This window comes from Schistocerca gregaria, chromosome 5, assembly GCF_023897955.1.
Source record: "Schistocerca gregaria isolate iqSchGreg1 chromosome 5, iqSchGreg1.2, whole genome shotgun sequence".
NCBI classification, from domain to species: domain Eukaryota; kingdom Metazoa; phylum Arthropoda; class Insecta; order Orthoptera; family Acrididae; genus Schistocerca; species Schistocerca gregaria.
This window is the reverse complement of record NC_064924.1, coordinates 160,169,843-160,241,931: the sequence shown is the minus strand read 5'-3', so window position 1 is coordinate 160,241,931 and position 72,089 is coordinate 160,169,843.

Genomic DNA, 72,089 nt, shown 5'->3' with positions numbered 1-72,089 from the left:
CCCGCACTATATTCATAGTTCCCCTGTCCATTATATTCATTACTCGCAACTTTTTGCCTATTCCCGTAAGAGTTCGGGCACTGTTTGTGCATCCGCACAGAAGAAGATGGTCAAATGGCCGAATATATATATATATATATATATATATAAAGATGGTATCTGTTCTTTCGGGCATGACGATGACTTACACACTTTTTGGGAAGGATAAAATTTCTCTAATTCTGTCTGGTAGTTGTTTGTTTTTAGCACTAAATTCGGGGAAAGTAAGGTAGAGTCACTTGGTAAAGAATTTATGATATCCTGAACGACATGAACATACTTATTCCTTTCAGTCCGCTTTCGATGACAGTATAGTCTGCATAAGTTGCCTATTTCTTTCATAATTCCTTCAGCTGGATTAGAAGACGCATGGTACCGACTTATAAAGATGGGTTTAGTCTTTCTATTTTTCATAGTACGAATGCCGAGAGTAGATCGAAATCGTCGTCCATTAACAGGGATTACATTTTCATCACGTCCCCCTTCTCTTACGAAATTCTTTATAAAAACTGCTGAAGCAATTCTGGCAGTCACTTTACGTAATGGTCCAAATCAAACAAATTTTGGTGTAAGCTGTACAGTATCAAAGGCGTTCGAAAATCCTCGCTTACTAGTTGGAACCAGTCCGTATAGATTCACAGTTGCTCAGTGACGTAATTTTACAAGAATGATTGGAAACAGTCGAGCAAAATTTTAAGTAGTTGTTGTTTTAGCCTTTTGACGAAGTTTATCTTTAGCCAGAAAAGACAAAATCTTTTTTTCCATACTGAAGAAATAAGAACTCTGTTGAAGTATGTGAAAACGTTTTCTTGGTCAATAGTGTCCACAACTTGGATGCATGTACCACATTAGTTTACTGTTATATTCTCAGGAACGCAAACAAATTACGTAGTGCAAATAGAATATTGTTCTTTACTAAATAAAAGTATCTAACTGTAGAGTTGTTCTTAATATGCCACTACTGCCTGATGTTTTCCCATATCGGATCTCCGTCTTGTTCTTTGGCAAATGTAATGTAAGGCTGAAGAAATGTAATTTTCAAATGCTTCTTGAATAAACAGTAAACTAAAGCAATTGACTAAAATCTACAGATGATCCAGTTTGTGTTCCTTCAAGAGATCGTGAGAAACCGTCTGCTACAATGTTCTCTGTTCCAGGAATGTGTACTATAGTGTCACTAAATTCTTGGGTATAAAGTGGCCATCTTGCCAAGTGATCCTGGAAAAGATTGGGAGTCATCAGAAATCGTAAAGCTGAGTGGCGTGTGTAAACTTCAGTGTGTTTTCCAAATAAAAAGTATCGAATCCTGCTGAATGCTCAAACCACCGCTAATGCCTCTAGTTCTGAAGGGGATAGAACACGACTAGCGAATGCAGTATATTTTTTGAACTATTAGACTACTTTCTTCATTTTCATGAAATGTGTGCACACCGAGAGCTGTCTTATAACTGTTAGTAGCTATACAGACGTTACGAAAATAGTCAGATCGGGAAACTAGAGATGCATCCAGTAAAGCTTGTTTCAGTGTTTTATCTGTTGGTTGTCTCTTTTTCAATGTATTTTCTTTATAAACGTAAGACAAAGTAATTAAGTGCATACGCCTAGCCGCATATAGTCTCTCTGTGTCTGTTCGTCCCAACAACAGTTTGTTTGTGTTTTTGGTACTTAACTGGCATAATGGCGTAGTGTCAAGAGCATTGTAATGAATGAAGTGACGAAAGAAATTTATGAGACCCAAGAAATTTACGATTTGGTGCTTTTTTCATTGTTGAAAATGCAATATCACAAATGCTCAGAAGTTGGTGTGGATGGGGATGGATCCTAGAATCTGAAATAACATGCGCTAAAAATTTAATATAAGATTTACCAAATTCGAATTTGTAAGCTGACAGTGATTCCAGGATTCGAAAAGGTTTCTAACAAAGAGTTCAGAGTGCTGTAGTGCTGATACAAAGTTTTCTCTGCAATACGTATGTCGTCGACATAGGTTATAATTCTATTCTTTATGTCTTTCAGGAATGTAGGCTGTTCCATATCAAAAATTTCCATTCGGAGAAGACAAATATGCGCATAAACTTATCTCACGTTTACAGTTAAGACGTAAATCTGACTTTGAGAGCGAGAAGCAAATGTAACTGTGAGAATGTAAATTAAATATACCCTCTCTGAATCAATACTGTTTGGAAAAAAATGCTCTGAAATTAAATGAGAATAATTAAACTCAGCAACCTGTGAAACTGAAAACTCGTATTTCCAGTACTTAGCTTACTTGTGTTGCAATGGCAAATTCAGTGCAACTGCTCTCACACCAAAAGGAGGAAAAGGCGCGCCTCTGAGTCTGAGTTACTGGTAACTGCAGAGAGTTGCGGTTATGCAAGGTGATCTCTTAAATATGTTCTATGCTAACTTGGTTCTCATAAAATTTATGTCTCACAAAAAAGAATATTCGTCAGGTATTGGGAGCTGGATAATACTGTGGGATAATCTGAGTTACTCTCTAGACAAGAAGGAATCTGTATTAAAATACATTCATCCCAAAAAAATTCTAGATTCTATTCCATTTACAAAATTTCACCATTGAACTCTTAGCAAGCAATAATAAAGTATTTAATTACATATTTTAATTACATAAGCCTGACACTAGAGAAACACAAAAATGTAACTCCACGTGAAGATTTACTCTAACAAAAAAGACCTCGTATTAGTGATTAAATTGTTTTCCTCTTTACAACTCCATTACCGCTGTGAGAAAAGCTTCATGAAAATAGCAAGAAGTTCCTGATTTGGATGTATGTGTAGAACCACGAATGCTTAACTACATGCTGCCACTGTAAAGTAAAATACGTTCAATCGTTACCATAAATCGCAATCTTCTCAAAATGGTAACTATCTTAATAAACCCATCTCGTTTACTACCTAATGATACCATTGCTTTTGTCGTAATAATATCTTCCATCTGATCAATAAAATAATGCTCAAGAGCAGCATGTTCTGCGTTCTTGCTGAAAAAACTCACTGCCACGACACCCCACAACAACTCCCTGCCCTCTCCTCGCGATCAATTCTTAACACCCGCGCGTCTTCACTGATCAAATACCACATAAGTAACCTATGGGCAGCGCAGTGTCTCTCACGAAGTTGCACATGCATATCTAAATGATATAAATATTGCATGCTCGTCCTACGACATCCAAAAAACAATGAAATTACCTGTAAAATTATAGTCAAACAACTTTCCATGTTCGAACAGCCGACGTTACTCAATCACTAGAAGTATCGCCAGCCAAGAAGCGTAAACATTTCAACACCGTGATTGCATCAGGAAAACAGCCACCTCGACATTCTTAGGAGAGACTGTGAGTAACTCAACAAAAAATAATTAGAACATTGCAGACCGAACCACCTCCATTACTTCCGTAAAATTATGTAAGATAACCCTAAGCAGGATGGTGCAAGCTAGCAGGAGTTCAGCTAAGCACCAGAGACCCTGTAAAGAATTCATTAAGCAAATGTAGTGGAACTAAAACTGCTGTCACTTGGGAAGCACAGAATCAATTTGTTCATTACAAATGACGTCAGAGAGCGGGGCAACATCTTTGGTGGCTTACATACTCAATCGCCACTAGCTTCTGGCACTCGATTAGTAGAATCGATGGCGTTCATGTCGTTTGGACCAGATTCTGTGGCTGTGGTATGGTAATATCTTGTGTGTAAGATTGTTCTGGTGTTGGCATTGCACTTGCTGGTGAGCGAACCGATTAGCGACACGAAGCAACAGCAGTCAGCGGTAATGGGTCGCGGTCCACTTGAGGGGTCAATGTGTAAGGTGACAGAATAAATGAGGGTCAGTTTCACACCTTACATAAGAAATTTGTACTAACACACCGATCCTACATAATGAATGTCTATAAGCAGAGGGTCTATCAACATGACTCCAGGCCAGGCCAGAAGCTGTCATAAACTTCAGCGTCGCACGGGTTTGAAGGCCTATAGTATCGGCAGACCAGGTTCAGCATTTAGCACTAATACCCGGTAACTGAGGTCGCGGTCCACTTGAGGGGTCAATGTGTAAGGTGACAGAATAAATGAGGGTCAGTTTCACACCTTACATAAGAAATTTGTACTAACACACCGATCCTATATAATGCATGTCTATAAGCAGAAGGTGGAACAAGCAGTGAGAGGAAACATTTTGGTTTGGAAGCAAGTGCGAGCAGAGGCGAATGCCGCGCCACACCGGGTGCCACGGAAACCGCTTAAGTTGTATCTCAGGTGAAAGTCCACGACCGACCGACAGATGACTCAGACAAGAGAGAGACTAACGGTCTTGTTCTTGTGAGAACTGAGAGGGCATTATAATATGCATACTGCTCCAGCTATACGCGTGTATAACGCCATAGACTGAGACTAGGGATGAGTTCAAGTTTTCTCGCATATCAAGAAACATACGGAGAGTTTCTGCTGTAAAATTCAGCAAAGGTTTAATTAGCTTTATGGGAATTTCAGAGGGCGAGAGCAGCCAGGCAGGAGATAGCTCATCACAGCTAAGGTGATTACCATGTGCAGAGGCGTAAACTTGTTGGTTCACCACCTTGCATCCACTGTAAACTCAAGCGACCTTGGGTAATCTTTTGCTCATCTTGTCACAAAACTAACCATCCTCTGTAGACTTGACTGTCATCCTAAAAATAGTACCGAACTTTGAACCAGACTCGTATGATTTATCGTAACACTGGCCAACTTCATAATGTAATTGAAAGAATAATTTTGTAAAGAAACTTCCAATTAAAATTTAATATTTTTGTGTTTAGTACTATTTAACTTTCTGAGAGTTAAAATTTAATACAGTTGGTGTTGAGAATTAGTTTACTTTCAGAGGACAAAATGCGTCATTTGGACAACTGTCTTAACAATGTCACATTGTCACATTGCGCCACGCTTGATGTATGGAGCGTAAACATTGGACGATTGAACAGTGGAAGGAAGTTGTGAGGAGCGACGAATCACGGTACGCAATGTGGCGATCCGATGGCAGGATATGGGTATGGCGAATGGGCAGTGAACGTCATCTGCCAGTGTGTGTAGTGCCAACAGTAAAATTCGAAGGCGGTGATGTTGTGGTGTGGTCGTGTTTTTCATGGAGGAGACTTTCACTCGTTGTTTTGCTTGACACTATAACGACACAGGCCTACGTTGATGTTTTAAGCACCTTCTAACTTCCCACTGTCGAAGAGCAATTCGGGGACAGTGATTGCATATTTCAACACGATCGAACACCTGTTCATAATGCACGGCCAATGACGGAGTGGTTACATGACAATAACATCCTTGTAATGAACTGGCCTGCATAGAATCCTAACCTGAATCCTATAGAACACCTTTGGAATGTTTTGGAACGCCATCTGAGTGCCAGGCCTCACCAACCGACATCGATACGTCTCCTCAGTGCAGCACTCCGTGAAGAATGGGCTGCCAATTCGCAAGAAACCTTCCAGCACCTGATTGAACGAATGCCTGAGAGAGTAAAATCCGTCATTAAGGCTAGGGATGGGCCAACACCATATTGAATTCAAGCATTACCGATGGAGAGCGGCACGAACTTTTAAGTCATGTTCAGCCAGGTGTCCGGTACTTTTGATCACATAGTGTATTCAAGACATCAGGGAGTAACTTCCACATACTAGTGCGAGCTGTAGAAGGTGTGGGGAGATTGGCACTCAACTAATAACTATGGACGTGGAGTGAAAGTGCTACTCTGAGATTGGAGATGTTGTCACGGGAGAGATTCAGGTGGGCTGCATCAGACCCAGTCAGAAGTCTGAAGACTCCGAAAAAATCATGTTTGGTCTTCCGCAGAACATGTAAAAAGCATTATTCTCCGGTACTTTAAATTATGTCTACATGTGCAAGTTTTAATGAAGATATTAATACATAGCAATGAACTTTCCTAGTTATTTTGTAATTGGTCTATGAATTGTGGGTGTTCACATGCCGACAGTAACGAATAAAAGTTCACGACTATTTCTAACGTGTGGCCGAACGGTGTCTATGTCGAAAAGTGTTATTAAGTACCCTAAAGAAGCTGAAAACTGTAGAGTGAAAATAAATGAAGTGAAAAATAAACGTAAGAGCTCACGTCGTTACCTTTCACGATAAACTAATGCGATGTTCTTTAGTTTCAAGATGGGTGAGTTAGTTTAAATTATGCGACTTTTCGACTTCGCCAAAAAGAATTTGAGAGTAATCGAATTCACTTACAGTTATCTTTACCTCTTGTTATTGTCAGATATACGAACATGTGAGATATTCGTTGTATTCATAATGAGAAAATTTAGTAAGCACATAAATACAATCTTCATTCTTTTAAAACGTCTGTTTTTTTCGTAACAAACTGTACCAGAGCTTCTTTTCTGTGTGTGTATTTACATCTTTACCTCAATACACATAGGGTTAATTTAGCTGCAATTAAAGGTGAGCAATATTTAATTAATGGTTTGCTTGACAAAGTAGGTGCTGTATTTTGTTGAAGCGCTTTTGGAAAACTGCGGACGATGTCCGTAAGGATTATCACATTGGTGTCAGGATTCATAAATGAGAGGTAAGGAAAAACGTCAGCAATTCACAGAGAATGAACTTCTTAACTTTTTGCTACGAACAAACACAATCTGAATCTGCTGATGGATAAGGAAATACGTCAGCAGGCGTCTGGGCAGTTAGTTGATTTCTCGTTTATTACAACGAGTAGTGACAAGTCCATGGTTGAGTATGTTTACATATGAGGGGCTGATTCCTTGAACAAATGTTCTACTCTGCGTGAAGTCATTTATTTCAGACGCCATCTACCTGTTTACTAACCTGTGTGAATGTCATGATTTAATTTTTCAGCGATATGTCAATTAATTATCGGCGCAGTCGGGTTAAATTAGAACCACATTTTGAGCGAGCATGGAGGTCTTCTTCTTCCGCCGACGTGTTGTGCCACAAGATAATTCTGACGTCAGTGCATTAATCCTCTTAAGACAGGCTATATCAGCCCGTCCCTTGGACGTGTCCAGTAGCAGGGAGTGACTGCTGGAAGATCTGCGACCTCACACCTCGCTGAAGCGTCAGCGAGAGCCGGCTGTAGAGAACTAACAAGTCTGCGGGGAAAACCGACCGACTTGTCATTGTTCCAACATTCAAAGCAGCGAAATATTATGTAGTATTTGTCAGTTCTTGTTTTTCACGGAACTTCGTGTAATAACTATTGTAGCTGTCGGTCTTATCTGACTACCCATATTATTTCTTTTGCTTTTAGCGTAGGAATTCCTTCTCACTCTTCAGCTACAGTTGCAGTTACATTTATAAGCTCTTTTCTTATCCAGCCATTTTCATTTTCCTCTTCGACAGTTTTCGTTTTCAATCTGATTTCTGCTAGTCTGTTACTGAATCAATATGCAAATGAACCAACTTTTACGCTGTCACTAATTCTATCCCTAATCATCGTTATTTTTATTCTTTTTTTATAATTTTAATCAGAATTTTATACAACAGCTAGGTTTCACCAGTCAGAAGAATCGGTAGCATAATTTTGAGAAAAATGAAATTCTTCTGTTCCTATATCCGGCGACAACGCGTCTAGTTCAACAGTACGATGCAGATATGAACTGAAAGTATCAGGCAAGCAGCTGAAATGGTTTGAAAGCGTTACCACGGGTCTTCGAGTTATTAATTACTCGCCATTGCCTTTGATTTATGCATTAGGGATAGTTCAGTAAAACCCGTCATAAAATTTTTAACAGTTTTTGTCGGGGTCTCTTGATACTTACACAAGTGTAGACATGTGCTGTGATCTGGCACGAGTTCATCCCCAGTTCCGATTGTTAGTCTACAGTTTGGAGTTAGTACCTTGCTGTTAATCGTATGGATAAAATCCTTTCAAAGTTGTTACAAAATCAGTATTATAGCCAAGAAAAATCACACGTAAGGCGAGGAGCTTTCATCTTCGAGATAAATCTTCTCTGTATATTCACCGCTCAAACTGATACATTTTGAAAGTCGTCTGTTGGAAAATGTCTTTCACATCATTTATCTTTACGGGAGTTTTAAATATCTGGCGCGTTACTAAGACCCTCAAAGCACTGTTTTCGTCTGCTACAAGTCCCAGCCTTTGGCTGCAAAGCGAAAGCATATGTGTAAGCAGTACTTTATAGAGGTACCTTACTGACAAATTCGAGGACAGAGCGGTTGACGTTTGAGGTTGCGTACCCAACCGCTTGCGTTTTCGCCGGTCACTGGGGTACTCACATCACGTGGACGCTGCCTGCAGTTTCATGGTTCCGCTGGTTCAAATTCGACGACTCTGCCTAATGCTTAGTTTCGATTAACATTTATATACTGCAACATACAGGACTTTATGCTGATAAAGTTGTTTGCTAGTGTGCTTTGTCGTACTTTTACATTGTAAATGATTTTTAGCTTTAAATATATGTTTTCTTTATGGCCAAAGTTAAGTCTGTTGTTCCGAGCGAGAATATATGTTCCATGTGCAAGGAGCAACATCGGTCTTTTATTAACTTATCCGTGAATACAGATCGTAGTTCGTATTACCATCCAACTCACGATTTTATGGTCTTATTTTTTCCGTTTTTGATTGTTTGTGGTCTTGTATTCCACATGGTCTCATGGAATAAGTGGTGATGAAAGTGGTATCACGGTCCTCTGCAAGTAATTTAGGCCCCCTAAATATCTAATAAACAAAGCCGCCTTTTCTGGTGGTGAATGTATCAATTACACCTGTAGAGCCCTCTGACGCAGTAGCTACTTTTAGCAAATGAGTTGTGAGGTTATCTCCTGTTTACTGCCGACAAAATCTTTCAGGATATGGGTTTGTACTAGTATTACTACAGCTGTAGCTATGTAGATAGTCATTACGATATTTTCCTTGTATTGCACAGGTATCAAGAGTTATGTTCAAGTATTAATATTGTACTCTATACTTCACGTTAGACGACGGTATATGGTTTGTTTACAAAGGTGTCAGTGTTGGTTTTATGGTCCCGTTCCGTGCTGGCAGCATCAGCTCCGAATATGAAAGTGCCCAAATCATAATGACGACAGAATTCCTGTGCAGAATTTAAGTTGGAGGTTCCCCATAACTAATTAGAGCGTAGAAAAAAAATCGTTTTTCGTGCCTAGAACACTACTACAAAGGTTATTCCGTCTTGACTTGAAATAGTCAGTAGAAACATCTACAGGAAGTAGAATTTTTCCGTTGATATGAAAGAGGAACTTGTTAAATATTTAATAACAGAATGAAAACTGCTCCTGCTGCAGCAGAAGAAAAAGGCGAATATGTCCTGGACGGAGTTAGGGACACAAGAGAAGGAAACTAGCTTGTTGACTTCTTCAGCAGCTTCAAAGACATTTACATCAAAGCATCTTGACATATGCGCTCTTTGTTACTTGATAGTGTTAGCATCCTTCACATGTAACGTCATGAATCATATCAAGTAAAGTTACATGATATATGATGTCACGTCGTATAACATGACAAGTCCTTTTTCATCCAGCACAGTGTTTGTTATCGTACAATACGTCACAATGTGTCATTACGGTTAACGATGTATGGATACCCACTTTGTGATATTTCTTATTATAGATGCAGCCTCACTCTCACATTTCCTTCAGTAGATGCTTCGCACTCTTAAGAAGCACATAAATTTGTGTCTATTTCTTTTTACACCTTTGACCAAAAATGTTATAAGGGTGGGTCTAAGAAATCTCACTGCACTGGGGAGTAGAGTTAACTCGTAAAAAAGTGCGAATATGTCAAGAAGTTTTGATTCAAAAGTCGATAAGGTGATTTCCTTCCTTTGCAACCCCTACTCTGCCGAGGACATAATCACCTGTTTTTGTGCTACGATAGGAGCATTTTTCATTGTGTTTCCCAGCTTTCATTTTACCATAATTCTGGCGTAGGGGAACCATAGTTTGGCAACCGATGTAAATGTTTGTCGATTCGGGTGACAAGTGATCCGGTATAAGTTTTTTTAATTGTCTTTCGAACCATGTTAGTTAAATCGTGGTAAAGGATCAAGCTTTCACAAAACAACAAGACGACATAATCACTTGTATTTGTCTATCTTCTTACAAAATTTGAACCGATATATACAAGTTTGAAACACAGAAGTGGTATGCGTAAAACAAGACTCACAATAACGTGTTTCTGCGCGTAAAATCCGAATGAAGCTTGATTTTTTGATGCGCATTGCAGTTTTATCGTAAGAACTCTTTCTTTATTAATATGATTCACTTTAAAGCGTCTCCGAGCATTCAATCGACGTAAGAACGAATTTTACGTGCTACATTTAGCATGACTCTAAACAATCGTATTTCGAGGACGGATGAACTTTACTGGACAAAAAATTTCGTTTTGATTTTATCCATTTATCTGCCTTCGTGCAAAGATTCTACCGATCCGTACAAGTTTTTAAGAATAGAAGTGGCGTTCTTCAAAAACCTCCCAGAAAAAGTGCTTTCTGCTCGTAAATTCCACAAGATGCAATATTTTTTTCAAACGGTTAGAACTTTTCTTAGACCAACGTTCCGTACACAGTGGACCAAATATGAATCATCAGTGTCGCACCAGTCCGGAGCTATCTAAGGGGACCGTTTTGGCACGTAAAATCTGATCGAAGGCGACCCTCTTTACATAAATCCGAAGGATGCACATGCAAATTATGCCATTTGCTGAGAATTAATTTCATCCCAATTAAAATCGTTTGTAAAAGGAACAACTGATTCGCACAACTTGCTCCGGTTCATTGTTCAGGCCTCGCTTAATACACTGTAACACAGCCACAGTAGGACAGATATTAGTATGGCTGTACAAATGGCAGCTGGTCCTGTCAAGACAAAAAACTTTTCACTGCACTTTCCTATTTTACGAGTTTGCGAGCAAGCTTTTCACACATATTTGTTACAGTGCTTCCGCTTTGTACAGAAAACGGAATCTAAATTCTGTGGCCTCACAAGTGACGATGTTTGGCGATTTCCTCCCACTTACGTGAGATAAATGGAATCCTGCATCCATTCACTGTTTGGTTTTCATTCAGTTGTCTTTTAACTGTTGACGTCTACGAAGTAATAATTACGTCAGCTACTCGTCCGTTATTGTTGTCTTCAGTCCTGAGACTCTTTTGTTGCAGGTTTCCATGCTACTCTATACTGTGCATAGCTTCATCATCACCCAGTACGTACTACAGCCTACAACCTTCTGAATCAGCTTAATTGCATAATGGTTATTGACCACTTCCTGCGTGTTCAATAAACCACTGTCAGAATGGTTTTTTGTGATATGTTACAATACAGCATCATCGGTCTATTGCGGTCTAACTGTGTTGGTGATGCAGTAAATTTAACCACAGGGCAGTGACTGCGTCTCTGCAATTCACTTTGGCGGTGTGGCGGTGGGACTTCTAGTCCCGTACCACCCTCTGACGGTGACGGTACTACATGAGTCAGGCAGAAAAATTTAGCCTAACATGGGCAGGTATGATTGAAAAGGATTGGACGTAGAATGGGGGCTAGTCCTGCCAAACGATGCGTCCGTGGTGGGCGTGCCGGACCTATCGTTAGCCATGGTCGAAATCCGATTCCTGTAGGATGGTTAGGGGAACCGGATGTCGATGCCAGAGGCGTGGAAGTGTGGTCCCAACGTGGCGTAACCCATGGGCAGTGTCCTGCAAGGCATCCACTTTCTCATAGAGCCGCCGCGCGTTGATGCGTATGGTCGTCTTTAAGGGGACGATATCCGCTTCCTCGTGGAGAGTGACAGTTCTCGTGAGTGGCGGGGCGTGCAGGCTCCACCTGACCACCGTGTGCAGCAAGCGCTGCAATGTCCGCATCCTGGAGACACTAATCGTGGCCCATGCAGCAGATCCATACGTGAGGGCAGGCAGGATAACTGTTCGGTAAATGGGGAGCTCGGTATGCAGGTTAAGTTCCCTACTGCGAAAGAGCGGGTACAAAGCCATGGTTAGCATTGGCCCCTTGTTGGTGACACACTCCGCATGACAGTGGAAGAGCGACTTGTGGTCCATCTGGACCCCGAGATAGGTGGTTGTCGGGGACCAGGGCACCTGCACACCTGCAATCGAGATATTGCGGCGGAAGACTGGGCGCCGTTTCGTGAAGTAAACTGCCGTAGTTTTGGCGGCATTGAGAGCTACTTTGTTTGTCCGGCACCAGGTGATGGTGGCGTCCACCTGTCGCTGGAGGCGGGCGACGACGGCCTCAGTAATGCGGCCGGTGGTGTATAGTGCTGTGTCGTCAGCGTATTGTGCAAGGTGGCACTCGGGGATGACCGGCATATCATTGACATAGATATTAAAAAGGATGGGAGATAGCACTGATCCTTGCGGAGTGCCTGCCGACAATTGGCGAATGCCAGAACGCATTCCCCGTTGAGCCACTAGGAAAGTCCTACCACGAAGGAAGTCATCCACGATCTTGACATAAATATATGGTATATGGGTCTGTGTAAGCATCTTGTGTACGAGGTTGTCTTGCCAGATCTTGTCATAGGCCAGAAAAACGGCAGCTGTCGACTTGGCAGTGTTGAGGCCTTTGCTGATGTGTTCAGTGATCCGTAGGACCTGAAGTTCAGCAGAGAGGTGCGAAGTGAATCCAAACTGTTCAGGACGGATCGTCCCAGCTGCTGCTAGAGGTTGGGAAAGTCGGTGAAGGATCACAGATTCAAGGACCTTCGCCATAGTGTCTAGGAGGCTGATGGGCCTGTTGTTGGTGGGGACTGTAGGGTCCTTGAACCTTTTGGGGATCGCAATCAGCTTGGCTTGTTTCCACTGAGGGGGGAAAAGGCCAGATGTGAGACAAAGTTTAAAATCTTGGTGAACAAGATGAGTGGTGTGCGGGGAAGGTGGCAAAGATGTTCATTTAAAATTCCGTCCAATCCAGGGGCCGATCGTCCACGTTTCCGTCGAAGGATGCGCTGAATTTCTGCCATGGACCTAAGAAGGGGAGCAGCCTGGGGTGGGCGGTTGCGGAAAGCAGCAACAGCTGTCAGGACTTCATGTTCTTCCTGTAGTTCGTTCGGAGAAAGGTCCTGGACCAGAGGGCGGTTTTGGGCCTCGAACGCATCTGCCAGCGTTTCCACAATTTGCAGGGTATCATATGACAAGCCAATAGGATGGGCAGTCGTTGGCTTAGAACGCCGCAAGGTGCGAATGACAGCCCAGTCAGATTTTTGGTGGAGTAGGAAAGTGGACATCCTGTCCTCCCACTGTTCAGACCTCCATTCGGCGAGCTAGTGGCTGAATTCGCGTTGGAGGCGTCTCATTTGGCGTTTGTCCTGAGGGTCACGCAACTGCTTCCACCTCCGGCAGTAGCGCTTCTTTTGCACCTATCTTGCGCTTCTTTTGCAGCTATCGTAACAGAGGGGGCAAGTCGTCCAGGGGTGTTAAATATCGAGGTGCAGTGTAGGTGGAGAGTTTCACTGCTTTCTGTATTTTGGCGGTAAGGTAATCCACAGCACGGGACTATATTGGCCCGTGTTGTCAAATCGAGGTCGTGTCGAGTGGTGTTATTAAGTACCCTGGCAAACTTGTCCCAATTGGTGAGGGTCGCAGTGGAACGAACATCAAATGAAAGGGCAGCATTGGTGAGGTGCAAGAGTACTGGCTCATGGTCAGAGGCCAGTTCGTGGAGAACTTCCAGTGAAAACTGAGCGGTGATGTTTTTGAAGATGCCCACATCCAGAAGGTCTGGCTGGCAGTTAGTACGGACTGGGATATGGGTAGGTTCGTGGGGGCCATAGACTGATAGTGCTAAAGTATCCTCCAGGAGCCGGCCTTTGGGGTTAGACACGCGAGAATGCCAAGCTGGGTGATTGGCATTGAGATCTGCCCCAATGATGAGCCTGTCGAAGTATGACAATGTGCGGAGGTCTGCTTCCAGCAGTGGCTTGTTTGGGCTCAAATACGCTGCTGCAAAGGTAATGGCACCAAGGCGTGTGGAGATGGTAACCGCTGTGGTCTGTATGTGTTCCATTGGTTGGAGAGTCTCTTGCGTATGGACAAGAGCTTTGTTGAGGAATACAGCTGTGCCTCCACCATGGTGGTCGAGGCGGTCAGAGCGGTAACACACCATGTTGCGATGGCGCAAATCGTCTGCCGGTTTGAGGTGTGTTTCTGTGACCAGTAAAACATCTACGCGATAGTCATGGAGGAAGTGTTCAATTCCATCTTCATGCATCCTTCGACAGGCTCATCATTGGGGCAGATCTCAATGCCAATCACCCAACTTCATACGTTTTATGCCATTGGCATTAAAAATGCAAGTGACAAGATCCCGAGGGGGCTGGTGGTGGTTTGGAGGTCCATTCGCCATTACAACAATATTTGACTAAGCCCTTCCACTAGGGCGATGACCTTGTAGAGCTCGTCCTCCGACTGACGGATTTTTTGTGCAGTGTCACGAATAACAGCCCGGAAGTGGGGTACAATGAATAGTGCACGGTACATCCAAACCGTCATCGAACCCATCGTTCTACCATTCCTAGACCGGCAAGGGAACTTGCTGTTCCAACAGGACAATGCACGTCCGCAGGTATCCCGTGCCACCCAACGTGCTCTAGAAGGTGTAAGTCAACTACCCTGGCCAGCAAGATCTCCGGATCTGTCCCCCATTGAGCATGTTTGGGACTGGATGAAGCGTCGTCTCACGCGGTCTGCACGTCCAGCACGAACGCTGGTCCAACTGAGGCGCCAGGTGGAAATGGCATGGCAAGGCGTTCCACAGAACTACATCCAGCATCTCTACGATCGTCTCCATGGGAGAATAGCAGCCTGCATTGCTGCGAAAGGTGGATATACACTGTACTAGTGCCGACATTGTGCATGCTCTGTTGCCTGTGTCTATGTGCCTGTGGTTCTGTCAGTGTGATCATGTGATGTATCTGACCCCATGAATGTGTCAATAAAGTTTCCCCTTCCTGGGATAATGAATTCACGGTGTTCTTATTTCAATTTCCAGGAGTGTATATATAGAGAATGTACAGCGGTCCTATCACACTTCCCTGTGGAATTTTTTATGCTAGGTACCCTTGTGTCTGAACACTCACCGCTGAGGACGACATACTGGGTTCTGCAACTTCGAGCCACTCATGTATCTGTGAATCTATTCCACATGCTCGTACCTTCTTTAACAGCCAGCAATGGGCCACAGTGTCAAACAATCCGGAAATCTAGAAATAAAATCTGCCAGTTGCCCTTCATGCATAGTTCGCAGTATATCATGTGAGAAAAGGACGAGCTGAGTTTCGCACTAGCGATGCTTTATAAACCACACTGATTCGTGGAGATAAGCTTCTCGGTCTCAAGATATTTGTTATATTTATTCTGAGAATACGTTCAAAGATTCTGCAGCAAACCAAAGTTAGGGATACTGGTCCATAATTTTGCGTGTATGTACTTCTGTCTTCTTAAACACTGGAGTCACTTGCACTTTTTTCCAGGCGCTTGGGACTTTGTGCTGGGCGAGAGATTCACGATAAATGCAAGCAAGGTAAGGGGACAATACCGTAGAGGACTCTTGAAAAATCGGTTTCCATCTGGTTCTGGTGACACTTGTTTTCACCTCCTCCAGTTCTTTCTCTATGCCAGGGATGCTTATTACTATGTCGTCAATACGGGAATTTGTTCAGTGGTCAAACGGCGGTATTTTCGTACGATTGTTCTGTGTGAACGACTTTTGGAAATGAAATTTAAAATTTTGGCTTTCGTTTTGCCTTATACCCACATAGGACCAGAATTTTCTTGGGTTCTCTGACAGATCTTTTGCTAAGGTGTGGCGGTGGTAGTGGTTGTTTGCATAGAGTACAGATCTTTTCTTCTAACCTTAGCTCGTTGTCACTTGTGCGTTGGCTTTTGAACCGAGAGTGCAACAGCCTCTGCTTCCTCAGCATTTTCCAAATCTCGTTATTAAACAATGTGGGTCCTTTCTGTCCTTAATGCACTTACTAGGCACATAGTTCTCCAAACCCAAGATTTACAGTCTGCTTAAACTTTGACCATAGTTCCTCTACGTCCATCTGGCTGGAATAGAACTACATGAGTTCACTGTCTACGTGAGATCCTAATAACTGCTTATCTGCTCTTTCTAGCAGAAACGCTCTCTCCTAGCCTTCTTAACATTCATAACCATAGCTGCTACAATGACATCATGGTTGCTAATCGCCTTTTTTATACCGACATTGTCGAGATACTCGGTCTATTTCTAGCTACAAGGTCTCAGATATTCCCACTGCACAGTTTTCAGAAAACTTGTTGAAAAGTACTTCGCATGACTGACTGCGTTAACACCGTGCTATGAATCCATAGACATCCCAATCTCCAGAGACAATGCATGATATGGGTGTTTACGCGCTACTGACCATAGACATTCCTTGAATGATTCTAGAACTGGCGCAGCAGAATCAGGTGGCCGGTAAAAATCCAACAACTAACTTGGTTTCACCAAGCCGCTGAAGTGTCGTCCTGTCGAAAGACTTGCATCAGGCCATTGAGCCACATTCAATAATAATTACTGATATCGAACAAACATGTGAATTTAAATACATGGGGCATGATGGTAGCTATACAAAATTTTGGAATTTCCGTGGCACAATGCGCTTAACATTAAAACATAACGTTCAAAGGGCCACCCTACTCAAACTATACAAAGCTATAAGTCTTCCATTATTGTTACACGGACGTGAAAGATGGACTCTTAATTAATGACCAGATACGAAAAAGTTTTATCGTCTAAAATGAATTTTCTCAGCTAGTTGTCTCGATACTCACTCCTAATCAAAAGACGAATATTGACATTAGAAGGGAAAAAACATCAGAGATATTATAAAAAAATTTTCAGTCACTAACTTTGTCCCCCGAATGCTAAAATATTTTGATGACACCGACCTACATATGGAGAAACGATCACCATGATAAAATAAGGGATATCAGAGCTCGTACGGAATAATATAGATGTTAGTTCTATCCGCGCGGTATACGAGATTGGAATAATAGAGAACTGTGAAGGTGGTTCAATGAACCCTCTACCAGGCACTTAAATGTGATTTGTAGAGTATCTATGCAGATGTAGATGCAGATGACAGAAGACCGCAAGTAACCGTCTTCGATTCAGATATTGTATCAGCGAACCACGTTTGCTTTTCGTGGTTTAGCAGTGTCTTGGCTTATACTGATGGTGTCTGTTTCTTGTGAAATTCTGTGTTTTGGTAATCACTGAAGGGCCAACTGTACACAAAGGCATATTTATTATAAGGTTTAGATACTGCAATTATGGTGCACACAGTTCACAGAAGCTGCCATTAGATACACATTGTACAACCTTCCTGTAACGAACAAATTTTAATATAATTTTATATGTATGGCACACTACTGAAAGTTTTGATAAATTGTTGTTGTTTTACATCATTGTGAAACTTTGACAGAGATGTATATGTTGCTAGTGATGAGCAGGTCAGATTGATTCTGACTACGGGACTGTTTACTCAAGCAAGGCGAACTTGGATGAGCATCGATATCAGCAGTCGAAATTACTGTAATCATCTGAGAAAATTTAATTTTAATTGCACTTAAACTCTCTTATCGAGCTACGGAAGTCGGCTGTGATATTAATCTACTGGCGGCTACGCGGGGAAAATTACGCATTCGCGATCGTCGGTAGTGATAAAAAGGTCCTTTACAAAATGGTTGTTATAGCGTTGTGCACGGACTGCCCAGACAAACCTGGCGATTATACAGGACCACACGAAGTCTCCATCTGATGATGACAGACAAGGATACCGCCTCCAGGCACGACGAATTCCGTGATACTACTGCCTCTGAAAGCAACGAAACCTGTGTATATTCATAAACTCAAGAGGAACATCAAGAATCTATACTCAGTTTATAGGAAGTGCTGACTATCAAACGCGATTTCTGTTGATAATATTTATGGCTATCTAGTTATTTAGCTATGTGAACGTTGTTTGTGGCTACTCCCTGTGATATGCAACATGTTGGTAGTCACTCAAAATATTATACATATTCTCAGTCAATGATGACTGAAACTCAGCCACGCACAGATGTTTCCTTTCAGAAATTCGTGTATGGGGTGGAAGAGCTTGTCAAGGGAAAATGATTACATTTTGTATTTGAAATTGTTTATATTGACCACCAGAACTTTTCATTCACAAGATAGGCGATCAAAGAGTCTTACGGTTTTCTGGGGAAGAATTACGATAAGGTGTGGGTAATAGAGGCCATTTTTATTCCTAGTGATGCTGGAGTGTTCTTGACGACAATCTTTAGAAGAGTTTAAATATGTTCCGAGGCTGTTTCTGCTATGATTAATTTTTAACTGGTGGTCTGTTTGGGATTCACCAGATCCTTTCAGCATTTTTGTGTGTAACTAATACGTTGCGTCTAAGTGTGTAATTACTCGTAAAGTATGCCTTTGTGACTTAAATCAGAAATTACACATAGAGGAATGAAAAATGATCATTACTTATTAATTTAGAAGTTAAAAAAGTATAAGTTGATAGAAAACTAGAAAGTGCATACATACTGAATTGACAGTTTGTCTAATGAACAAGCCTAACATAAAAAATAAATCGTACCTTTCGTATACACGCCACTACCTCTTGCACCAAGTAAGATTAAAATCAAGAATACTGAAAACTAATCATCAGTTCGTATGTGTAAGGATATCGAAACAAATTAGTCATCCTTTGTTGCCATAACTACCATTGCATCCTTAACCGTCTGCATTGCAATTTAACCTGTTAGTCTCTCGTATTGTATGCCGTGCGCCACATCGCTTGGTCTGCATGTCAACCTTTAAAGCTGTTTATTAGGAAACATGTTCAATGTAATTTATTTTCGTGCGAGTTATTAGTCTCTGGCGACGTGCGAAGACACTCTATGCCGCTTGCGGGGGGGGGGGGGGGGGGGGGAGTGAAACTTATATAGAGATTTTCGGCAGGACAACCATCATTCAGTGCCACGCCACTTGGAGCGCTGAAAACTTCAGTCATCACGTTTTTTATTGGGTGATCTACAGTCTTCCATTTTTTCATTTTTTTTTCGTTTAGTGCAAAGCAAATGCTGGCTTCGTATCACTGTGCTACTGATTACGACTTGTTGAGTATATTGTACTGTTTGAAATGCATGTTGAATATGTTGCTTCTATTCAGCCTGATGTTTGCTCGTATCCGTGATACAGGGCGGAGTAAATGACTCCGAATTTGGTTTTGTTTCGAATAAAACAGAAGCTGATTTCATCGCACGTTGTTTTGTGAACTTCTATGTATCTGTTACTGCTTCCGAATCTGTGTGTGACCAGCTCATTGTAAGTAAATTTCTTCTATTCTACTTTATTTTTGTTTACATGTGTTTTCCGTACTTTCTCTCATTTAATGGTGAACTCCATGTTAGCAGCTTCTGGCAGAACTGGTATTTATTCAACTTCATTACGTCCTTGTCACGGAATGAGTATGTAATTCTGCTTTGAACGGTGTTGCTCACTGTAACTGAATGCCATGCATTTCACAGTGGTTCGTAGAGTATGGTGAATATGCTTCTTAATCTCAACGACTAGAGCATTTTTTCTTGCAGATGCTAAATATGCTACAGTAGTTATGCAAATAACTTCATACGCTATTAACAGGTAGGACAAACAATACGTTCTAACGGAAATCAATGTTTTAGAATAATTTTCTAGAATGAAAATTTCGTACACCTGCATGATTCGTAAGCAGTAACAAATAGGTATGAGACCCTAGAATATCATGCGGCGGTACCAGCTTCTGTTTTATATTAAATAAAAACAAATACAGACTTTTGTACCCCATCTAATATTACAGATGAGAGCAAATATTAAGCAGAATATAAGAAACATATTTACATCGGAATTAGGATAATACAATCCACACAGGTAGTTCGTGATCAGGAACGCAAAGCTTTTGCGACATGTCACGTCATACAATTTTTGTTTTCTTACATGTGCTAAAGCGCAATTATTTCCACTTCATAATGAACACATGGCCGAAACTGCAACACTGGGATTTGCAAATAAATAATTTCGCTGTCGAAATACGACTGCGATTTCATTAAAAAAAATTCTACATAACGTCGACGCCTAGCTACGAGAAGTTAATCTTAGTTTTTGATTGAGATTTCTCGAATATATTATTTTGCAAGCGAACAAGAAGGTTTCCAGGTACACACTTCATCCACTTTACTAGACTATCAGGCCCTCCCAAAAAGTATAAATGAAAAATATTGCCATCTAATACTCGAATTTCGTACCATAATTTCTCGTATTTGAAGTTCGCTGCCACGCTGCTAGGAGCGCTGTAGTCTTCCTCCTTTTCCGTATTTTAACGTGGGTCTTGCAGTTCTTTTTCTTTGGCGTTCAGTGCTCCACACACTTGTTTCGTCGTCTCACAGTCGCCTCAAAGTAAAAGTACGTCGATGCGCTGCACTTTTCGAGGCGGTAGTTGACTGACCAAAATATAGTCAGTGTGGATGAGATTTCAGCTAGCGTGCCTATGTGGGCACTAAAACAAAGCACATTTGTTTCTCCGGGGCAACTGATGCTGGACACATCGCGTGCACAGTGCCTGCACTTTCCATGGCTCTGAATTTGACGTCTTGACTAATGTTTCATTTCTGCGCTGCCGCATTCAGTAATTTATCACCGAAAACGTTGTTTGCAAGTGCGCTTTGGCGTAATACCTCGTTCACAGATTTTTCAACATTACAGATATACTTTTCTTGTGACAAAGGTTGAAATCAATGTTCAAAGCATGAACTTTTTATCCATGTTCATCAAACATGGCGGCCTTCATTTATTCATCCGTGAATTTAGGTGATGGCGTATTTTAGAGTCCCTTTTATTTAGTATTATTACTGGGATGGTAAATTACATGGAGTTCCTTTTTGTTTTTAATTTATTTATGCTTTGAGGTGCTGTACATCACATGGTTTGCTGGAGGACATACATAGCCTTGTTAGAAAATTCTGCTATCTATTTGATAAATAATGACTGTAAGTTACGTTAAATTATCGTAACTCATTTTTCACCCAGAACGAATTTATCAGGCTTTCCTTGGGTTGATTCCATGTGTTTACTTCTTCTCATTTACGTCGATAGCTGATGTGAGTACGATGTACTAAATACGTTCTGCCTTCAGGTGAATCATTATTCACACAAGCTGCCATTGGGAGGAATAGTGTTGATTCCTCCGGAGGCATTTTACAGTAAGTTTAAGGTAAGTTTGTGCTGAGAACTCTGATGGTTCCTGCTGAACCTAAATAAGTTTGGAATGACAGGTGGTATTAACGATAACATTTAACGCCTACTCTTGGGCGTTGGTGGTGGTGGTGGAGGCGAGGGGGGAGGGGGGGAGTGGAGAGAGAGCGGGGGACGCTGTAAAAATAGAGGCATATCTGCAAGGGCTGAAGGATTTTCTTTTTCTAAATTGGCACGCATATCACTTAACATCTGGGAAAATTTTCTTTGCCGGTAAGACACACTTAGCACCAATATCACTGAGGATTTTGGGCGAAAGATGGTGACAAAAGCACAACTCAGGAACACCTGGAACAATTTCAGCCAAATTTGGTGTATATATTACTGGCTTCGTATGAAATCCGGTATCCTACAGAATGCCGAGGTAATGTACAGAATGCCTTATGGTTTTAGGCAAACTATGAAATATAAGCGTTTTTTGTGCAAACCTTAGGTAGTTTTCCTAGGCTTTCCATACAGTTCGTAGGCATTGTACAAAAGGGCCAGTACCACATACGCAAAGTGTTAAAAGGGCACAAAATGAGAAGCCTTTATTAATCAATGCGAGTTTGAAACAGAAGGAACAAGACTACGAAATAAAGTGCAGGTCATTCTTACCGGAAAATAATTAAAGCAGAACTGAGATTGAAATACTGGTTACAGCTAGTACCCACTTTCCTTCTTCACAAAAAAAACTATTTACGTTTTGGCACTTTGATCTTGTACATACATATCATGACTCAAAGAAGAATGCGAACAGAATGTTGTCGGTAAAACAGAACAGGCTGCTTTAGTTTCCTCTTTGGTCACTGGAAAGCATGCTTTTTCCGACGTTTCTGAATGTAATCGCAGATTTTGAGGTTCGCTGTGCTCTGAACAACGACAGAGAGCCAGCCTGAAACTACTTCTCCAAAAATGCCTTCCAGAACGGAACAGTTTGAACCATTTTTGATACAGCGCGCACGAATTCCTCTCCTTCATCTCAGACTAGCTCTTGCAGCCTACGTTCTGAATTATTTGCTGGATGTAATCCAATCTCTATCTTCCTCTAGAGTTTTTACCCGCTACAGCTGTCTCTAGTATAATGGAAGTCATTCCATTATGTCTTAACAGATGTCCTATCATTCTGTCTGTTCTCTTTGTGAGTGTTTTTCACATTTTCCTTTCCTCACCGATCTGCGCAGAACGTCCTCATTCCTTACCTTATTAGTCAGCCCTAATTTTCAATATTCGTCTGTAGCACCACATCTCAAAATCTTCGGTTCTCTTCTGTTCCTGTTTTCGCACAGTCCATGTTTCACTACCACACCATGCTGTGCTCCAATCGTACACTCTCAAGAGTTTCTTCCTCAAATTAAAGCCTACTCTCAAAAGTTTCTTCCTCAAATTAAAGTCTATATTTGATACTAATACACTTCTTTTGGCCAGGAATGCCCTTTTCACCAGTGCTAGTCTGCTTCTGATGTCCTCCTTGCTCCGTCGTCATTGGTTATTTTGCTGCCTAGGTAGCAGAAATCCTTAACTTTATCTACACTCCTGGAAATGGAAAAAAGAACACATTAACACCGGTGTGTCAGACCCACCATACTTGCTCCGGACACTGCGAGAGGGCTGTACAAGCAATGATCACACGCACGGCACAGCGGACACACCAGGAACCGCGGTGTTGGCCGTCGAATGGCGCTAGCTGCGCAGCATTTGTGCACCGCCGCCGTCAGTGTCAGCCAGTTTGCCGTGGCATAAGGAGCTCCATCGCAGTCTTTAACACTGGTAGCATGCCGCGACAGCGTGGACGTGAACCGTATGTGCAGTTGACGGACTGTGAGCGAGGGCGTATAGTGGGCACGCGGGAGGCCGGGTGGACGTACCGCCGAATTGCTCAACACGTGGGGCGTGAGGTCTCCACAGTACATCGATGTTGTCGCCAGTGGTCGGCGGAAGGTGCACGTGCCCGTCGACCTGGGACCGGACCGCAGCTACGCACGGATGCACGCCAAGACCGTAGGATCCTATGCAGTGCCGTAGGGGACCGCACCGCCACTTCCCAGCAAATTAGGGACACTGTTGCTCCTGGGGTATCGGCGAGGACCATTCGCAACCGTCTCCATGAAGCTGGGCTACGGTCCCGCACACCGTTAGGCCGTCTTCCGCTCACGCCCCAACATCGTGCAGCCCGCCTCCAGTGATGTCGCGACAGGCGTGAATGGTGGGACGAATGGAGACGTGTCGTCTTCAGCGATGAGAGTCGCTTCTGCCTAGGTGCCAATGATGGTCGTATGCGTGTTTGGCGCCGTGCAGGTGAGCGCCACAATCAGGACTGCATACGACCGAGGCACACAGAGCCAACACCCGGCATCATGGTGTGGGGAGCGATCTCCTACACTGGCAGTACACCTCTGGTGATCGTCGAGGGGACACTGAATAGTGCACGTTACATCCAAACCGTCATCGAACCCATCGTTCTACCATTCCTATACCGGCAAAGTAACTTGCTGTTCCAACAGGACAATGCACGTCCGCAGGTATCCCGTGCCACCCAACGTGCTCTAGAAGGTGTAAGTCAACTACCCTGGCCAGCAAGATCTCCGGATCTGTCCCCCATTGAGCATGTTTGGGACTGGATGAAGCGTCGTCTCACGCGGTCTGCACGTCCAGCACGAACGCTCGTCCAACTGAGGCGCCAGGTGGAAATGGCATGGCAAGCCGTTCCACAGGACTACATCCAGCATCTCTGCGATCGTCTCCATGGGAGAATAGCAGCCTGCATTGCTGCGAAAAGTGGATATACACTGTACTAGTGCCGACATTGTGCATGCTCTGTTGCCTGTGTCTATGTGCCTGTGGTTCTGTCATTGTGATCATGTGATGTATCTGACCCCCGGAATGTGTCAATAAAGTTTCCCCTTCCTGGGACAATGAATTCACGGTGTTCTTATTTCAATTTCCAGTAGTCTGACGTTAAGTTTCTGGCTGCCTCATTTCTGCTACTTCTCATTGCTTTCGTCTTTCTTCGATTTACTCTCAGGCCTTATTCTGTACTCATTAGACTTTCCATTTCATTCAGCAGATCATATAATTCTTCTTCACTTTCACTCAGGATAGCAATGTCATCAGCGAATGGTGTCATTGATATCCTTTCACTTTAAATTTTAATTCCACTCCTGAACTTTCTTTTATTTCTGTCACTGCTTCTTCGATGTACAGATTGAATAGGAGGGGCGAGAGCACTTCGTTCTTGGTTGTACGCCTCTTGACTCTTGTACATATTGTGTATTACCCGTCTCTACCTAAAGCTTATCCCTATTTTTCTCAGAATTTCGAACATCTTGCACCATTTTACACTGTCGAACGCTTTTTCCAGGTCGACAGATTCTATGAACGTGCCTAGATTTTTCTTTAGGCTACCTTCTATTATCAACCACAGCGTCATAGTTGTGTCTCTGGTGCCTTTACCTTTCCTAAAACCAATCTGATCATCAACTAGCAAATTCTCAATTTCCTTCTCCACTCTTCCGTAAATTATTCTTGTAAGTAATGTGAGGAAGATAATTTACCGAAAGACAGATGATATGTCTCCAGATTCATACAGTCTACACCCCAACGTGAATAGTCGATTTGTTGCCACCACTCCCAATGATTTCAGAAAATCTGATGGAATGTTATCTATCCCATGAACCTTATTTTATCTGAAGTCCTCCAAGGATCTCTTAGATTCTGATTCTAATACTAGATCCCCTATCTCTTCTAAATCTACTCCTGTTTCTTCTTCTTTCACATCAGACCAATCTCCCCCCTCAATGGGGCCTTCGATGTGCTCTTTCCACATATCCGCTCTCTCCTCTGAATTTAACAGTAAAAATCCCGCTGCACTATTAATGTTACCACCTTTGCTTATAGTTTCACCAAAGTTGTTTTGACTTTCCTATTAGCTGATTTAGTCCTACTGACAATCATTTCATTTTTCCTGCAACCATTTCGTCTCATCATCCCCGCACTTCCTATTTATTTCATTCTGTATTCCAGAATTTCCCGCAACATTTTTTACCTTCCATCTTTCATCGATCAACTGAAGTATTTCCTCTGTTACCCATCGTTTATTCGCAGTTACTTTCTTTGTACCTATGTTTTTCTTTCCAAATTTTGTGCCTTGCCATTTTTAGAGATGTCCATTCGTTTTCAACTGTACTGCCTACTGAGCTATACCTTATTGCTGTATCTATATCTTTAGACTATTTCAAGTGTGCCTCGTCATACCTTACTACTTGTGTATGGTTCTTCCTGACTTAAACTTCAGCCTTCTCTTCATCACTACTACATTGTGATCTGACTCTATATCTGCTCCTGGGTATGCCTTACATTCTAGTATCTGGATGCGGAATCTGTGTGTGACCATGATGCAATTTAACTTTCATCTTCCCGTATCACCCGGCCTTCTCCGGGCATACCACCTACTCTTGTTATTCTTAAACAGAGTATTCGCTATTATTAGGTCAAATTTATAACAGAACTCAATTAGTCTTCCTCCTCTCTCATTCCTCGTCCCAAACCCATATTCTCCTGTAACCTTTTGTTCTTCTCCTTTCCCTACAGTCGCATCCCAGTCCTCCATAACCGACAATAACCGAAAACAGAATGGAGGCTTATCACATAGTAAGCAAACGTTTATCAAATATTTTTGTTAAATGATTGACTGGCATCCAGTTTGTGTCTTTGGCAAGGAGAAATGATGTCCGAGTGCCTTCGTATAATCTGTGGATGCCTCGTACGATGAATAACTGTATGATATACAATGGTTGGACGAAAATATGGTAAGGCAGCGAGAAATGCGTTTCAGCACAGGTGTAGAAGGTAGCCAAGTCTACAAGTTGCGCTCTTCTATTTGACTACGACGGCACCTGTTCACTGTCCTCAGCCACGTCGCATGTGTCAGTCGTCCTTTGTAGTAGCGAGTGCGTTGTTTCGGAGCTAAGTGAATTCGAACGTAGGTATATTGTTGCTGTTCAATCGGTGGGTGCTTCCGTAACAAAGGAAGTCGAAGTGTATGGTATTTCAAGAGGCACTGCATCGAAGATTTATACCGCCTACAACGAACGAGGAAAAACATCATCCGCTAAACCACAGCGCCGATGAAAGTGTGTGTTCTGTGATCGTGACGGACGGTGATTGAAGAGGATTTCAACGAAAAATAAGAGGACGACAGCTACAAAAGTTACTGCACAACTGTATGTCGCACTGGTCAACCTGTCTGCACCAAAACACGCGAAGGGAGCTCCATGAGCAAGGAACTGAAAGTCGAGCTGAAATTCCGAAACCATTCATAAGTGATGGAAATGACCATAAAGGAAAAACGTGGTGCCGAAGCCATAAAAATGGTTCAAAGGGCTCTAAGCACTATGGAACTTAACATCTGAAGTCATCGGTCCCCTAGACTTAGATCTACTTAAACCTAATTAACCTAAGGACATCACACACATCATGCCCGAGGCAGAATTCGAACCTGCGACCGTAGCAGCAGCGCGGTTCCGGACAGAAGCGCCTAGAATCCTTCGGCCCCAACGGTCGGCAACCGGGACTGTGGAGCAATGGAAGAATGTCACTCGGTTGGATGAGTCTTGTTTCCCACTGTTTCAAACTTCCAGCAGGGTTTACGTACAAAGAGTAAAACACAGCGGGATTTCGGCGACGATTTGGGCAACCTTATCGTGGTATTCCACAGGCTCCATGGGTACTCTGGAATATCACATTACTTCCAAGAATTTTGTGACTACTTTGGATTATCAAATCCATTCCAGGTACAAGGGCAGATATATTCTGATAGTGTTAAGTCGGGGTAGTGTGTTCGAACGTATATAAATCCATGCATAGTTTGTTACATTTTAGTCATAACCAGGTGCAGAGGCTTTATGTTTAAGATTTTCAACCTTTCTATAAGTTATTTCTTTTAAGATATAGCTGAGTAGGTCTTTTATCTTTGACAGCCATGGTCTCAGTCAGACGTGAGCAATGTTCCCCGCCATGTTGATTTGCAGGGCGTCATCTAGTCCTATTTAGTTTCACGTGAGCTCCGGAGGCCCACCGCACGGCGCCAGAGCTTAAGTCAAGTGTTGGTGTTGACTTAGTACTTATGTACAGCATTTTAGAAATGTGACTAAGCCTATTCAGGCTGTTTTAGTTTTATTTCTAAACCATGCCTCTTAAACAAATTATAGATTCATGTATATCTTCTGAAGAAGGCTCAATTATTTGGACTGAAAACTAGGTAATTACCGCAATCGAGGCTGATAGTTTCTTATGTATTAGATTATCACGATTGCTGACTGTGCTGCAATGTTGAAAGTACAAAAATACTACTGGCAACTTCTCAATTTCACTTTACATCGATAGTGAATTAAACTCAGTACCTCTTCCTTTTCCTGACTTACCAGTCTTTATTTTATCAGTTTAACAACATATTTAGCAGTATATCGTTAAAATGTATCATCATTTACTTTTCTATGCTTACAGCACATCCACTTGTAGAAATTCCTAATACAACCTTCCCGCTTTCCAATTTACTACGTCGCGTTTAACGACCAGCGGACACAGAATAAGCCTCAGGTCAGAGTGGCATAGCAGATGTGTCACACAGCTGATGAAACTGGAGTCACTAAGTGAAGCCATCAGAAGGACTGGGCGAGAGAAAATGTAGAAGACAACGAATCAGGCAACGCAACAGTAAATTAAATTGGAACTCTCTCGAAGGCGAACCGGTCTCTTCAAACTGGCGCAGTATTTCAATTGATTTACCATTTGGTGTCAAATGTGGAATAATAAACTGTGCCATCGACTCTCAACGTCTACCAATCACGTCGGCCTTCCAAAGTACCGGATTTCAATGGTCCCCCGTCAGATTGCCTCAAGCGCCTCATTGGCCGCTTGGCCTCCATTTAACAAAATAGCTGCTCCCCGATTGCGCAAGCGGTGATAACCAACATCTGTGCAAAACCATTAGAAACCTGATCGCTGACGAAACCAACGGTGCTATCTTCGTGCTAGACGTTTAATTTCTATCTTCCATTTTCGGCAATTTCTTTTTTTATTTTAGAACTCGAATAATTTCACTCCTTAGTTCATTACAGATCTCCTCTATGCAAAAACCTGCCTCTTGTGTTCGTAATTTTATTTCTTTTACTCGGAAGTTAAAGTAATATCGTAGCTATTAGTAATCCATTCATTTGACTTCATATTAGGAACGCGTTTTCTAACACCAAAGAATTTCTCGTTACGAAACGGCTTGCTATATTAATTAACACACTGACCCATCAACCCAGGCTTTCTGAAGGTCTAATTTAGGTAGCATGAGGATACGGGACGACTAATTCCTAGAGATGTATCGCGTTTACAGCCCAAAGCGCGAAACACACTAAAGGTAAAAAGGATGTGTGAAGTGAAAAATTTCCATACTTAAACCCGTGAAACGTATCGGAAACCATCGAGTTTGGCAGTAGGGTTTGGTCAGTTTTGGCAACGTATATTTCCTACGAACTTCCAGTATCACGTTTTGCGAAAAGGCTGAGAGAGATGTAAGAGGAATATGGCATCAATGAAGAAGAAATAACGTCTTTACCAGCCATACGCACAAGCATAGGGTAATGATAGGAAATCTACGTGGTAGATTTAGTTTCTTCATCTACTTCTGGCACTGCCTGTAGTCCATAGATAGTTACTTGAAGTCTAGCTTTCCTGTTCACACAATCTTTTGCTGTCATTTCTGCCTCCAAACTCTTCTTGTGAGAATTCACTGTCCATTCCTCTTACATCATAAATTGTCATCCATTCAACTCAGATGTATTTACTTCTGCAGTTATCCATCTGTCCACAGCTCGTGGTCGTGCGGTAGCGTTCTCACTTCCCGCGCCCGGGTTCCCGGGTTCGATTCCCGGCTGGGTCACGGATTTTCTCTGCCTCGTGATGACTGCGTGTTGTGTGATGTCCTTAGGTTAGTTAAGTTTAAGCACTCCGCCTTTAGCAGCGAAGCAGCTCGGACGTGTTTACGTCCCGGCTGCGAACTTTCGCGGAAGAAGCGGTGCTTACACCGTCGTCACTCGCGTGTGTTACTGTTTGAATCGAACGCCATGGCACACAATTTCCGAAAAACCACGATACAGTTCACGTTCTGTAACGAGTATGCAAGATCGAAGGTTTTCGAAATCGATCGTTTCTTGAGGGACGAAGTGCAACTTAATTACATGGAGATTATTGGAATTCATTTATCAATCGTGAGCAGCACTCTTTACGTAAAGATTATTGACGACGCAGCATGCGATAGGATCGTTGGAGCCGCCAAACGACGATTCCAGTTCCGACACTCCGATGGTCATATTGGCGAAGTTTTAGTCGCTCATTCGGGCCTGGGCGTGCGTACGATTCAAGTCTTCGAGCTGCCTTTCGAGGTACCAGAATCATTGGTCACTGAATCGCTCCAGCCGTATGGCAGAGTTATCAGTCATACGGCCAACGTTGGGCAAGTTTTAGCACGTATCCAGTGCTCAATGGTGTCCGACAGGTGCGAATTGCCCTTACGAAACATGTGTCATCGTCCATCAACATTGAAGGCTGTCGAGCTATTGTCATCTATGATGGACAGCCACGGACGTGCTCCTGGGGTGGTGGTGAAGGACATCTTGGATCTGCGTGTATACAGAGGAGACTCGTGCAACTCTCCAGCGGAAACCTCCAGAATCCGACTACACCAACGTCGCTGCCGATGACTTACGTGGCGGTGCTACGCGGGGAGGTGACGCCGAGGTCGGAACGCACTATCGAACCGACGCCCCAGTTGATTGAGGCGCCTTCGGATCCCACTGAAGAAGGAATGGCTCCAACCAACCTCCAATCCCAAACATTACAGGTGGTGCAAAAAGAGGTTGACAGCATCACAACAGGCATGGAAGCTGAAGTGGAACGGCCCCAGGGCGTTGTGGCGGTGGCGAGACAGCAGGAGATACAAGATTCACCGACACCAGACGCCGAGGTTAGGGCCCGCAAACAACGCTCGCCAAAGCGCCGCAAGAAGCGCCGACTAAATTCTGCGGAGACGCTCCCTTCTCTTCTTGGGAGCCCAGATGAGTCTAACACTATGGACCTGTCTGAGTTGGAACCACAAGCTTCGGATGTCGCAGACCATATGAATTCGGACAGTGAAAAGATGTCATGTCGCTCAAAAAAATGGCTCTGAGCACTATGGGACTCAACTGCTGTGGTCATTAGTCCCCTAGAACTTAGAACTACTTAAACCTAACTAACCTAAGGACATCACACACATCCATTCCCTAGGCAGGATTCGAACCTGCGACCGTAGCAGTCGCACGGTTCCGGACTGCGCGCCTAGAACCGCGAGACCACCGCGGCCGGCCATGTCGCTCAGGCGACGCATCTGCTCAGGGGCCTGCTACCCCTTCTGCGGTGGAGTCTAAAGTTGCGAAAGAACAACACTTGTCACTCATCAATGCCGCACAGGAAAATTTGGAGCACCCCAATAATATCAGCTGGTATGAGCAGGACGACGAAATCACCGATGCGGACCATTCTACTGGTGGGGACTCGCATCCGTCCGCATCTCAAGAAAATCACGTCCGTCGGGCGACCCTCTGCGGATGTGCAAACGAACTGTCGTTACGGTGAAACTCTGTCATTTTAACATCATGTGGAGATGACAGCTACTCAACCCTAGGCATACAGAATAGGGACAGTGAATGTAAATACCATTAGATCGCCCGCAAAACAACAGTTATTTAGGGACATGATATACGCGTCGGATGTGGATATACTGATGGTGCAGGAAATTTACATTCATGAGTTCCATTAAGTCCATGGCTACATCTCCTACACCTCGCCGCACTCGAACAACGACAGTGGAACAGCGATATTGGTCCGGGACGGGATTCCGGTTCGCGACCTGGATTATCTACCTTCGGCACGAGGACTGGCGATAACTGTTAATGGAATTCGCATTCTCAATGTTTATGCCCCTTCCGGCACCGACAACAGACGGGCGCGTGCGAGATATTATTCGGAAGAGATTGTGCCCTTATTTACCGGCAGATTCGATCATTTCATTATAGGTGGTGACTTCAATTGTGTTTTAGCCCAAGAAGACCAGACTCCACATTACAATAACTGTCGTGAATTGCATGTGCTATGCCGGGATCTGGAGTTAAGCGATACCTGGGACATGATTCATAGGAACCGTGAGGGATATACTTTTTATACCAGTCACTCGGCGCGCAGACTCGATCGAATATATGTTTCGGATGGCCTACAGGAAAAGGTGATCGACACGGAACGATGGCCTGCGGCATTTACTGATCATCTGGCTTACATTTGTACCATACACTCCCTAGGCAAAGTGTGTGGAGAAGCCGTGGGACATGAAAGCTCAATTCGCCACTTTTGGCGGACCCCGAATGTCGTCAGAGAGTCGAGGAGGTATGGGCCACATGTCAACGCCGACTACCAACATATGCCTCCGTGCTTAAATGGTGGCTCGAGTGCACTAAGCCGGCAATAAGAAGAGCTCTAATACAGTATGGTCGGGATAAGACGAGATGGCAAAGAGACACTTTTGATTATTATTACACCATGCTTCGTGAGCTGTCCTTCCAGGTGCTGTCTGCAGAACATCATGCGGAAGTTCATCGTGTCAAGGCACAAATCCTATCGACCACGCGACGACGACTGGGTGGCATCCCAATACGGGCAAGATGTCTCGACACCATCATTGGGGAACGTACATCGATGCACCATGTGTCGCGGGAACATAAACGTTATCGCCGGGCATTGGTAACAGTACTCCACGGTGTAGATGGCCATCAACTGACAACACAACAGGACATTGAAAATGAATTTTGAGAGCATTTCCGCCACCTCTATGGCGGTACACCGACGGACCGTCTGGCGGGGGGAGAGATACTGCAACATCTGCAAACGACACTAACAGAGACGGATAAGGCAGCGCTTATGGAGCCACTCACAGAAGACGATATAAAGGTGGCACTCAAAAAAGGAGCGGCCCATAAATCACCAGGGCCAGATGGGATTACGCTAGAGTTTTATCGAGAATTCGTGGACATGATGATGCCACAGTTGGTGTCGATGTACAATGAGGCGATGCGTCCGGACATGTGCCTATCGTCGGATTTTATGACGGGCTTTCTTCTTCCCATCCCGAAGATGGCGGGGAGTCGCAGTGTTAATCAATATCGGCCTCACACTGTGCTAAACACCGACTATAAAATCTTTGCACGACTACTAGCGTCTCGTCTCAAGCTGGCGATATCCAAGACAATATCACCTGATCAGGCTTGCCTAGGGGTGCGAAGCAACATCTCCTCGGCGTTAAGTGAATACCGTGACGTTATCGCCCTTGCTGAAACATGTAAAATGCGAGCAGCGATGATATCGGTGGACTTCGATCGTGCTTTCGACAGGATAAACCATGACTTCTTGGCGTCAGTCATGAGCCGAATGGCGATTCCACCAGTTTTCATCTTCATCGTTATGAGACTAATACGAGGGGCTACATCGAAGGTGATTGTAAACGGCCGGGGAGCGGGCTCGATCCCTATTAACAGCTCAGTCCGACAAGGGTGCCCACTCTCCATGATGCTGTTTGCGATAGCGCTTGTGCCGCTGATGTGTGTTATGAGGCGCTCACTTACTGGGCTAGCACTTAATGAGAACTCTTTCGTATGTCGCGCGTATGCGGACGACCTGATATTTCTTGTCAGATCAGGACATGAAGTGCATCAGGCTGTTGAACATCTAGACTCTTACGGGACGGCGGCAGGCAGTGTCGTTAACATGACGAAATCCAAAATTATGCACATTGGACGGGGTCTGGAAGACGCACCGGGACCGTTTCAGACGGTGGAATCGCTGAGATGTCTGGGGATTACATTTAACCGTTCACTACGGCGGTCAGCGGCGGCGAGTTCTCGGCGGCTTCTGCAGAATGTTCGTCTGACGATACGCAACAACTCACTGAGAGCCTTTGACATGATCCAACGTGCGGCATACACTAACGTTCACATAGCGTCACGACTGCCCCATTTAGCGCAGATCCTACCAATACCGAGGGGTATTGCAGACCCCCCTCATGGCTGCCTTTGGTTACTATGTTAGTACTGGGATGTTATTTCAGATCAAGTATGATACGTTAACGCTACAGTTCCGGAACGGTGGCCTCAACCTCACAAACGTGCGAAACAAAGCTCTGGCGCTTTACATACGAGCGATGATACGAAATTGGCAACAAAGAAAGCATACCATAACGTCAGCTCTGACAGAAGTACTTGGTCCGCCTTCGTACGAACCCCCTATTGCGGTGGGCAATGTTTCGCCTTCTCTTGCACAAATTGCCTCATTTCTTGTTGATTACAGATATGTTCGTCTGAACGTACCTTCGACGAGAATACCCACGACTCGGGAGATCTATAGATCCTTGATGGATCATCATGGCCGCAACATAATGGAAATCAAATACCCTTCGAGAACGTGGAACCACATTTGGTGTGCAGTGCATACTCCATTACTGTCAACAGCAGCGAGATCGATGTGGTATATTCTTACAAACCGTAAACTTGTGACCAGGAGTCGATTACATACAATTCATATGGTCGATTCTCCTCTTTGCACAAACTTTGGACTGTTAGCAACGGAAGAACATGGTTTAGTGTGTGGCGCAGCGAGGGACGTCAGGATGCTGACACGTCGAATACTGGCCTTCCTTCGGCGCACTAACTACACAGAAATCACATAGCATGTACTTTTTCTACCAGACAAGACCTTTTTTCCCAAACAAAAGACGTATGCGGTCAATTGGATCGCTGGACATGTGACGAAATATTTGTATTCATACGATATTAAGTCCGTGATGGATTATTGGAAGTATTTACAAGAACAACACGAGCTCATACGGAGTCATACGAAATACAGAACTTACTTTTCCAATTATTTAGGAAGTGTTTTTCACAATCCGTCCGACAGCTGGGGTGTCCGCCCGTGACTAGGATTGTCATTTACTTTATTCCTGTTACAAGGAAAAAAATGAGGGTGGCCTTTGTGTTGATTTTATGGTTTCCAAATTGTTTTTGCTGTCTCGATACTTTTTTTATCTCTCGGATAGCACAATTGTACGAATAAAGATTGCTTGTTTACCCTGCCTTCCTGTTCCCAAGAAAAGAAAAAAAAAGAGAAGTGGTCGCGCTGTTGGACAATAAAGCGGAGGAACCGCGTTTTTATTTTTATCTTATTTTTTCTTACAACATAAAAGAAGGTGGAAGCCGTTGGAAAAAAAAGTAGTTCTAAGTTCTAGGGGACTGATGTCCATAGCTGGTAAGTCCCATAGTGCTCAGAGCCATTTGAACCATTTTAGTTATCCATCCATAATTCCTTAATAATAATCTTGGTCTCTGCTGTCCTGAGTTGAACAACCGACTTGATCTCTGGTAAATAGTCGTTGCCACTGTATCTCCATTCGCTTCGCTCGCAAGTGTTAGAAAACCTTTATCTTTGTAATCCTTTTTTTCTCGTACTATTCTTGTGTTCTCTACAGTTGCTTTTTATCTTTAATCCCATCTTTCTCTTAGTCTTTGTAAATCCGGTATTTCCTTCGTGAGAATCGTTCTTTCTTCATCTTAATTTTAGTGCATCTGTCTTCATACTCAAATTGTTTCTAACGCACAGACCTTCAGAAATCTCTGCATCAGGTCATACGATCTTTCTAAAGCTATCTATTCCTCTCCGCACTCTGTTTTAGATGTTCTTGACAGACACTCTTTACAGAACTTACAAACGGTATTTCCACGTTTTCATTGTGGTTTTTTGTGTTTTCCACTGCCCAGTATAATTCAGATTTTGTGTCTCATTATATGAAAACCTTGTTTCTAGCTTTCATATTTCTTTTCTGAGGATGCCAGTCTGTTTGTTTGCACAGTCCTTTCATTCACTTACTCTCGCTACACCACCAAAAGAAGTTCGAAAATCCACGTGTGGCCCTTCGTTCTTTTTCCTTGTGTTTCATGGCTGTTTCGTCGTTTACAACAACTGCCTACGACCGTTATCTTTATCTCATTTCTTTCTCTCTCTCTCTCTCTCTCTCTCTCTCTCTCTCTCTCTCTCTCTCTATCTCTCTCTCTCTCTCCCTTCTCTCTCTTTTCCTTTCTTTTAGTCATCAGTCTCCGGACTGGTTTGATTCTGCCCGCCATGAATTCTTCTCCTATGACAACCTCTTCATCTCAGATTAGCATTTGCAACTACGCTCTCAGTTATCTCCTGGATCTGTTCCAATCTCTGTCTTTCTCTACAGTTTTCGCCCTCTAGAGCTGCCGTCTGTACCATGGAAGTTATTCCGTGGTATCTCAAAAAATGTCCTATTATCCTGTCCCTTCTTCTTGTCAGTGTTTTCCATACATTCGTTTCCTCGGAGTTTCTCCAGAGAACACCCTCATTCCTTCCCTTATCAGTCAATCTCAATTTAAATATTCTTCTATAGCACAACTTCTCAAACTTTTCAATTCTCTTCTTATCTGGTTTTCCCACATTCCATGTTTCACTTCCATGCAACGCTGTACTCCAAACGTATATTCTCAGAAATTTTTTCCTCAAATTAAGACCTATGTTTGAATGTTTGATACTAGCACACTTGTCCTTGTCAGGATTGCCCTTTTTGCCACTGCTAGTAATCTTTTTTTGTCCTCCTTGCTTCGTCTTTCGTGGATCATTTTGCTGCCTAGGTAGTAAAATTCCTGAATCTCATCTACTTCGTGATCACCAGACCTGATGTTAAGTTTCTCGCTGTTCTCATTTCTGCTACTTCTCATTTTGTTTCGTCTTTCTTCGATTTACTCTCAGTCCATATTCTATATTCATTAGACTGTTCATTCCACTCAGCAGGTTCTGTAGCTCTTCTTCACTCTTACTGAGGATAGCGATGTGATCAACAAATCTTATCACTGATATGCTTTCACCTTGAATTTGGCTTCCACTCTTGAACCCTTCTTTTATTTCTGCCATTGCTTTTTCGATGTACGGTTTGACCAGTAGGGGCGAAAACTACATTCCTGTCCTACACAGCCTGCCGCAGTGGCCGAGCGGCTCTAGGCGCTTCAGTTTGGAACCGAGCGACCGCTGCGGTCGCAGGTTCGAATCCTGCCTCGGGCTTGGATGTGTGTAATGTCCTTAGATCAGTTAGGTTCAAGTACTATTAAGTTCTAGGGAACTGATGACCTCAGATGTTAAGTCACATGGTGATCAGAGCCATTTGAATCTTTCATACACCCTTTTTCATCCGGGCACTTTATGCTTGGTCGTCCACTCTTATTATTCCCCCTTGGCTCTTGTAATCACTGTGTATTACCCGTCTTTCCCTACTTGCCTCAGAATTTCGAACATATCGTACCAGTTTACATTATCGAATGCTTTTTTCACATCGATAAATACTATGAAAACGTCTTAACAGTTCTTTACTCTTGCTTGCAATATCAACCGCAACATCAGAACTGCCTCTCTCGTGAATTTACATTTCCTAAAGCCAAACTGTTCGTCATCTAACACATTATCATATTATTACGATACTACTTTGTCGACCCTCGCACTGCTCTGTTGGTCTAACACGGCGCTTGTCAGGGGCGGCCCAAACGTGTATGTTCACAATTCTCCAAAGTATATCAGTCAACGAAGCAATACGTTATAATTTACTACCATCTTATTGTTCTTCAACGCTTGGCGTTTTTTTTTTTTTTTTTTTTTTTTTTTTTTTTTTTTTTTTTTTTTTTTTGTTCTGAAGATAAATACGTGTCTTGTGCATCCACCTTCTTTCCCAGTGCATGTATGGTCATTTGTGGAAGTTTCGCATCAGTTCTGCCTCTTCTTTTGTTCAAACCTGTGTGATCGACTTTCTTGTTGTTCTAATAATGTAACCACCGATTCTCTTCGGTCTTGCATAAAAATCTTTTCGAATGATTCCACATGAACAGATTAGGTCAGATGAACGCGCTGGCCTCAAAAAATGCCCAACCACATGTTCGCATTTACTAATCGTATAACGTTAGCACGTATGTACATAATAAATACGGTTGTTAAATCGTTCAAGCTACATTTCGTATGTTCCCCACTAGCACAGATGTCCCTCAACACCTTTGGCTTCGTAAGTTTCGATTCAGTCGTTTCCGGAGCATGTATCTTAACTCAAGTTAAGTTCTCCATCGGCCCTAAAATTTTGTGTAATTATCACAAAAAAGTAGCTACAATTGTTTCTCTTTTCCACCCCTGCGATTATATTTTCGTTCTTCATCCAATAAATGAGTTTGGTTACATTGTCTAAAGTTTTCTCATCCGTATATCTCTCATTTGACACCCAGTGCATGAGTTTTGGAATACGCATTTCGCATCCTATATTCATATTTTAAGCTCAATATATTTATTGAATATTTAGATTATAAGGCGACCAATTCGAGTCTGATAGTACGACACGACATGACGGCCCCTGGCTAAATAAAGATTCTTGAGAATGTTACTAGATCCACTTTTCACTTGAAAAATATCCACGCGGTACTCGTCCACACTATTTACCATAGTTAATTTTCTCCCTTAAGAGCGAGATGGCGATGTGGTTAGCACACTGGACGCATATTCGGGAGGACAATGAACTTCGAACCAGCCTCTGGCCATCCAGATTTAGGTTTTCCATGATTTCCATAAATCGCTCCAGGTAAAGGCCGCTATGGGCACGGGCAATTTCCTTTCCTCTCATTGAAAAATTCAGAGCTTGGATTCTGTCACTAATGACCTCGATATCGACGGCACATTAAACTTTAATCAGCGCTTTTGTTCTCACTACAGTAGGGACACGTTTTGAATTACACTCCTGGAAATGGAAAAAAGAACACATTGACACCGGTGTGTCAGACCCACCATACTTGCTCCGGACACTGCGAGAGGGCTGTACAACCAATGATCACACGCACGGCACAGCGGACACACCAGGAACCGCGGTGTTGGCCGTCGAATGGCGCTAGCTGCGCAGCATTTGTGCACCGCCGCCGTCAGTGTCAGCCAGTTTGCCGTGGCATACGGAGCTCCATCGCAGTCTTTAACACTGGTAGCATGCCGCGACAGCGTGGACGTGAACCGTATGTGCAGTTGACGGACTTTGAGCGAGGGCGTATAGTGGGCATGCGGGAGGCCGGGTGGACGTACCGCCGAATTGCTCAACGCGTGGGGCGTGAGGTCTCCACAGTACATCGATGTTGTCGCCTGTGGTCGGCGGAAGGTGCACGTGCCCGTCGACCTGGGACCGACCCGCAGAGACGCACGGATGCACGCCAAGACCGTAGGATCCTACGCAGTGCCGTAGAGGACCGCACCGCCACTTCCCAGCAAATTAGGGACACTGTTGCTCCTGGGGTATCGTCGAGGACCATTCGCAACCGTCTCCATGAAGCTAGGCTACGGTCCCGCACACCGTTATGCCGTCTTCCGCTCACGCCCCAACATCGTGCAGCCCGCCTCCAGTGGTGTCGCGACAGGCGTGAATGGAGGGACGAATGGAGACGTGTCGTCTTCAGCGATGAGAGTCGCTTCTGCCTTGGTGCCAATGATGGTCGTATGCGTGTTTGGCGCCGTGCAGGTGAGCGCCACAATCAGGACTGCATACGACCGAGGCACACAGGGCCAACACCCGGCATCATGGTGTGGGGAGCGATCTCCTACACTGGCCGTACACCTCTGGTGATCGTCGAAGGTACAATGAATAGTGCACGGTACATCCAAACCGTCATCGAACCCATCGTTCTACCATTCCTAGACCGGCAAGGGAACTTTCTGTTCCAACAGGACAATGCACATCCGCATGTATCCCGTGCCACCCAACGTGCTCTAGAAGGTGTAAGACAACTACCCTGGCAAGCAAGATCTCCGGATCTGTCCCCCATTGAGCATGTTTGGGACTGGATGAAGCGTCGTCTCACGCGGTCTGCACGTCCAGCACGAACGCTGGTCCAACTGAGGCGCCAGGTGGAAATGGCATGGTAAGCCGTTCCACAGGACTACATCCAGCATCTCTACGATCGTCTCCATGGGAGAATAGCAGCCTGCATTGCTGCGAAAGGTGGATATACACTGTACTAGTGCCGACATTGTGCATGCTCTGTTGCCTGTGTCTATGTGCCTGTGGTTCTGTCAGTGTGATCATGTGATGTATCTGACCCCAGGAATGTGTCAATAAAGTTTCCCCTTCCTGGGACAATGAATTCACGGTGTTCTTATTTCAATTTCCAGGAGTGTATATTTTGTGTATCTACTTTTTGTTGCAAAGATACTCTTACTTTATGAATTTTCAAACAAGTAAAAATGTGCTGTTGGCACAAAGTTTGACATTAATGGCCATACACTACAGCTGTAGAATTCCTTGAAGTGCAGCAGATTATTTCGTTAAAATCGAGTCAACACATAGATAAATTAATGAAGTATCTCAGGTCAACATGTTTACTCTCACATATACCTTCCGTTAGAAATGTTTTCACTCACTACTCACTTACTGAATTATCCTAGGGCGCAATGCTCCAAAAATGAATGAATAAATGAATGAGCCAAAGCTATCAGTACAAATTCTTATAAATACAATAGCTGTACGTCTTCTAGTGGAATAGTCATTAGAAAGACGTAAGCGCTACAGACGCCAGGATCCAACACCATTACCATTTTTGTTTTCTGCTCTTGAGAAGGAATTGCCTGCCATTATACAGGAACGTCATTGAAAGCATTTTCAGTAGAATTCAGCCCGTCATAAAGGCGATGGGCAGAACCACCCCCCCTCCCTCCCCCACCCCTCGCCCATATTAGTATCCAGCAATAGATGTCCTGTTACTTTTCATCAACTGGTGATGTCAGGGATGTGAATTGAGTCAAGGTGGAGAATCGTGAGACAGCTTTTCCAAAATTAAAATATTTTCTGAAGGTTGTATTTGAACGTTCTCTGTAATAAAGAATACTATGATACGCCATTTAGTAGAATTATACCAGCAAAGCCCTAGTTCTTTAAAGAATCGAGCTCCCACGTACAAAGCACGTTCAGACTCTGATGAGTTTTACATTAAGGATGTAGTCGAGAAAAAGTTTAGAAATGGTTTTAAATTGAGTTTACAGTTCGTTGTAAGTCGCTCAAGTGGTCTCATTCTCAAATATTGAATAAATACAGTCTGGAAGATTTGCTCGTTGTCAGCTAACCTGCCTCAAGACTCAAACACTGTTTCTAACCGTGAAACTTGTCTTACTGTCTCAGATTCCTGCCGCTCATTTCACAGTAACTTTATCCCTTAATGGTTGCTATTTTTATGATACTGAAAACCACAGTAGTCCGAAACCAGACTATGGTTTGTGTACCCGCAATACAAGAAACACAAACGATTTTCATGTTGACTGCCCCCTTGTCTAGGATTCATGCTAGAACTGCGTATGCGGGTGCAAATGTATTCAACAAGCCTCCACCAACAATAAAACTATAAATTCTAAATCTCTAGCAGTTTTAACAAGAAATGAAATACGTTCACCATTAGCCACACCCTCTAAAAATTATTTGGTTATCTAGATTCAAGGATTGAGAAATCCCGTTAGCTACCTGTCAAGTAGCACCGTTGACCGTAAAGCTGCGTGACACGTAATAGAGCACAGTAAACAGGTTTTTGTTGTTGGAGAACTCGATAACTACTTTTTAAAAGAAAATATCAAAGTAATCGCGTGAATATTAAGCTAGCTGTGGAAGATAAAGAGCAACTATCTAACGAAAATGGCTAAATAAGCTTTATTAAAAGCAGCGACTCTCTTTCCAATTAATTAGAAGTCACTTAGCAGGCGTAAGCAAAAAATACACTGCGCAGTGTAATGTACGGTTGGTCATTCCACGAGCTGCTTATCGATTATTAACGCATAACGGAGGTCGGATAGTATCGGACAGTGGATTGTAACAAACAAGAATTGTTTCTAAACGGCAGTGCTAGTGACAGCACCTGTCCAACAACTGTAGTGTGATCTCTGTGGGAGCAACACCACTCACGTAATTTTGAATCAAAACAAAAGTGAGTTTCGGAGTCTCAACAAGTTGTCTGCTCCTATTGAGTTCATCGGAACTCGAGTTTAACGTTGACTGTTGTGTATTGTTTGCAAATTAGTAATATTAGTTTTTTCATCGTCTCTTTAGATACAATTGATATTATTCTCTGTCTTCTAGGCTGTGACGCTGTATAGCGGACATAATTAGTAGAGAATGTTGAACCACTACAGCAGAATGTTCACGTTGTCTTGGATAAAGCAATTTCTAGTTGTATAAAATAAAACACATAAAATACGAGGGTAATCCCAGAAGTAAGGTCTTCTATTTTTTTATTCGTACATAGACCTACTTGTTTCTACAATGGTTTAAATCAGTTTACAGCTTGAACATTTAACTATTTTTCGACATAGTCACCATTTCTGCCCATGCATTTTTGTAGACACTGTGGCAGTTTTTGTATGCCCGTGTCGTACCAGCTCGCCGCCATGCTGTTCAGAAAGCTATGAACCTTTGTTTCACCTCGTCGTCGGAGCTGAATGGCTTTCCGGCCAAATGTTCTTTTAACCTAGCGAACAAGTAATAATCACTGGGCGGGTGATTATGTTCCAATTAAACCGTTGCAGGAGAGCAACGGTTTGCCGAGCGATGTGTGGGCTAGCGTTGTCATGGAGAATGTGTACACCTTTGCTCAACATTGCTCTTCTCCGGTTCCGAATTGCCCGTTTGAGTTTTTTCAGAGTCCCACAGTACCTGTCAGCGTTAATTGTGGTCCCAGCGATTCAGCTCCGACGACAAGGAGAAAGTAGAGGTTCGTAACTTTCTGAGCAGCATGTCGGCGAGCTGGTATGACATGGGCATACAAAAACTGAGACAGTGTCTACAAGAATGCATCGGCAGAAATGGTGAATATGTCAAAAAAGAGCTAAATGTTCCAGCTGTAAAGTGATGTAAACCATTCTAGAAATAAACAGGTCTTTGTACTTATAAAAAATAGGAGTCCTTAGTTTTGGGATTACCCTCGTAAAAACTTTACGGTCGATTTCTCTAATCTCAAAAGATGGAAAATCCATAACGTAAATGGAATGAAAACAACACCAAGAAGGCCGAAGAGGAAGTCTGACTTGTGGAAATGAAAATTTCAGAGGTGAGTGAGAAATATACCATATGATCAAAAGTGTGCGGCAACAACTATGTCGTGCGAAATTGACCACTAGGTGTCCGAAAAGCAGACCCACCACTGTAAAAGGAGTATAAGGTCGCCAGTCGTCGTGGTCGGTGGTGGCTGCAACTCGATTTCGAGTGTGCACAACTTCTTCCTCCGTAGAATTAGCATTTCAGTTCAACTAAAGGATATGTTTCAGGTGGCTGAACAGATCAACCGTGACACAAAACATTCGTCCACACCGTTTAGATATGATACTTCCGAGATATGAAATGTGATAAAACTGCTGCAGAGCTGTGTCTCAGGTGGTGATACTGAACTCAGGGAGAGTTAATCCTCGGAAGGTTGTGCGAGTATCCTCGTTTTTTACAGAATGATGGTAACGCCAAAGCGATCACTGGAAGTTTCAAAGCAGGTGACTATCGTAACTCTGCTAGTGAGGAGGAGATGCCTTTGCTAACGATGTCTTGCCATACTGAAGAGACCTTCATCAAAACGAAACTTTATCTCCATGCCCTGCTTGTTTGCTGATGATTCATACGGTGTGGCAGCCATATACAGTGGAACTAGCGAAGTAGAGCCAGCAGAATAGGTCCGTCAGGACACCTCAGTGAACTAACCATAGGAGTTCACAGATTTAATAAATCTATCGAGAACATCTCAAACCTTCTAAAGCTGTCCAACTGGACGTAGGTGATGCGATTGTAAAGTGTAAATGCGCAGAACGACCATAGCTAAACCAAGACGAGACAAACCTCATGTATAAACAGACAGGAGCCGTCAAACATTGCGGAGGTTGGTTGTAAAAATCACCTGAAATTAGTGGAAGCAATCACTCGTGTATTAGCAAGCAGTACCAGCACTAAAGCCCGCCCGGCTAGCCGCACGGTCTAACTGGGGACCGAACCGCACATTAGCCCTGGGTCAGTGTGGGGTGGGTGGACTGCTGTGGCCTGTTGTGGGGTTGTGAACCACTGAGGGCTACGGTGGGACGAAGCCTCTCGGTCGTTTCTAGGTCCCCGGTTTAAATACGACAATACTCAATACCAGCAGTACTAATAGCACCATTACTATGTGGAGGGAGTAAAAAAGAACAGGTTACAATCGGCGAGCAATTCTTCACTAACAACACATTTCTGTAGTCAAACCAAGGTGACGTTTGAGGTGGTGTAAAGAGTGACGCCACTGGACAATGGATGACTGCAAACAATTTTGAGTGATGACTCACACTATATCCTGTTACAGTCCTACAGGAGGGTTTAGGTTTGGTGAATGTCTGGAGAAAGTTACCTGCCAACCTGACAAGCACTATGTTCGAGAGTCGACGAAGTATCATAATACACTACTGGCCATTAAAACTGCTATTCCAACCAGAAATGCAAATGATAAACAGGTATTCATTCGACAAATATATTACACTAGAACTGACATGTGATCGCATTTTCACGCTAATTGGGTGCATAGATCCTGACAAATCACTACCCAGAATAACCACCTCTGGCCGTAATAACGGCTTTGATGCGCCTGGGCATTGAGTCGAACAGAGCTTGGATGCCGTGTACAGTTATAGCTGCCCATGCAGCTACAACACGATGCCACAGTTCATCAAGAATAGTGACTGGCGTATTGTGACTAGCCAGTTGTTCGGCCACCATTGACCCGACGTTTACAATTGGTGACAGATCTGAAGAATGTGCTGGCCAGGGCAGCAGTCGAACATTTTCTGTATCCAGAAAGGGCCGTACAGGACGTACAACATGCGGTCGTGCATTATCCTGCTAAAATGTAGGGTTTCGCAGGGATCGAATGAAGGGTAGAGCCACGGGTCGTAACACATCTGAAATGTAACGTCCACGGTTCAAAGTGCCGTCAATGCGAACAAGAGGTGATCGAGACGTGCAACCAGTAGCACCCCATACCATCACGCCGGGTGATAACGCCAGTATGGCGATGACGAATACACGCTTCCAATGTGCGTTCACCACGGTGTCGCCAAACACGGATGCGACCATCATGATGCTGTAAACAGAACCTGGATTCATCCGAAAAAATGACGTTTTGCCATTCGTGCATCCAGGTTCGTCGTCGAGTACACCATCGCACGCGCTCCTGTCTGTGATACAGCGTCAGGGGTAACGGAAACCATGGTCTGTGAGCTGATAGTCCATGCTGCTACAAACGTCGTCGAACTGTTCGTGCAGATGATTGTTGTCTTGCAAAGGTCCCCATTTGTTGATTCAGGGTTCGAGACACGGCTGCACGATCCGTTACAGCCATGCGGATAAGATGCCTGTCACCTCGACGTCTAGTGATACGAGGCCGATGGGATCCAGCACGGTGTTCCGTATTACCCTCCTGAACCCACTGAATCCATATTTTGCTAACAGTCATTGGATCTCGACCAACGCGAGCAGCAATGTCGCGATACGATAAACCGCAACCGCAGTAGGCTACAATCCGAACTTCATCAAAGTTGGAAACGTGATGGTATGCATTTCTCCTCCTTACACGAGGCATCACAACAACGTTTCACCAGGAAACGCTGGTCAGTTGCTGTTAGTGTGTGAGAAGTCGGTTGAAACTTTCCTCAAACGCTGTAGATGTCGCCACCGGCGCCAGCTTTGTGTGAATTCTCCGAAAAGCTAATCATTTGCATATCACAGTATCTTCTTCCTGTCGGTTAAATTTCGCGTCTGTGGCACGTCATCTTCGTGGTGTAGCAATTTTAATGGCCAGTAGTGTAATATGATATAAAGATAACGGTCATGAGCAGTCACCAATTTTGGCTGACACAGCGATCGACTAAGCAAACGGTCAGTTGTGATAAACGACGCAACTGCCATCAAATACAAGGAGAAAGAACAACTGGGCACAGACGGATTCTCGAACCTCTGTTGATGGTATAGGGAGAGTAAGTGAGCCAATGGACTGTGCAAACAAACAGACCGGCGTTCTCAGTAACAAAACCTGGTAAACAGAAATAAGGTTTCCGTTGAATGAGACACAGACATTGAATAACACTGGCGAGTGGTAAAAACAAGAAACCACATTAAAAATGTAAGATTTCTAATTTTAAATTCTTTAAAGAATATCTAACAAGAAGATGTAAAACAGAGTACAGACAGGACTGTGAGTGTGTACTGTAAGACCACAGAACTTTACAAAAATTGCACAAATGGATGGAGACAATCCTGACAGTCTTTATGTCCATTGCATATTAGCAACATTGGAGTACGGAGGATGCGTTGTTACGGTAGACGGATATTTTTCTTGGTTAGGGTGCGCTCCCTTGATCGTACGTAAGAAAACTCTACATGCGGAAAGATATGAAAACATTTCACTGCATTGGGCACTCATTACAGAAGAGGAACAGACGATTGTATCAGTGTGGCAATATACCTAGCCAGAAAAGAGCATCTATGAGGTAATGGTTTGTGGACAGTAACATTCCTGGAACCGACTGACTTCCAAGAATCACGACCTCAACCCAATGCAATAACTTCGAAATTAGTTGGAAAGTCGAATCCGCTGGATACCCCAGCATCAAACATCACTACCTTTTCTGGTACCGACTCTTGAGAAAAAATGCCATTCGTTCACAGACATTCAGGTACCTCACTGACAGTGTCTGCAGCAGAATTCAAACTCTAATGAAGGCGGAGGTGTCCGTATGATCTGATCTGATAGAGTAAGATTGTGAACTGTTACACAGAATGTTGCATCTCGATTTGCATGAAAGAAGGGCAATAACTAATACTCTGAAACATCCATGACTTAGTTGTTTTTCACCATTTAGTACCCACTAGCGCTCCACCAATACGCTTTGCAGTTGTTCGCTATACCGTTCAACAAACCAGATTGCTACGAATTACTATCGTGGCATCATGTCCTTCAGAGCCGAAACGTTACAGTAAGCCAGACTCTTTCCACGAAAGTTGGTCATTCTGCTCCAATAGAACACACTCAAGTGTCGATGATACGATCTCTGGCGTCGACGAGACAGAACACCGCTTTATTTCCGTTCCCCTTTCTTGAGATGGCTCTTTCCTAATTGATTATCGCACGATACTGAGCTTTATGTGAACAGAAAGTGGCGCCGCAGTGTCAGCGTGTACGCCATCACTGTGCAATATAGTCATTACGTCAAAAACACCGCTCTGCGTATTTTCTCGGATTTTTGTTACAGCCATAACAAAATTATTCCAACTGCTGTCCAAGAGGTAAGAAAAATACTTTAAATTTTCAGGAAGAATGTAGTAGCTGCAATTCCAAAAAAGACAACTGCTGACGAGGTTAATTATTACAGAGCTATCAGTTTGATAAGTCATGGTTGGTAAATACTGACACACATTATTTAAAGACGAATGGAAGGACTGGTAATATCTGACCTCGAGGAAAATTATTGTGGGTTCCGGAGAAATGTAGGAATGCGGAAACAGTACTGAGCCTGCGAATGATCTTGGCAGATGGATTCAAGAAAGTTACACTACTGACCATTAAAGTTGCTACACCACAAAGATGACGTGCTACAGACGCGAAGTTTACCCGACAGGAAGAAGATGCTATGATATGCAAAAGATTAGCTTTTCAGAGCATTCACACAAAGTTGGCGCAGGTGGCGACACCTACAACGTGATGACATGAGGAAAGTTCCCAACCGATTTCTCATTCACAAACAGCAGTTGACCAGCGTTGCCTGGTGAAACGTTGTTGTGATGCCTCGTGTAAGAAGGAGAAATGCGTACTATCACGTTTCCGACTTTGATAAAGGTCGGATTGTAGCCTATCGCGATTGCGGTTTATCGTATCGCGACATTGCTGCTCGCGTTAGCCGAGATCCAATGACTGTTAGCAGAATATAGAATCGGTGGGTTCAAGAGGGTAATACCGAACGCTGTACTGGATCCTAACGGCCTCGTATCACAAGCAGTCGAGATGACAGGCACCTTATCCGCATGGCTGTAACGGATCGTGCGGCCACGACTCGATCCCTGAGTCAACAGATGGGGACGTCTGTAAGACAACAACCATCTGCACGAACAGTTCGACGACGTTTGCAGCAACATGGACTACCAGCTCGGAGACCATGGCTGCAGTTACCCTTGACGCTGCATCACAGACAGGAGCGCCTGCGATGGGGTACTCAACGACAAACCTGGGTGCACAAATGGCAAAACGTCATTTTTTCGGATGAATCTAGGTTCTGTTTACAGCGTCATGATGGTCGCATCCGTGTTTGGCGACATCGCGGTGAACGCACATTGGAAGCGTGTATTCGTCATCACCGTCCTGGCGTATCACACGGCGTGATGGTATGGGGTCCCATTGGTTACACGTCTCGGTGACCTCTTGTTCGCATTGCCGGCAGTTTGAACAGTGGACGTTACATTTCAGATGTGTTAAGTCCCCCATTCGGATCTCCGGGCGGGGACTACTCAAGAGGGTGTCGTTATCAGGAGAAAGAAAACTGGCGTTCTACGGATCGGAGCGTGGAATTTCAGATCCCTTAATCGGGCAGGTAGGTTAGAAAATTTAAAAAGGGAAATGGATAAGTTAAAGTTAGATATAGTGGGAATTAGTGAAGTTCGGTGGCAGGAGGAACAAGACTTTTGGTCAGGTGACTACAGGGTTATAAACACAAAATCAAATAGGGGTAATGCAGAAGTAGATTTAATAATGAATAGTAAAATAGGGATACGGGTAAGCTACTACAAACAGCATAGTGAACTCATTATTGTGGCCAAGATAGACATAAAGCCCACGCCTACTAAAGTACTACAAGTTTATATGCCAACTAGCTCTGCAGATGATGAAGAAATTGAAGAAATGTATGATGAAATAAAAGAAATTATTCGGATAGTGAAGAGAGACGAAAATTTAATAGCCATGGGTGACTGGAATCCGAGTGTAGGAAAAGGGAGAGAAGGAAACGTAGTAGGTGAATATGGACTGGGGCTAAGAAATGAAAGAGGAAGCCGCCTGGTAGAATTTTGCACAGAGCACAACTTAATCATAGGTAACACTTGGTTCAAAAATCATAAAAGAAAGCTGTAAACATGGAAGAATCCCGGAGATACTAAAAGGTATCAGATAGATTATATAATGGTAAGACAGAGATTTAGGAATCAGGTTTTAAATTGTAGGGCATTTCCAGGGGCAAATGTGGACTCTGACCACAATCTATTGGTTATGACCTGTAGATTAACGCTGAAGAAACTGCAAAAAGGTGGAAATTTAAGGAGATGGGACCTGGATAAACTGAAAGAACCAGAGGTTGTACAGAGTTTCAGGGAGACCATAAGGGAGCAATTGACAGGAATGGGGGAAAGAAATACAGTAGAAGAAGAATGGGTAGCGTTGAGGGATGAAGTAGTGAAGGCAGCACAGGATCAAGTAGGTAAAAAGACGAGGGCTAGTAGAAATCCTAGGGTAACAGAAGAAATATTGAATTTAATTGATGAAAGGAGAAAATATAAAAATGCAGTAAATGAAGCAGGCAAATAGGAATACAGACGTCTCAAAAATGAGATCGACAGGAAGTGCCAAATGGCTAAGCAGGAATGGCTACAGGACAAATGTAAGGATGTAGAGGCTTATCTCACTAGGGGTAAGATAGATACTGCCTACAGGAAAATTAAAGAGACCTTTGGAGATAAGAGAACCACTTGTATGAACATCAAGAGCTCAGATGGAAACCCAGTTCTAAGCAAAGAAGGGAAAGCAGAAAGGTGAAAGGAGTATATAGAGGGTCTATACAAGGGCGATGTACTTGAGGACAATATTATGGAAATAGAAGAGGATGTAGATGAAGATGAAATGGGAGATACGATACTGCGTGAAGAGTTTGACAGAACACTGAAAGACATGAGTCGAAACAAGGCCCCCGGAGTAGACAACGTTCCATTGGAACTACTGAGTGCCTTGGGAGAGCAAGTCCTGACAAAACTCTACCATCTGGTGATGTATGAGACAGGTGAAATACCCTCAGACTTCAAGAAGAATATAAATCCCAAAGAAAGCAGGTGTTGACAGATGTGAAAATTACCGAACTATCAGTTTCGTAAGTCACAGCTGCCAAATACTAACGCGAATTCTTTACAGACGAATGGAAAAACTAGTAGAATCCGACCTCGGGGAAGATCATTTTGGATTCCGTAGAAATGTTGTAACACGTGTGGCAATACTGACCCTACGACTTATCTTAGAAGAAAGATTAAGGAAGGGCAAACCTACGTTTCTAGCATTTGTAGACTTAGAGAAAGCTTTTGACAATTTTGACTGGAATACTCTCTTTCAAATTCTGAAGGTGGCAAGGGTAAAATAAAGGGTGCGAAAGGCTATTTACAATTTGTACAGAAAGCAGATTGCAGTTATAAGCGTCAAGGGAGATGAAAGGGAAGCAGTGGTTGGGAAGGGAGTGAGACAGGGTTGTAGCCTCTCCCCGATGTTATTCAATCTGTATATTGAGCAAGCAGTGAAGGAAACAAAAGAAAAGTTCGGAGTAGGTATTAAAATCCATGGAGAAGAAATAAAAACTTTGAGGTACGCCGATGACATTGTAATTCTGTCAAAGACAGCAAAGAACTTGGAAGAGCAGTTGAATGGAATGGACAGTGTCTTGAAAGGAGGATATAAGTTGATCATCAACAAAAGCAAAACGCGGATAATGGAATGTAGTCGAATTAAGTCGGGTCATGTTGAGGGTATTAGATTAGGAAATGAGACACTTAAAGTAGTAAAGGAGTATTGGTATTTGGGGAGCAAAATAACTGATGATGGTCGAAGTAGAGAGAATATAAAATTAGACTGGCAATGGCAAGGAAAGCGTTTCTGAAGAAGAGAAATTTGTTAACATCGAGTATAGATTTAAGTGTCAGGAAGACATTTCTGAAAGTATTTGTATGGAGTGCAGCCATGTATGGAAGTGAAACATGGACGATAAATAGTTTGGACAAGAAGAGAATAGAAACTTTCGAAATGTGGTGCTACAGAAGAATGCTAAAGATTAGATGGGTAGATCACATAACTAATGAGGAAGTATTGAATAGGATTGGGGAGAAGAGAAGTTTGTGGCACAACTTGACCAGAAGAAGGGATCGGTTGGTAGGACATGTTCTGAGGCATCAAGGGATCACCAGTTTAGTATTGGAGGGCACCGTGGAAGGTAAAAATCGTAGAGGGAGACCAAGAGATGACTACACAACGCAGATTCAGAAGGGTGTAGGTTGCAGTGGGTACTGGGAGATGAAGAGGCTTGCACAGGATAGAGTAGCATGGAGAGCTGCATCAACCAGTCTCAGGACTGAAGACTACAAAAACAACAACGACCCATGGCTCTACCCTTCATTCGATCCCTGCGAAACCCTACATTTCAGCAGGATAATGCACGACCACATGTTTCACGTCCTGTACGGGCCTTTCTGGATACAGAAAACGTTCGACTGCTGCCCTGGCCAGCACATTCTCCAGATCTCTCACCAACTGAAAACGTCTGGTCAATGGTGGCCGAGCAATTGCCTCGTCACAATTCACTAGTCACTATTCTTGATGAACTGTGGTATCGCGTTGAAGCTGCATGGGCAGCTGTACCTGTACACGCCATCCAAGCTCTGTTTGAGTGTCAGGAGTATCAAGGCCGTTGTTACGGCCAGAGGTGGTTGTTTTGGGTGCTGATTTCTCAGGATCTATGCACCCAAATTGCGTGAAAATGTGATCACATGTCAGTTCTAGTATTATATATTTGTCCTATGAATACCTGTTTATCATCTGCATTTCTTGTTGGTGTAGCAATTTTAATATCCAGTAGTGTATTATGATACTACTTCGTCGACTCTCGAACACAGTGCATGTCAGGCTGGCAGGCATTCACCAAACCTAAACCCTCTTGTCGGTCTGTAGCAGGATATAGTGTGAGTCATCACTCGAAATCGTTTGCAGTCATCCATTGTTCGGTGGCGTCAATCTGTGTGCCACCTCCAGCGTACCTAGCTCTTACTACAGAAATGTGTTGTTTGTGAAGAACTACTCGCCGATTGTGCCCTATTCTTTCAGCTCCTTGCGCATAGTCATCGTGCTATCTGGACTGCTGGTATCGTGTATTGCGTATTTAAACCAGGGATCTAGAAACGACAGAGAGGCGTCGTCCCGCCGTAGCCGTCAGTGGTTCACAACCCCACAAGAGCATGGGCAGCTGTACGTGTACACGCCATACAAGCTCTCTTTGACTAGGTGCCCAGGCGTATCAGGGCCGTTATTATGGCCAGAGGTGGTTGTTCTGGGTACTGATTTCTCAGGATCTATGCACCCAAATTGCGTGAAAATGTAATCACATGTCAGTTCTAGTATAATAAATTTGTTCAATGAAACAATCAGTATCATCTGCATTTCTTGTTGGTGTAGCAATGTTAATGGCCAGTAGTGCATTTTTAGTGAAATCCTTTTTAAATTATTAGTGGACTACACTCTTTGAAATTTTGAAGGCAGCAGGAATAAGATACAGGCAGCGAAAGGTTATATGAAACTCGAACAGAAACCAGACTGCAGTTTTAAGAGTGGAAGAACGTGACGGGGGAGCTGTAGCTGAGAAGGGAGCGACACAGAATCGTGGCCTATCCCTGCCGCTATTCAGTATGTGCATGGAGTAAGCAGTAAAGGAAATCACTGAGAAATGTAGAAAGGGAATAAAAGTTCAGGAAGACTAAATAAAAATTTCGATGTTTGCTGACGTGTAATTTAGTCAGAGATGGCAAAGGGATTGGAAGAGCAGTTGAAGAGATTGGTAGGTTCTTGAAATGAGATTATGAGTTGAACATCAAAAAACGTAAAACAATGGCACTGGAATGTAGTCGATGTAAATCGGATTATACTGAGGAAATCACACTAGAAAATGAGACACTAGAAGTAGAAGATCAGTTTTTCTAGTTGGGCAGCAAAATAATTGATTATGGCAGAAATACTCAAGATATAAAATGCAGACTAGAAAGAGAAAGAACAGTATTTCTGAAAAAGAGATATTTATTAAGGTCTAATATCGATTTACGTTTTAGGAAATCTTTTCTGAAGGTATTTGCCTGAAGTATAGCCTGTGTGGAAGTGAAACGTGGATGGTGAGCAGTTCAGACAAGAAGAAAATAGAAGCTTTTGAAATATGGTGTTATAAAAGAGTGGTGAAGATTAAATGCGTGGATAGAATAATAAATGAGGAGGTACTGAAGAGAAATGTGGAAAGAAGATAATTGTGGCACAATTGAAAGAAAGAAGGAATCGCTCTACAAGACACATCATGAATTATCAAGGAGTTCTCAGTTAGCTACTGGAAGGAAACGCGGCGGTAAAAATTGAGGAGTGAGTACAGGTCGTGAATATACCAAGCAGATACAAATGGATGTTGGTTATTGTAGTTATGGAGAGACGTAAAGGCTGGACGGGATGGTCTTGTATGATGAGATGCATCAAATTAATACCATGACTGCAGACCACAACGATTCTAACCCCACACACAGAATATTAGATCTTTTTATAACATGTTACTCAACAATCTAACCGAGTGTTTCAGAGAAGAATTTTAACCTTTCACGCAACAGTTATCCAAAACAGTCAATCTCGTGTAGGAGAAATTCTCTCTTTTGAATGACAAAGCGAAGGTACAGTGCACTGCAGTTTTTGTGGTAGTTGATTTGAACTGTGAGAAATGGAGGCAGTTCGCAATGAGTACTATTTCGTTTTCATACTTTTGCTTCCATCCATCAGAAATACGTTGCGGAACCTCAAGAATGTGACAGTAACTCTTAGGTGAAGATTTTATAGAATGAATTTTTCACTGTGTCGCAGAGGATGCACCGATTCAAACTTCATAGCAAATTAAAACTATGTGCCACAGCGGGATTCCACGCAGGACTCTTTCATTTCTTTCACTAAAAAGTTAAACGCGTATCGTTCGCATTTGGTAGAGGAAACGAGGAAGTGCGTTTCCAACGGGCTGTTGCATATCGTATTTTGAAATCCGAAAAATATAGTAAGGGCCACACTGAATTGTTACTGACTGAGCACATGTGTTTTGTTGTGCCACCTATTGAATACTGCCACGTAAACCTGGTTGGTGTCACGACCCACTGCGATGTTCAGTTATATAATTTGTACTAGTCAATTTACTTCTAAATCTTGCTGGGGTTACTGGGGAGGCACCTTGACTTCTTTTTGTGTACTAAGTACTACCATCTGTGAATGATGTGTACTGATAAACTGTATATTTAACTATTTATCTGTTTCAAATACTAGAGCAATCGATCTACAATTTAACTTAAATGGCATTTCAAATAAGGTCTTGGTGCACTTATAATATCGCCATTTACCTTCTTCGGTAGCTTTAGATTCAGTGTTTTATCGTGCAACAGAAGGTATAAATTACTTCTTCGAAATGGTATAGCATTGGGATTAGGACCTGAAAAAGCAATGCGTGTGACAGAAGAGTGTTAGTGTACGAGGGGTGTTCGGGAGCCAGTCCCGTCCTTTTTGAAAGAGAAGATGGTTCACCTATTGCCACAAGCAAAATTTATAGCAATCAACACCCTTTGCTTGTTCAACGATGGAAGGGGCGTCAGTGGAGGAGGAATGACGCATGCGCAGAGCGCCGAAGAAGGGAGTAGGAGCAGGCCGGAGTGCTCGAGATTATTCGATTACACAGCAAGATGGCAGACAGACGCTTATTGACAATGTGGTCGCCAGTGGAGGATCGTGCTGTCACCCGGTATGGATGGGCACGTAGAGGTAATGTGTCCGTCATCCCTGCAAGCCTACACAACATGTGTGGTGAAGAGGTCGTGTCTCATCAAATGGTTGGTAGCTGGTGCTGCATGTTCAGGGTGGAAGGATTAAGATCGAAATGGATGTCCCTCCAGATCCAGACCAGTCTGAGGTGGAGCACGCTGCGTGACAGTTCATTATATCACAGGGCACAGAGTTCCACCAGAGAGGTTTCTTCAGAGTGACTGCACACTACGCCAAATGTCTCAGTGTCGGTGGCGACCATATCGAACAACTGTGAGAGGTGTGTAGTCCATGGTGCGGTGGTGCATTCACTTTTGGTAACAAAGTTTCCGTCTGAAAAATAATGACGAAACTTACTTTCGGTACGTCCCTCGGTAAATAACGTTATTTTAACTTCCTTTGATTCGCCTCCACATGTAAGGGAAAAGACACAGAGCATGACAAGAGAAAATGGAGGAATTAGACAGCAACCAATTATAGAGACCTCAACAGCCCATCACTGCGTGTCAGTCAGTACCGTGAAGAATGAATTTCGTCTTGTTTTCACACTTTCCACTTCCCTTACTTGAGAAGACGTTCAAAACGTACAATAGCGCGCGTGACATATGTCCACACACACACACACACACACACACACACACACACACACACACACACACACACACACACACGTACACACTGATGACTAACGCAAAAAAAAAGATTTACTTTAAACTGATGGCGGCAAACTTCATCCACATCGTTCACAGCAAGCCACCTTATGGCGCGGGACCGATGATACTTCCGGTACCACTAACTGATCCGTCTACCTTGTTACAATTGCGAATGGCGCGTGAGAAGAATGGTTGTCGGTAAACCTCTGAATTGGCTCTAATTTCTCGAATTTTCTAGTCGTCGTCTTCATGCGAGATGTATGTGGAAGGAAGCAATATGTTGACTTTGTATGTATTGTATTGTATGTTAACCGGGGATCTAGAAACGACGGAGAGGTTCCATCCCCGCCGCAGCCGCAGTGGTCCACAACCCCACGACGAACTGGACTCGCATTCGGGAGGATGCGGCCATCCTGTTCTAGGTTTTCCGTGATTTCCCTAAATCGTTTCAGGCAAATGCCGGGATGGTTCCTTTGAAAGGGCACGGCTGATTTCCTTCCCAATCCTTCCCTAACCCGAGCTTTCGCTCCGTCTCTAATGACCTCGTTGTCGACGGGACGTTAAACACTAACCACCACCACCCACGACGAATACCGCAGTCCACTTCACCCCTCCGCCGCCCCACACTGGACGAACCCAGGGTTATTATGCGGTTCGGCCCCCGGTGGATCCCCCAGGGAACGTCTCACACCAGACATGTGACCCCTATGTTTGCGTGGTAGAGTAATGGTGATGTATGCGTACGCGGAGAACTTGTTTGCGCAGCAATCGCCGACATAGTGTAACTGAGGCGGAATAAGGGGAACCAGTCCGCATTCGCCGAGGCAGATGGAAAACTTCCTAAAAACCATCCACAGACTGGCCGGTGCACCGGACCTCGACACAAATCCGCCAGGCGGATTCGTGCCGAGGGCTAGGCGCTCATTCCCACCCGGAAAGCCGTGCGTTAGACCGCACGGACAACCAGGCGGAAAATGTTGCCTTACTCTTTCTGTAAAGTGCTGTCTAAATTTCAATGGTAAACCTCTCCACGATGGACAACGCCTCTCTTGTAACGTTTGCCAATGAAGTTTATTGAGCATCGCCGTAACTCTCCCACGCCGACTAAACGATACCGTGACGAAACGCGCCGCTCTTCGTTGGATCTCTCTCTCTCTCTCTCTCTCTCTCTCTCTCTCTCTCTCTCTCTCTCTCTCTCTCTCTCCTCTCCCCCCCCCTCTCTCTCTCTCTCTCTCTCTCTCTGTCTCTCCCTTTATCAGTCCAACCTGATAACGATCCCATCCCTCTCTTTTATCAGTCAAACCTGATAAGGATCACATCTCAATTAACATTACTGAAGAATTTATCGAACCAGTGCCTTATAAACCACTTCCTCCGTTACGTTTTCCTAAGATTCCCAGTCTAGCATCTGCTTTCCGTCCTATTTGTTTTGTCATTCCATTTCAGGTCGCTCTGTATAGTTATTCCTAGATATTATACGATATGTACTGTTCACAGTAGCTTCTCATCACCAGTGTAGTTGTACAGTAGCTGATATCTTTTCCTGTGTTCGGCAATACGTCACCTTTAGTGACGCTCAGGGCCTGCAGGCCATTCTGTAAATCGTTACTGCCCTCTGGCGTTGCTACTCTGTTACAGACAACCGCGTCATCTACGAACAGTCTTAAAGCGCATCCGACGGTTTCCACTACATTATTTACATACATTGTGAACAAAAACGGTCCTTTCAGACTTGCTGGAGGTACTCCGAAAATTAACTTGTAAAGGTCGATTTTGTTCCGTTAAAAGCGACACCTTGAATTCTATGTGCACGGGAGTCTTGAATGCAGTCTTTGGTCCGATACCCGATAAGCTAGCAATTCTCTTCTTTTTTTTTCACTGATCGGTTGTGCGGGGCAGTGGTAAATCCCTTGCTGAAGTCAAGGAACACGGCATCAACTTGAGCGCCGTTGTCTGCAGCGCTATGGATCTCATCGAGGAACAAGGCGAGCTGTATTTAGCGAGATCTCTGTTTGCAGAATACATGTTGATTTTTACAGAGGACATTTTCGTTCAGCGAACTGTGTTGTACCATGCTGCATGTCAGTAAATGGATAAATTTATGCCGGCCGGATTGGCCGAGCGGTTCTAGGCGCTACAGTCTGAAACCGCGCTGCTGCTACGGTCGCAGGTTCGAATCCTGCCTCGGGCATGGATGTGTATGATGTCCTTAGGGTAGTTAGATTTAAGTAGTTCTGAGTTTTAGGGGACTGAGGACCTCAGAAGTTAAGTCCTCTAGTGCTCAGAGCCATTTTGATCAATTTATTTTGCAAGAGGTGTGACGAATAGTACAAGGCTGCGTAGTGTCCATGACATACAGGTGAACAGACATTCTAATGAAATTGCTCTCCTGACTTCGTGTCGTAAATCCATCAGTTGCGTTCCGAGCGATTGAAATCCACTTTTCCCTGCCCACTGCGTCCCACTTTTTTGCCAAACCACATATTCGTTTCGGAATTCTGAAATCACCACGACCTTCTGGCCAACCTTGATACCTCTAAGGCCGTAAAAAATTACGCGGATGCCCGATATCTGACTCCACTAAGCAGAGGACCTTCGGCCTCAAGGCCGCACGTGGCGTTTGTCCTTGGTTACGGGCAGATCTTGTCTCTAGAGTATCACATAAAACGCACACCAATTTTTCAGCTTCTGTACTCTGAGACCCCGTTTGCTTCTTCTAGTTAACGGCTTGCGAAAAATTAATTGGGCCTAAGTTTGGTATCGCGCATAGCTACGCTGAGCCGTTAAAAAGGCTATTACGAGGTTGCCGCAGGGCAGTAATGTTGTCGATTCAACCTGTCCGAAGTGCCTGCCACTCGTTTGGAAGTGCTGATAGGATAGGTCCATTATTCGCTATCTCGTCATTAATTTTGTGAGCATGCACAGTATTTCTACTTACGAGGGACAGAGAAGTGAGAAAGCAGAAGGAGTAACAGCTAAGTTATTGATTCGTTGGTACAGAAAGATGTTATAATTCGTGGTGTCAGATAATAATTTATGAGAGAAAAGTGTATTGGAAAGGACAGATAAGGAAAAAAGCCAACGAAAACCCTTGTAAGTAGGCTGTTTAGATTTTTTTATTGGTAACGCCACGTAGCGCTCTGTATGAAAATCACTCGCTGTGCTGTGTGCAGTCAGTGGCTGGTTGGCATTGTTGTAATACTCGCCATTGTAGTGTTGGGCAGTTGGCTGTTAACAGCGCTTAGTGTTGCACAGTTAGCGGTGAGCCGCCAGCAGTGGTGGATGTGGGGAGAGAGATGGCGGAGTTTTGAAATTTGTAAGACTGGATGTCATGAACTGCTATATACATTATGACTTTTGAACACTATTGAGGTAAATACATTGTTTGTTCTTTATCAAAATCTTTCATTTGCTAACTACGCCTATCAGTAGTTAGTGCCTTCAATACTTAGAATCTTTTATTTAGCTGGCAGTATTGGCGCTTGCTGTATTGCACTGGTTTGAGTAAGGAAGATTTTTGTGAGGTAAGTGATTTGTGAAAGGTATAGGTTAATGTTAGTCAGGGCCATTCTTTTGTAGGGATTTTTGAAAGTCAGATTGCGTTGCGTTAAAAATATTGTGTGTTATTTGTGTTCTTCCTGTCTTTATATGTTTATCTGATGAGTGTTACATTGTAGAATCTTTCTGATATGTTATTTACTTTGTAAAGATGTTTAGACATTATTAATTCTGTTCTGTTTCAATGCTCATGTGTGAAATTAATGTTTCGAAAACTATTCGCATTATTTTATATATTTACTTATGTCATAATTCCTGTAACACTGATGTATATGTCTATTTCTGTTCTTTTGTGAAGTCTGTATTACTACAAATGTTATCTGTATTATTGTGTATTCATGATGTTCTGTATCTCTGTAATTGTATTCTTATGTTATAAAATTGTAATTGACACCAGTTCATCAAGTTAAGTAACTTGTAAGTTACATTTTACTGCACACAGTTCTGTTGGTCATAGTATATGGACAATATGTGAGAAGTAGGAACTGATAGTGTTTGCACGTGTGTTAATAATTCAGCAAGGGACTGAATAACAGCACTGCTGGTTCTAAGGACACTTCAAAAAAAATTTGTGAGTGCACAAGTGGTGGTTTATGAACTTGCTATATTATCCGCAAGACTCTTCAATGGTGATTGTGCACCTGCACAGTCTCTACAAGGACCACAGTGGGTCTACACCTTTGATGATTCACCAATACCATTATTTCTACAAGGACTGCAGTGGGTCTGCACCTCTGGTGGCCCACCAATAACATAATCTCTACCACGACTACAGTGGGTCTGCTCTGTGATGACCTATCTACCAAAATTCTTCTACTTCGACAGACTCTGCTGTGGGTTTGCTCTGTTGTGGCAAATTACCTGTCTGCATGTCAAGAGTCAGCACTGTCTTTCCGTTGGAAGGACAACACAACTTCTTCAAGACTGCATGGCAATCCACTACTTCTGTGTGCATTTTCTTTTACTGCTCAGACATTGAGAAAAACACCACTATTTTTTAGCTTTTGACCAACATTGTATCAATAAGTGTGTGCATTTGATTTCTTTGTTATTGTAATTACAATTATCAAAATTTTTTCCAAATCTGTATTGGCCAGTGCCCAAAACAATTTGTAAAATTTTTTGTGGGGGGCATGGGTGCTATGTAAGTAGGCTGTTTAGGTTTTTTTAGTGGTAACGCCACGTAGCGCTCTGTATGAAAATCACTCGCTGTGCTGTGTGCAGTCAGTGGCTGGTTGGCATTGTTGTAATACTCGCCATTGTAGCGTTGGGCAGTTGGCTGTTAACAGCGCTTAGTGTTGCACAGTTGCAGGTGAGCCGCCAGCAGAGGTGGATGTGGGGAGAGAGATGGCGGAGTTTTGAAATTTGTAAGACTGGATGTCATGAACTGCTATATACATTATGACTTTTGAACACTATTGAGGTAAATACATTGTTTGTTCTTTATCAAAATCTTTCATTTGCTAACTATGCCTGTCAGTTGTTAGTGCCTTCAGTACTTAGAATCTTTTATTTAGCTGGCAGTATTGGCGCTTCTTGTATTGCAGTAGTTTGAGTAAGGAAGATTTTTGTGAGGTAAGTGATTTGTGAAAGGTATAGGTTAATGTTAGTCAGGGCCATTCTTTTGTAGGGAGTTTTGAAAGTCAGATTGCGTTGCGCTAATAATATTGTGTGTTAGTATAAGCACAGTTTTGTATAATTTTTCCAAGGGGATGTTTCACTTTCATCAAGAAGAAGAGATACTTACATTATTCACGTGTATTCAAAAATTCCTATCTTGTCATTCGAAGAGAGTCAAAGCATTACTGAATGACAGAGCACAGTCAACACTGGTGGGTCGCAACGTATGTTTACAGAAAACCAACCAACAGCCAGTCTGTTCTTTGCAGATAAGTATCGTTCTCGGGTGGCTGGGCCGGCCGATGTGGCCGAGCTGTTCTAGGCGCTTCAGTCTGGAACCGCGCGACCGCTATGGTCGCAGGTTCGAATCTTGCCTCAGGCACGGATGTGTGTGATGTCCTTAGGTTAGTTAGGTTTAATAGTTCTAAGTTATAGGGGACTGATTACCTCAGATGTTAAGTCCCATAGGGCTCAGAGCCATTTTTTTCCTTCCGGTGGCTGGATCGACGTGTAGTCCATAGTGTACCTTCACTCTAGGCACCTGTCTGTGAAACTAAATGTTGTGGTTTGCAGGAGAGCCAACACCGTGTTACTAGGGGAGGCCGAAAGATACGCGATTTAGCTCACGCAGGCTGGCCTGAGATCTGGAACAGGACAAGGAAATTAGACTAGAAAAAAACGGATGTAGCTGATGGAATACTTAACTTTAATCCGTTAATGATGAACGTTGCTCTTGACGGTACATAGTTCACAATATCAATAGTAATTGATAATGGCGTCTTGCTAGGTCGTAGCAAATGACGTAGCGGAAGGCTATGCTAAACTATGTTCTCGGCAAATGGGAACGTAAGTAGGCAGTGAACCATCGCTAGCAAAGTCGGCTGTACAACTGGGGCGAGTGCTAGGAAGTCTCTCTAGACCTGCCGTGTGGCGGCGCTCGGTCTACAATCACTGATAGTGGCGACACGCGGGTCCGACGTATACTACCGGACCGCGGCCTATTTAAAGGCTACCACCTAGCAATTGTGGTGTCTGGTGGTGACACCACACTAAACACAATTTAATGCTCTTAAACAAAGGAAATGACCATACAGAATTAGTGTTACTCTTCTGGAACCCGTCATGTAGTGTAAATAACGGTGGGTAACACAAAAAGCTGAGAAAAATGGAAGGAGAACGGCTGAGGAAAGTGTTGTAATCCTTGAAAGAATTCTGTCAAAATAATGCGCATCTATAAAGCTAACTACATACTATAGCGCCACCTATTCTACATTACTGCTTTAGTATTTGGATTCGTTTGCACACTGGGCTGACAGAAGACACCGATAACGGTGAGAGTGTTCTTATTAGGAACATTAAGTATTGTGTAGCTCATAGGAAAGAGTAACAGACGTAAGGACCGTTAAAGAGATGGGAAACATTACGGAGAAGGTTGGCAACGTTGTTCGGAGAAACTCATTTAGAGTTAATTTAGGGAACACACATTCGTGAATTCTGTATAGCAGTTTTCTATATTCGTCGTATATCTCGTCGTGGGGTAACGACAACAAAATTTTGATGTATTAGTTATGTTGAAAGGAGAACTCTTGAGAACTTCAAGATATTCTCGCGTGCTGTCATGACTTTCGGTACCAACTACTTTGAGCAACCCGCAGCTCCTTAAATGTTGCATCGAGATGCGAACAGTTTAGTGAACCGCTTGTTAACACACTACGTCGTTGTTCGTTTGAACGCCACTCTGCTGATTTGAGATGGTCCTATTGTCGTTGAAATGCCCATGTCTGTCTTCCAACTTAAAACTGATTTAGCCAGTTAGTTATGCAGTTAGCTGCAATTCAGCATGGTCTAGCAAGCAATGTGCAACTTGGAAATTGTTACATAAGAAGGAGGAGAAGGAAGCTATATATAACAAAAAACGGTAGGGTCGAATGAAGACTGAAGTCCGTATAATGGGATATGTAGTCCGATCCTTACCCATTAAGCGTTATTTTACCTGCTTCGTCCCATTCTAGTATGACTTGAAGTCAAAGTTCCGTTCCTGCGTGCATAAACAGAGTAGAATTTTTAATGCATGTTCATAGAGATTGCAGAGTCGAACTCTTAGAGAGGTTTTATATAACAACGTAGGTCTGCAAACGGTCAATCAATGAGAGACGGATAAAATTCGTTGTACTAACGTTTCTTGACTTACTTCGTATACACAAATTATAAATATGTGACGAGAGGTGAATGATTTCTGCTGCAAACGGTAAACCAGGGCTGGCCATGAATTCAGCTCATTAGCTGTACCTTGGTATGAGTGTCATAGCGTTCAGTGTGGCTGGCACATTTACTTCACCATCGTCGCACACTGCCCGAGCGCGAGGAGGCGGGAAACGCGATCGCACCTCGTTTGAATGCGAATGGAGTCGCACTGAATACGACTTGTGTTGTATTTCACATTTACCGACGGGACGGAAACTACACAAATTTTCAGAATAATTTAACCATATTTGACGCTCTGAAGACATAATTCACATCCGGTACATGCTCTCAGCATACTGAGAGACGCAGAAAATGTCACAGATTTTCGGAATCAGGATGCCACGTATTCGTGATTTTTTTTACCTTCGTTATCGAAGAAAGGTCTTTAACACACGTATGTTGATCGAAATATTACAGCACTGAGGAAAGCAACGTAGGCGTCGTGGACAGTCTTAACGTTAGAGGTATTTGTTGTTAAGGGATGAATTACCTTCAGATCAGTCAGTTACAGCTGCACGTCCACAGGGACACTTGCAACTGAAACGGCGAACTGCCTCGAAAAAAAAATATTCCAAAACATATTTCAGATTGGCGCTATCCTCAAAACGTTTAAGAAACTATTCTTGTAATTCTTTCAAGGCCACAATGAATTCTACATATCCTGCGGTATTTCTTTTTACGTCATTGAGCTTCACGGACTGGACTGGTTTATGAGAACGTGTCTCTTCAACGTGATTTTCTTTTTAAATGCATCCCCATGAAATCAGAAACCAGTTTTTTCTCACCTTGCAGTTTCTTACTGTGAGTAGTGTGCAATCAAGTCCACTTAAAATGCCAGGCCCGTAATCCATTCCGGGTGGTCTAATTTTCGGTCTTGCATTCCTTTTTCCTTCATAAACTCAGCAACTTTACAGTAATGTATAAATTCTCCATACTCCTCGTTCATTTGCTTGGAAAACAGTTGCAACTAACAGTGGAATAATGTGTTCGACTTCAGAAATTTTACAGTCCGTACCACCAGTTTCTTCACGGGCTCCATGCCAGCAAATTTAGCACAACGTGCTTCGTGATATACAGAACAATGAACCCTATTTGTTGATCGTTCTAATTTTTTGTTCTTTCTTTGTCAACTAAACCATTAAATTCTTTTTGCATGGCACTGTAATGTTGTTTCACGGCAAATTTGCAGTACCAGCAGGTTATGTGACTGTACGACATATAATGAGAATTCTCATCCCTCTCTTCTTCCATTACAGTCATTTTTAAAGGCTTCTGGCTAGAGTGCCTCCTTTTGTGCAAAGAGCACTGGACCTATGAACGTCCTTCATAACACGAACAAATAGTGAAAGGTAAACAGCGCTGACACCACGAATCTGCCGAGCTGAGGAGAGTTGTGCCGACCGAAAGTCGCCTCACCGCAGTATTCAATGAAATGTTGCGCCGTTTCCGGTACTTCCGAGAAGGTCCGAATAAAGCCGAGTCAGGCCGAGCCTTTGGCCACACTTGCACGCGGGAAGTTTGTTACTCCATGAATGGCTCTGCCGTAAACCATACAATCACGTTTCGACTGCGACTGAGGAAGGATGTCATGAATAATATGGTTCACGTAGCCCCTCAAGAAAAGGTGAAAATCTCGGCAAGTAAACATTCAGATGTGTGGTTCACGTTACGCTGCCCGCAATTCCTTAAATACTGCTTCGAGATGTCTGCTAGTCAATGAGGTATCGGTGAGGTATTGGTTTGAGCACCCCAATACATTAATTGGCAGGGTCGCAGGTTCGAATCCTGCCTCAGGCATGGATGTGTGTGATGTCCTTAGCTTAGTTAGGCTTAAGTAGTTCTAAGTTCTAGGGGACTGATGACCTTAGAAGTTAAGTCCCATAGTGCTCAGAGCCATTTGAACCATTTCCTATTAGGGATGGTGTGTTCTTGTTTACCTTGTAGCTTTGTAACTGAAAACTGACTTATCCAGCTATATATAAGGCGATGTGCAGCTTAGCACAGCCTACGAACCATGCTGCAGCATGCACAAAAGGCCGAGGTGAATAAAGCGATATGTAGCAAAAACATGTTAGGACAGAATGAGGATTGAATTCCATTCACTGTGATACGTAGCCTTTGCTTAGCCAGTTAACATTCTAGTACAACTCGCACTCACCATTGTCTTTGCCCACGTTAGCACTAGGCTAAAATAGCTTTCTTCCTGTGAATTTTTTTCTTCTGGTGTAGGAGTATTGAGGTGTAATATGTAATATAACTTAACTTAGGTTAAAAAAACTTCAAACTCTGCTTGATTAATGTCGAGAGACATGTACTTGTTTATAGGAAAAAAAGATGGACAGAAAACTGAACCTTGTGGGACTCCATCCGATTCCGGAACCCGTCGGATATCGAAAACTTAATAAAAATAAAAATAAAAAACTTTCGGGTGAGCAGCTATCATCCAATATCACAAATGTTTCCGTCACTGTACGAACACGAACACACTGAAAAAGAAGATATCGTAGCTAGCTATGAATATTTTCTCGTGTGATTAGTCACTGGCGATGTGCCTTGGTTGTCAGCCTGCAGCAGCCTCAGTTGCGCCGGTAGCACGGCCTGCGCTGGGCTCCGCCGGCAGCAACAAGTAGGCGTTTGGCCACCCGAGGCTGCGCAGCAGTAAACTGGCGAGAACGCCGGGCTGATATATGGCGACAGGCCGCAGCTACTGTAGCCGGGCCACCCAGCGGCCAGCCTTGCTGAAACAACGGCTGGCGCCTCTGCCGCCGCGTGCCTTACACAACTACCGACACAATACACCTCGTGTCCAGTCACACATTTTCACTATGTGCTGGGAAACATGAAATGCTGCGTGGACTGACACACAGTAGCAAGACGTCTCACGAGCACCGATTTATGAGCCGTACCATGAATACTAGAATACACTGTAAGGATAACGAGGTGTATGCGCAATGCAAGCCGCGCGGCTGACGTCAGAGTGAACCCAACCAGCGCTCAGTAGCCCACAACTGCCATAACGTATTGTGTTGCTATTGCGTTTGTGAGCTAAATCGAGGTTGTCTACAGCGGCGTGAATTTTAATTACTGACTGGCGACTGAGTTCACAGTTACACCATAATAGCATACTGAGTGATCTTTAGAGTATATACTCAACAGAACAATAATAGTTTTTTGCGCGATCACCAGTCCAGAGGTATAATCACAACTATCAAGGGGAGGCGAAGAAGTTGGGATCACAGATTTACTTCAAACTTTGTACAACTCTAGTAGGCAATTAAAACAACATAATGTGTTTCAAATGGTTCAAATGGCTCTGAGCACTATGGGACTTAACATCTGAGGTCATCAGTCCCCTGCTACGACCGCAGCAGGAGCGCGGTTTAGGACTGAAGCACCTAGAACAGCTCGGTCACAGTGGCCGGCTCGTAAAGAAATACAACATACTACACAGGTAAGTATACTACCAGTTAATGGAGATATTACTACTACACAAAAAGTTAACCATAATAATTAACACTGCTGTGAATGCGACAATGCGTGCTTACGCCGGAAATCCGAAACACAGGAACAGAAATAAAAGACCATTGGCAAAAGAATGCAGATTTCCAGGAACATCTCTCACAATGCAGCACTGAGTTTCTGAAATTTAAACATCTTCTAAAAGTGATTCAGGGCTCTTTTTCTGACTGCCAACCACAAAGGGTTCAGAGACGCACTGAAATATCCTGTTCCTAGCTCTCAGGTAATTTAGCGTTCCACCAGCTTTCATTGATTTAAGCGTTAGTGTTTTGAAAACTCAGCCAGAGCTATAAACAAAATTTTAAGAAGACTTAGTTATGAAATTTTACTTTAGCATTTCACCCCCAATAGAAAAAAATACACTAATTAATAATATAGCGCTACCGTCGCAGATTCGAATCCTGCCTCGGGCATGGATGTGTGTGATGTCCTTAGGTTAAATGGTTCAAATGGCTCTGAGCACTATGGGACTGAACAACTATGGTCATCAGTCCCCTAGAACTTAGAACTACTTAAACCTAACGAACCTAAGGACATCACACAACAACCAGTCATCACGAGGCAGAGAAAATCCCTGACCGCGCCGGGAATCGACACCGGGAGCTGCGGACTGTCCTTAGGTTAGTTAGGTTTAAGTAGTTCTAAGTTATAGGGGACTGATGACCTCAGATGTTAAGTCCCATAGTGCTCAGAGCCATTTGAACCAATAATATAGCTTAATAATAACAATAGCAAATATAATACGCTAAAATCTTGAAAATCTGGTTTACAATCATACTTGAATGTATCTGAAACATGTGTTCATCTTTTAGACGACAAGCTTCAGTGCAATGCGATGTCGAGAGAGGGTCCACGGTCACGTCACAATTCGTAGCCCGTCTGCGCCTGACACCTACCGAGTATCCGTGAACCGTTCCATACCGTTTGAAACTGGCGCTTCAGCATCCATTGTGTTAGATGGCGGCTCATTTTTTTTTCTTCTTTTGTCGAATAACTTGGGAAGAAACGAGGTGAAATACTCGTCAGACGACATGTCGATAAGCTTGACCTGTATGACAGCAACTAGCCGCCCAGTGGAAGTTTGTTTATTTACGATGGGTGAATGGCTGCGCGGCGGGGCGCCTTAGGGGCTGGTACATGCTTCCTGGGACGGGTTGCATACGTCACCACAGAAGATGGTCTGTCATAGGTTGCGCGAAGGAAAAAAACTGGCCGTTCTGAACCATGAGAACTGTCTAAGCGTAAACATATTGTGCCTTTCAGACAGACCGTAGAAATGATGTAGTAGCACCTTACGTTGTTCACGTCAGCCATAATTTTTCATGGAGTAATAAAGATATCTGTATCCAGTGGGTAAAAATGGCGAATTAAAGATGATGATGAGACAGAATTACGAGTCATCAGAGCTCTCTAATAAGAGCAGCTGTTCGAGAGCTACTCAAAGAACATGTTTCACTATCACAATTGTAAATTAATTCTGCTAATAAAATACACTCATGCTCACAAATTAAGGATAACGCTGACACATGGTGAAACAGTGCTCTGGTGGGCGGTTTGCGGGTTTAAATCACCTCGGGGTATGGCCATGCGGTGCATCTGACCTGCGCTCATCGCACGGTGGCGCTGGCAGCAGTCCACGTACGCAGAGGTGTGTTGGTGCATGTCAGAGTACGGTGCAGCGAGTAAGTGTACAGGCGTTTGCAGACGTCCAAATGGTGACTGTTTGTTGAAAATGGTTCAAAGAACACATATTGATGACGTTATGAGGGGTAGAACAGTAGGGCGACTTGAGGCTAGTCAAACACAGCAGGTCGTAGCACGGACCCTCCGTGTGCCACAAAGTGTAATCTCAAGATTATGGCAACGATTCCAGCAGACAGTAAACGTGTCCGTGTGCTACAGTACGGGACGTCCACAGTGTACAACACCACAAGAAGACCGATATCTCACCATTAGTGCCCGCAGACAGCCACGGAGTACTGCAGGTCGCTTGCTCGGAACTTTACCGCAGCCACTGGGACAGTCTACAGACGACTGATAAGACATGGTTTATTCCCCCGGAGACCTGAAAGGTGCATTCCACTGACCACTGGTCACAGGAGAGCCCGTAAAGCCTGGTGTCAAGAACACAGTACACGGTCATTGGAACTGTGGTCCCAGGTTATGTTCACGTACGAGTCCAGGTATAGTCTGAACAGTGATTTTCGCCGGGTTTTCATCTGGCGTGAACCAGGAACCAGATTCCAACCACTTAATGTCTTTGAAAGGGACCTGTACGGAGGTCATGGTATGATGGTATGGGGTGCACGTACACCCCGGCATGTCTTTGACAGAGGAACTGTAACAGGTCAGGTGTATCGGGACGTCATTTCTCAGGAGTATGTCCGCATTTTCAGGGGTGCAATGGTTGCCACCTTCCTCCTGATGGATGATAACGCACGACCCCATCCAACCTGCCATCGTGGAGGAGTACCTTGAAACAGAAGATATCAGGCGAATGGAGTGGCTTGTCTGTTCTCCAGACCTAAACCCCATCGAGTACGTCTGGGATGCTCTCTGTCGACGTATCGCTGCACGTCTTCAAACCCCTACGACACTTCAGGAGATCCGACAGGCACTGGGGCAAGAATGGGAGGCTATACCCCAGCATCTGCTCGACCACCTGATCCAGAGTATGCCAACCCGTTATGCGGCTTGTGTACGTGTGCATGGTGATCATATCCCATACTGATTTCGGGGTACATGCGCAGGCAACAGTGGCGTTTCGTAGCACATCTGTTTCGGGACGGTTTTCTCAACTTATCACCAATACCGTGGACTTACAGATCTGTGTCGTATGTGTTCCCTATGTAACTGTGCTATTAGCGCCAGTTTTGTGTAGTGCCAAGTTGTGTGGCACCACATTCTGCAATTATCCTTAATTTATGAGGATGAGTGTAGATAAAACACCTAGGGAGGTGTCAACAGACCTCAGAGAGAGTTACCAATAAACATATTTTCTTACATTATTCACATATTTGTTTAGCTCGTGAGACGCCAGTACTAATTTCCATAGCTGATTAATTTTGAAAAGCTACATAATTGATGAATTTTACCCACGGCAGCATGCCCTAGTATTAAGGCCTAGCTATCAGGATTAATATTATGTAAATTAATATTAATATTATACGAGATTATTAATATCGTCCTTTGATGTTCTGAGTCCATAATTGGAAAGGCAGGGATTTTTCCTGTAGGTAAAATTTTGACTGTTCAAAGATTCCTGCTTCGTACAAAAACTACAAGTCCCAGTAACTCATAGAATATTTAAGTAAGAGATTAAGTGATTAGCGTCAATTTTTTCAGAAATTGAACGTGTATATTAAGGTATAATTAAGGTATATGTTGTGCAAAAGGTCTAATTATTTTGAGTCTGGTGAAACAGGACAGTGACAGTCGGAGGCAATTGTACGAAATGAGTTTATGCGCCTGTCTCGAGGTGAGTGGCAGTTTAGCACCGTTGATAAAGTATTTGTTGTAACAAGTGCTAAATTCAGGACTTGTACTTTCAGAGGGACCTGTTGTTTGGTACTTGATGGACAACACGCAATGGTTTAAATTTTGAATGGCCTTAGACTCGGGAACGATGATAGGCTCTGTATGCTGAAAGTTGTTGGGGCATAGAATGTTTAGTCGGTGCTTCAATGTCTTCGATAGGACTTGATAGAATATTTTAGTGAGTCAGTTGAGCTCGACTGACCCTACGATTCGGCACACTCTGAGGATAATAAATTATATTTGAATTCTTATGCGTATCGACTACCATCAGCCCTACATCATCATTATCTATTAATATTTCCACTTATTTTCACTGAACAATATTTTCAGCAACAGAGTACGGCAGTGCACAGAAACCTCTTTGACATAGACGAGTCATAAACATTACATGATTATCCACGCATCCTATTCCACTTTTTGGGTAATATCGTTGACCTTATTGAAATAAGCCTTATTATACATTAATACCGTAAAGCGTCGCGAGCTTCACCACGCTAGCGCGACAGTATCCTGAAGTACCCCATACGAGCAATTGCATTTTAGTTCTGATGGTTTTTCTTAAGCTGCTTTAGGAAACTGTAATGAAACAGCTCCAAACCGCTATGTATGACTGGAGTGAATTCATCTACCGCCACGGTGTTAACAAGCAATCTTAGCGCTCACTGAAACGTGAGAGCCCCATACGGTAATTTTAAAAACCAATCCAATGTATATGAGCTCGATAAACAACGTGAGCATTCAAATGTGACCTAGAAAACTAAGTGTTGAGGGCATCGAACAAGTCACTAGGTATTAAAAGACGCTGCGGTACGAGACTCCAAACAAAACATGATACTGCACCAGTACGGTGGCTAACGTTCTTCAGTAGTACAGACACCCGTAACGTAGGCACAACTACGTCAGAGGGGTATCGGTGAAAGTCTAGACTAGCACATGATTCCCAAAGATGGGCACCTGCAGGGGTAATCATCTAGATGATTCACTGATTTGACCTGTCCGCCCCCGGTAGCTGAGTGGTCAGCACGACAGAATGTCAATTCTAAGGGCCCAGGTTCGATTACCAGTTGGGTCGGAGATTTTCTCCTCTCAGGGACTGGGTGTTGTGTTGTCCCAATAATCATCATTTCATCCCCATCGACGCCAAAGTCACCGAAGTGGGGTCAAATCTAAAAGCTTGCACCCGGCGAACGATCTACCCGAAGGGAGGCCCTAGTCACACGACCACAAACACACTGATTTGACCTTATCAGAATCAGCATTGATTCTCTGTACTGATACTGCAAATGGCTAGAAGCAAGCGGGTACTACAACCCTTTTATTCCCTAGGACATGCAGCTCTAGTGTGTGGTACACCGAAGATGGCATGCCGTTGGGTAAAATATCCTGCAGGGAAAATATCTCCCGTTAAGATCTCTGGGCGAGGAATACTCAGGAGCATGACTTCACCGGAAGACAGTAATCAAGAGCTCTATGTATTGGAACGTAAAAAGTTACATCCCTCAACCGTGTATGCCAGTTAGATATCTCGAAAAGAAAAATTTGTATGTTGTAGTTCAATATACACTATCAGAAAAAAGACTTGTGTACCCTTTTAGAAGTTTTCCAATTCACTCAGGATTTATTGCTAGTACAGTGCATACAGAGCACATGAAATGATTGCATTTTTAGATGAGTAGCACAAGCGGTTCTGAAATAGCAGGTACTTACTCTAACAGAAATACCCACATTAGAACGTGGTGTAGCATCCACGGGCGGCAATACGGGCGCTGACCCTTACATCCAGTCAATCGTACAGATGACGAATACAGTGCTGGAGCACGTCATGTCACGCCTGCCCGACCTGTTCACGTAGTTCTGTAAGAGTCGTTGGACGACCATTTGTAAGAGTCACCTCTTGTCCCTTCATATCACACGTGCTCGATTTGAGACAAGTACGGAGATCGTGCTGGCTAGGAAGTTGCTACATGTCTTGCAGCTTGTTGAGTATCACGGGCAATGTGTGGGCCAGCATTATCCTCTTGGAACAACATATCGCCTCCCTGTTGCAAGAATGGCAAAAGACCAGGTCTAACAACATTCTGCACGTTCCGAGAGCTGGATAGCGTTCCCTACAGAAACACTAAACACCAGTGGTGAACGAGGGTTGTAGCTTATCGCACCCCAGACCATAAAGTCTGTGATAGGGCCAATGTGTCTAGGATGAACGCACTCCACGAGAGAGTGCTCATCAGATCTACATCGTACGCACAGACGACCGTCACTCGTGTGCAGGCAGAATCCGCTTTCATCACTGAAGACCAACACGTACAGTTCCATCTTCCAGGTGATCCTCTGACGGCATCTGTGGAGCAGTGCACGTCGATGGAGTGGTGAGTGGAACACGGGCCAGAGGCGTGCTTGCCCGTAGTCCCACTGCTAATGACCTATTCGCAACAGTTCGTGTTGACACCATAGAGCTCACATGCTTCTTAGCTGTGATGTGGTAGCTGTACGACTTACCACAGCTGTCGTTATAGTCTGTCGGTACACTGAAGAGCGAGCGAGCGAGTCCCCACTCTGCCAA